General features: G+C 48.4%; 4 protein-coding genes across 9 annotated transcripts; 1 reads left to right on the top strand and 3 right to left on the bottom strand.

The window, feature by feature from the left end:
- Positions 1-10953: 10953 nt before the first annotated feature.
- On the top strand, positions 10954-13769 carry AMIGO1 (adhesion molecule with Ig like domain 1). The gene has a single exon (XM_044001328.1). It carries the CDS (start codon positions 11727-11729, stop codon positions 13209-13211), a length of 1485 nt encoding a protein of 494 aa, XP_043857263.1. The 5' UTR covers positions 10954-11726; the 3' UTR covers positions 13212-13769.
- A 2968-nt stretch (positions 13770-16737) lies between these two features.
- On the bottom strand, positions 16738-26913 carry LOC122753710 (probable transmembrane reductase CYB561D1). Of its 3 annotated transcripts, none has more exons than XM_044001329.1 (3): positions 26724-26913; positions 24664-24701; positions 16738-24260 (listed from the first exon to the last, which is right to left on the bottom strand). In XM_044001329.1, the coding sequence occupies exons 1-3, from the start codon at positions 26884-26886 to the stop codon at positions 23757-23759; spliced, it is 705 nt and encodes a 234-aa protein (XP_043857264.1). In that variant the 5' UTR covers positions 26887-26913; the 3' UTR covers positions 16738-23756. The 3 variants fall into 3 exon arrangements, with proteins under 3 accessions (XP_043857264.1, XP_043857265.1, XP_043857266.1); XM_044001330.1 differs by lacking the exon at positions 26724-26913 and adding an exon at positions 25702-26100; XM_044001331.1 differs by lacking the exon at positions 26724-26913 and adding an exon at positions 25363-25444.
- Positions 26914-27868: 955 nt separating this feature from the next.
- Positions 27869-37346, bottom strand: ATXN7L2 (ataxin 7 like 2). 4 transcript variants are annotated; one of them, XM_043999361.1, is made up of 11 exons: positions 37193-37346; positions 35058-35126; positions 34587-34691; positions 34095-34293; positions 33459-33763; positions 32672-32754; positions 32048-32295; positions 30972-31170; positions 30515-30636; positions 29233-30028; positions 27869-27997 (listed from the first exon to the last, which is right to left on the bottom strand). In XM_043999361.1, the coding sequence occupies exons 1-11, from the start codon at positions 37317-37319 to the stop codon at positions 27983-27985; spliced, it is 2268 nt and encodes a 755-aa protein (XP_043855296.1). In that variant the 5' UTR covers positions 37320-37346; the 3' UTR covers positions 27869-27982. The 4 variants fall into 4 exon arrangements, with proteins under 4 accessions (XP_043855296.1, XP_043855295.1, XP_043855298.1 ...); XM_043999360.1 differs by having other exon boundaries at positions 27945-30028; XM_043999363.1 differs by lacking the exon at positions 37193-37346 and adding an exon at positions 36374-36732 and having other exon boundaries at positions 27945-30028.
- Positions 37347-41691: 4345 nt separating this feature from the next.
- Positions 41692-61311, bottom strand: SYPL2 (synaptophysin like 2). Its single transcript, XM_043962340.1, has 6 exons — positions 61021-61311; positions 60530-60604; positions 49061-49185; positions 44998-45199; positions 44025-44216; positions 41692-42609 (listed from the first exon to the last, which is right to left on the bottom strand). Exons 1-6 carry the CDS (start codon positions 61072-61074, stop codon positions 42445-42447), a joined length of 813 nt encoding a protein of 270 aa, XP_043818275.1. The 5' UTR covers positions 61075-61311; the 3' UTR covers positions 41692-42444.
- Between the last annotated feature and the right edge of the window lie 8197 nt (positions 61312-69508).

Genomic DNA, 69508 nt, shown 5'->3' with positions numbered 1-69508 from the left:
AGTGTCTGAGGCCGGGTTTGAACTCAGGTCCTCCTGACTCCAGGGCCAGTGCTCTATCCACTGTGCCACCTAGCTGCCTCTGGATCTTATTTTCTAATAAAGGAGACAAGAAAATAGCAGCCAGGGAAGAGTGTGATCATCTGGGAAGCCTCGAAGATCAGAAATAGAACAATAAGGAAATACAAAGACGGAAATACAAAGACACACACACTCTATTTAGGGGCAATGGTTGTGTTGGTTAGGTTACAGTTCTCAGAACAAGAGGTAGAAGGGGAGTGGAGGAGAGTATAATAATTTTAATTCAAGATACCAGATATTCATGTAAAGGGGGTGGATCAATCCTAATCAAATTGGGGTATTTCCTAAACAACATTACATAACTGATAACATAATAGTGTTAGCCATTGTTCATTGCTGATCAAATTGAAAAAGTTCCTCTATCATTTTAACCACTGAATGGAATTAACTGATAGGACACAAGACACTTGTATAAAACTGCCAGTTGAAGGATCGCCCATCCCCCAGGTAGCCTTTAAAAAACAAGTCAGCTAGTTATTTTCAGCAATACAATGATCCAAGACAACTCTGAGTACTTATGAAAAATGCAATCCATCTACATAGAAAGAACTAATGGTATCTGAATAGAGACTGAAGCATGATTTTTTTTTTGTTAGTTCCTTTTTCTAAAGTTTTTTTTGTCTGTTTTCTTTTACAACCTGACTAACATGGGAATGTTTTGCATGACTACACATGTATAACTTATATTGAGTTGCTTGAGTTCTTAAAGGGGGGGGAAGGGGAGGGGGAAAGGAAGAGAATTTGGAACACAGTTTTTAAAATAGTTGTTAAAATTTGTTTTTACATATAATTTGGAAAAAATTCCAAATTAAAAAAAAAGCAAGTCAGCTCTGAGGGAAAAGTTCTTTCTTTATCTTTTCCCTTATGTCCTTTGAAGAGTGTAATGAGAGCAAGGGATTTCTCTTTCTTCCTCCTCCCAACAACAATCACATCTTGCAGCAAAACACACGGCCACATAAGACATGTACCTACATTCAGGCTGAATGCAGAATTCAAGGACGTTGCCTTCTGTGCAGAAGAGGAGGTCTGGATTCTCTGAACAATGTGATCCCTGCATTTCTTATCACAGAAGGCAGATTTCCAAGACCAGCTACAGAGTATAGTCTAGTCAAGTCATTGTTTTTGTTGGGTTTTTTTGGGTTTTTGTGTGTGTGTGTTTTTTTTAGTGAGGCAATTGGGGTTAAGTGACTTGCCCAGGGTCACACAGCTAGTAAGTGTTAAATGTCTGAGGTCAGATTTGAACTCGAGTCCTCCTGAATCCAGGGCCGGTGCTTTATCTACTAAAACGTTTTTATTTTAAGTGAAAGAAATGTTACCTCTGCCATCCCCCCAAAACAAACACGACCACCCACCACCATTCACAGTAAATATTTTAATATGGTAATTTTGCAGGATTATTTCTTTCAGTGTATATTAAATTTTTATTTAAAAAGATTTCATGGCTTTTTGTCTTGTTTTCTTTCACAACGAGACTAATGTGGAAATGTTTTGCATGACTATACATGTATAACTTATATTGAATTGCTTGCCTTCTCAAAGTGGAGTGGGGAAAGAGGAAGGGAGAGAATTTGGAACACAAAGTTTTTAAAATGGATGTTAAAAACTGTCCTTACATGTAATTGGGAAAAAATAAAATGCTAAATCATTTTTTAAAATAAGTAAAAATTTAAAAGATCTAATTTACTTCATCATTATTGGGCAGTTAAGAGTATACATAGAGGACGTGAATGTGAGTTGACTATGATGGGATGATATCTAAAAAAGAAACAAAATAAAGGGGTGAGAAAGAGGGATGACTATGATGCAATGATATCTAAAAATATAAGAAAGGGGTAAGAAAGAGGGACTGGGAGAAGGGGAAAGGGAGGGGTAAAATGAGGTAAATTATCTTGAATACAGATCGAAGCATACTTTTTAAAACTTTATTTTTCATGTTTTGTTTGTTTTTGGTCTATTTTCTTTTACAACATGACTAATATGGAAATAGGTTTTGAATGAATAAACATGTATAACCTATATCAAATCACTTGTCTTCTTGATGGTAATGGAGAGAATTTGGAACTTAAAAAAAAAGAATGTTAAAATTGTTTTTACATGTAATTGGAAAAAAATAAAATATTTCAAAAGAAAAAATATTTCATGTTAGGAGGTAGTCTATATTTGGACCAATATGGTATATTCACAAATAGATACCAGATAGAGTGCAGTTTTCCGATGTCCTCGTTGCGGCAGGAGCTCCCATATTGGTTTGCACAGCCACACTGTGGCCTGTGGCTCTTCAAGGCACTGATGCATGGTCGTCCACAACTGGTGGAAGCCTACTACTACCAGATGTTCTTAAAATGTTTATAATTTGGTCATCGGGATTGAACATCCTTAAATTGGCAACATGTCCCAAATGGTGGCTCCTGAGACGTATCTGAAAATTAGGATTTATTTTGAGAGGCAGTGTGATATAACGGAGGGGAAACTGGATTGGGAATCATGAGCCCTGGGTTCTAATCCCACCACTTACTAGCTGTCCAACCATTTACCTCTCTGAGCCTCAGTTTCCTTATCTGTAAAATGCCGACAATAATGCCTGTAATACTTAGTTTACTGGCTATTTTTGACAAATGAATAAGAGAATAGACCCTAATTGCCAGTTAGTATGACTATTCAACCCCAGAGGGATAGAGAGAACCACCAGGCATACTCTTCAGCCTGCTCCTCTGGTTCTTTCCTTTCTGACTCCTCTGATCTATGGTTTGGGCAGGACAAAAAGAACTGTGGGCTGGCCTCGGGTTGGTGGTGAAGGAAAAAGATATCAGTTGGCCAGAAAATGAAAGCCTTTGAATCCTAGACAAGGGAGACACTGACACCTGGTCACAGTAAGGGACAAGTTACAAGATGAAAAGGATCAGTGGAACAACAACTGATCTGAAGAGTATCTGCAGATATTCTATAATTTGGATACCTGAGAGATAAGATAAAGACTAAAACAGAGATAAGGTCATAGGATCTAAAGCTGGAAGGATCCCTAGGGATCCCTTAGTCCCATGGCTTTGTTTTACTGATGAAGAAACAGAGGTGCTGATAGATTAAGCTTACTCAAGGTGCAGAAGAAGAAAAAGAAAAAGAAAGTTGAGGATGAGGATAAAGATGGTAGCAAACATTTATAAAGCACTTATTATAGTGCTTCAGAACAAGATCTGTTCTGAATTGTTTCCCTTCCTCCCTCCCCACCCCAAACTAGAGAAGGCCACTATTTGACACAGAGAACAAGACAGACAGATGGAAAACCATACTATGCAAACTTCTATTTATCTAATCTTTCTCTGGAAATGGATAGCATCTTTCTTCATGGGTTCTTTGTAGTCTGAGTATTTATAATACTTAGAATAACTTAGTCTTACACAGTTATTTTTTGAACAATGTTGTTATTGTAGTCAATGATTTCTTGGTTCTACTCATTTTGCTCTTTATTCTTTTTTTTTTTTTTGGTGGGGCAATGAGGGTTAAGTGACCTGCCCAGGGTCACACAGCTAGTAAGTGTCAAGTGTCTGAGGCTGGATTTGAACTCAGGTCCTCCTGAATCCATGGCCGGTGCTTTATCCACTGTGCCACCTAGCTGCCCCTTTTGCTCATTATTTCATGCAAGTCTTTCCATGTTTTTCTAAAATCAACCTGTTCATCATTTCCTACAGCACAGTAGTATTCTACCACAATGATATAACACAACTTGTTCAGCCATTCCTCAATTGATGGGCCACCACAAAGAGAGCTGCTATAAATATTCTAGAACATATACCTTTTTTCATTTTTCTCTGATCACCTTGGGAAACAGACCTAATAGTGGTATTGCTCTGTCAAAGGTTAGTTTTGGCTCTTCGTGGAGGTGAGCACAGGTGGCAGGGACAAAAATTTTAAAAATTAAAATAAAAACTAAAGGTTATTTTTATAACTCTTTGGGAATAATTCCACATTGCTCTCCAAAATGGTTCACAGTTCCACCAACAGTATATTAACGTCCCAATTTTTCCACATCACCTAGAACATTTGTCATTTTCCTCTGCTATCACTTTAGCCAATCTGATAGGTGTGAGATATGTTAAAGTTGTTTTAACTTGCATTTCTTTAATCAATATTGCTTTAAAGTATTTTTTTGGGGGGCAGCTAGATGGTGCAGTGGATAGAGCACCGGCCCTGGATTCAGGAGAACCTGAGTTCAAATCCAGCCTCAGACACTTAACACTTACTAGCTGTATGATCCTGGGCAAGTCGTTTAATCCCAATTGCCTCACTAAAAAAAAAAATTAAAATTAAAGTATTTTTTTCATATAACTATACATAACTTTGATTTCTTCATTCAAAAACTACCTGTTAATATTCTTTGACCATTTATCATTTGGGGAATGTTGCATATTCTTATAAATTTGACAAAGTTCTCTATATATGTGAGATGAGACCTTTATCTGAGAAACTGTCTATAAAATTTCCCCCCCCCAAAAAAATTTGTTTTCCTTCTGATCTTGGCTACATTTATTTTGTTTGTACAAAACCTTTTTAATTGAATGTAATCAAAATTATCCATTTTATACCTCACACTGCTCTCTCTCTCTCGTTTATTCATAAATTGTTCACCTATCCATAAGTCTGATAGGTAATATGTTACACAGTCTTCTAATTTACTTATGGTATCTCCCTTTATCTCTAGGTTATGTATCCACTTTGACTTTATCTTGGTAAACAGTATAAGGTATTAGTCTATACCCAATTTCTGCCAGACTGCTTTACAGTTTTTCCAACAACTTTTTCCAAATAGTGAATTCTTTTTTTTAAGGTTATACATTAAAATCATGTTAAACATATTTCCACAATGGTCATGTTGCGGGAGAAGAATCAGAACAAAAGGGAAAAACCAAATATGTTCAATGTGATTGTACATATATAACCTATATCAGATTGCTTGCTATCTTGAAAAGGGGGGAGGGAAGGGAGGAAGGGAGAAAAATTTCAAACTCAAAATCTTATAAAAACAAATGCTGAAAAACATCCTTACATGTAACTGGAAAAAATAAAATACTACTAAGAAAAAAAGACCCATAAAAAAGGGAAAAACCACAAGAATGAATAAACAATCCCCCCCCCCCAAAAGTGAAAATAGTATGCTTTGATCTGCATTCAGACTCCATATTTCTTTTTCTGGCTGTGTAGAACATTTTCCATCATGAGTCTTTTGGAATTATCTTGGATCATCGTATTGCTGAGAAGGACTAAGTCTATCACAGTTGATCATCACACTATGTGGCTGTTACTGTACACAATGTTCTTCTGGTTCTGCTCACTTCACTCAGCATCAGTTCATGTAAGTTTTTCTAAGTTTTTTCTAAAATCTGACTGCTCATCATTTCTTACAGCTCAATAATATTCCATTATATTCATGTACCACAACTTGTTCAGCCATTCCCCAATTGATGTGCATCCCCTCAATTTTCAATTCTTTGCCACCACAAAAGAGCTGCTATAAATATTTTTGTATATGTGGATCCTTTTCCATTTTTTATGATCTTTTTGGGATATAAACCTTATAGCGGTATCGCTGGGTCAAAGGGTATGCACAGTTTTATAGCCTTTTGGGCATAGTTCCAAATTGCTCTCCAGAATGGTTAGATCAGTTTACAACTCCACCAACAATGCATCAGTGTTCCAATTTTCCCACATTTCCAACATTTTTCATTTTCCTTTTTTTGTCATATTAGCCAATCTGATAGGTGTGAAGTGGTACCTCAGAATTGTTTTAATTTGCATTTCTCTAATCATGAATTAAAGCATTTTTTCATATGGCTGTAGACAGCTTTAATTTCTTCATCTGAAAACTGCCTATCCTTTGACCATTTCTCAATTGGGGAATGACTTCTATTCTTATAAATTTGATCCAGTTCTCTATGTGTTTAAGAAATGAGGCCTTTATCAGAAACACTAGCTGTAAAAATTATTTATCAGCTTTCTGCTTTCGTTCTAATCTTGGTTGCATTGATTTTGTTTGGGCGAAATCTTTTTAATTTAATGTAATCAAAATTATCTATTTTGTATTTCATAATATTCTCTGTCTCATCTTTGGTCATAAATTCTTCCCCTCTCCAAAGATCTGACAGGTAAACTATTCCTTCTAATTTGCCTATGGTATCACCCTTTATGTCTAAATCATGTACCCATTTTTATCTTATTTTGGTATATGGTATCAGATGTTGGTCTATACCTAGTTTCTGCCATATTATTTTCCAGTTTTCCTAGCAGTTTTTGTCAAACATTGAGTTCTTATCCCAGAAGCTGGAGTCTTTGGGTTTATCAAAGAGTAGATTGCTATAGTCATTTACTACTATGTTTTGTATGCATAACATATTCCACTGATCTACCACTCTATTTCTTCGCCAGTATCAAATAGTTTTGATGGTTGCTACTTTATAATATAGTTTTAGATCTGGTACAGCTAGGCCATCTTCCTTTGCATTTTTTTTTCATTAATTCCCTCGATATTCTTGACCTTTTGTTCTTCCAGATGAACTTTGTTATTATTTTTTTCTAGCTCTATAAAATAATTTGTGGTAGTTTGATTGATTTGGCACTGAATAAGTAAATTAAGGCACGATTGTAATTTTTATTATATTAGCTCATCCTACCCATGAGTAATTGATATTTTTCCATTTGTTTAGATCTGATTTTATTTGTGAGAATAGTGTTTTGTAATTGGTTCATATAGTTCCTGAGTTTGCCTTGGCAGGTAGACTCCCAAATATTTTATATTGTCTACAGTTATTTTAAATGGAATTTTACTAACTGTTGCTGCAGGGCTTTGTTGGTCATATATAGAAACACTGATGATTTATGTGGGTTTATTTTATATCCTGCAACTTTGCTAAGGTTGTTAATTGTTTCAAGTAGTTTTTTAGTTCATTCTTTAGGATTCTCTATGTATACCATCATATCATCTGCAGAGTGATAATTTTGTTTCCTCCTTGCCTATTCTAAATTCCTTCATTTTCTTTTTCTTCTCTTATTGCTAATGCTGACATTTCTAGTACAATATTGAATAATAGTGGTAAAAAAGGGCATCCTTGTTTCATCCCTGATCTTATTGGGAATGTTTCTTACTTACTCCCATTACATATAATGCTTGCTGATGCTTTTAGGTAGATGCTACTTATCATTTTAAGGAAAGCTCCATTTATTCCTGTGTTCTCTAATATTTTTTTAATGGGAATGGGTGCTGTATCTTGTCAAAAGCTTTCTCTGCATCTATTGGGATAATCATATTATTTCTGTTAGTTTTGTTATTGATGTGGTCAATTATGTTGATAGTTTTCTTAATATCGAACCAGCTCTGTATTCCTGTGTAAATCCCACCTGGTCATAGTGTGTTATCCTGGTGATAAATTGCTGTAATCTCTTTGCCAATATTTTATTTAGAATTTTTGCATCTATATTCATTAGGAAAATTGATCTATAATTTTCTTTCTCTGTTTTTCCCCTTCCTGGTTTAGGTATCAGCACCATATTTGTCTCATAAAAGGAATTTGGTAGGACTCATTCACCTATTTTCCAAATAATTTTTATAGTATTGGAATCGTTCTTTAAATGTTTGGTAGAATTTACTTGCAAATCCATCTGGCCCTGGAGCTTTTTTCTGAGGGAATTCATTGATGGCTTGTCCAATTTCTTTTTCTAAAATGGGCTTATTTAAGTATTTTATTTCCTCTTGTTAATCTGGGCAATTTATATTTTTTGTAAATAGTCATCCATTTAATTTAGATTGTCAGATTTATTGGCATACAGTTGGGCAAAATAGCTCCTAATTATTGCTTTAATTTCTTCTTCATTAGTGATGGATTCGTGCTTGTCATTTTTGATACTGGTCATTTGGTTTTCTTCTTTCTTTTTTAATCAAATTAACCAAAGGTTTATCTATTTTGTTTTTTCATAAAACCAGTTCTTAGTTTTATTAATTCTATGGTTTTCCTACTTTCAATTTCATTAATCTCTCCTTTGATTTTTCAGAATTTCTAATTTGGTGTTTAATTGGGGATTTTTAATTTGTTCTTTTTCTAGCTCTTTTAGTTGATGCCCAATTCACTGATCTGCTCTTTCTCTATTTTATTCACATAGGCACTTAGAGATAGAAAATTTCCCATAAAAACTGCTTCGGCTGCATCCCATAAGTTCTGGCATGTTGTCTCATCATTCTTTCAAGAAATTATTGTTTCTGTGATTTGTTGTTTGACTCTCTCATTCTTTAGGATGAGATTATTTAGTTTCCAATTAATTTTTGGTCTATCTTTCCATGGCCCTTTATTACACATAAAAGCATACATTTACTATTTCTGCCTTTCCACATTTGACTGTGAGGTTTTTATGCTCTAATACATGGTCATTTTTCAAATAGTGAATTCTTATTCCACAAGCTTAAATGTTTACATTTGTCAAACACAAGGTTACTATAATCATGTTCTACTATGTATAGTATTGCCTACTCTGTTCCACTGATCCACCTTTCTATTTCTTAGCCAATATCAAGTAGTTTTGATAATTACTGCTTTATGATACATTTTAAGATCTAGTACTGCTAAACCTCCTTTATTTACTATTTCTAAATAAATAAGGTAACCAGGGGTTGATCCACATGGTCCTGGTAACTAGAAAATACATTAAAGAGGACTAATAACGGAGCAGGAAGAACCATTCACTCAGTAGGCTCAAAAGAAGAAACAACGCCTACTCTCACTCTCTTCCACTCTTTTGAATAACTGGGACTTTGTCACCTCTCCACTCATACTTCAGTTGAGGGGACAGGGGAAAGAGGCGGGACCTCCCCTCTCCCCTCCCTAGCAGCAGCCATGGTGGCTGTGTCCCAGCAAGTACATATGCTTCCCTGGGCAACCTTGAGACTGGATCGCCAGTCCATAATGTCATTTTCCTTAAGGATGGCTTTGACCCTAGGAATACCATGCCTTACCCAGGAAACGCTCATGACCAGCACAGGGGTTGACACAGATTGGATGTTTAACACCTTCTCAGTTCCCTTAGTTGCCTCTCCCCTCTGATTGGAGAGCTAGAGAGCAGACCAATAAATGCCTTCCCAAAGCCTCGGAACTTTCCGATTAATTTCATTTCTCCATCAGGAGCTCTGCTTGTTTCTGACGCCTCGAACATTGTTTTACTTTTTGTCAATGCAAACTTATGCATCTTTTTTGTGTTTTAAGCATTAGTTTATGGTAGAGGAAATAAATAGCTGTCCTATGAGGTTGGTGTTGTTCAGTCATGTTCAACTCTTCATGACCTCATTTGGGGTTTTCTTGGCAAAGATACTGAAGTGGTTTGCCTTTTCCTTTTCCAGCTCATTTGACAGATAATGAAACTGAGGCAAATCGGGTTAAGTGACTTGCCCAAGGTCACACAGCTACTAAGTGTCTGAGGCCACGTTTGAACTCAGGAAGATGAGTCTTCCCACCACCAGGCCCGGCAGTCTATCCATTGAGCTACCTAGCCACCCCCACAAAATACATGGTAATTTGGGGGAGGGGCAGGGGCACCAGGAAATGCTTTATGGGCCGAGTCTCAAGAGAAACTAGGGATTTTAAGGGAGAAGTGAGGGGAGAGAGGGCATTGTGGCAATGGGATGGGAGCTAATGCAATCTTGCCAGAGTCTGAGTGACCCCCGAAAGTCCTTCATCTCCCTGTGGCTGCTTCCTCATCTGCAAATTGAAGGGGCTGGACCACATGTTGTCTGAGAGATTTCCAGCTCTGGGTCTATGACACTAGGACAAAAACAAGCAGGTCTCCATGGGGATCCAAAGTGGAATGTGCGCGGGGCGGGGAGGTAGACAGAGAGACAGGAGGAGATAGAGGAGAGAAGGGGAGACACGGAGAGACGGAGACGAGAGAGAGACAGAGACAGAGACAGAGAGACAGAGAGAGAGACAGAGAGAGACAGAGAGAGACAGAGAGACAGAGAGAGACGGGAGAGAGAGAGACAGAGAAGAGACACAGAGAGAGACGGGGAGAGAGAGAGAGGGAGGGAGGGAGAGAGACAGAGAGAGAGACGGAGAGAGAAAGGGAGACGAAGCCAGAGAGATCGGAGGGCCAAGCTGCTGTCCTCTTTTTACTTTAGCTGAGGACTAGGCAGTCCTGCGTGCTTGCCTATACGTGAGCGTCTGTATGTCTGTGTGCGTGTACGCATGTGCGCACGCCTGATCGCAGGCAGCCCCCCTCCCCTCCAAGGGTCACGCCGAGGCGCGCGTGCGCCTAAGGCACGCGCCCTCGCCGCCCGGGGCTCTTCCCGTAGCCCGGGGAGCTGCGGAGACACAAACACTCGCACGTGCGCCCCCGCCCCTCCCCGCGCACGCGCCCCGGGCCTCCGCGCGCGCCCTCCCTCCCCCCCCCCTTCCCGGCTTGCTCGGATCCGGTGCCTCCTGCGGCTCCAGCCCCAGCCCCGCGGCGGACCGGGACAGAGGAGGCGGCGGCGGCGGCGGCGTCTGCGGGCGAGCGGCGGCGGTGACAGAGACAGTGACAGAGGCGGCGGCAGCGGTAGCAGCGGCAGCGGCAGCGGCAGCAGCGCGGGTGAGGAGGCGGCTGCGGAGAGCGGGAGGGGGGCGATGCCGCCGGCCCCGGCCCCGATCCCGGGCCCCAGAGCACCGCGGGCTCCGTCACAGGCCGGCCTCTGAGGCTCACGCAGGACCGGCGGGAGCGGAGCCCTCCGGGCAGTCCCGGGCCCAGCAGCGCTCCCCTGTCCCCGCCCAGCAGGTGCGGGCGCCGCTGACCCGGCCTGAGGAGATGGTGGCCGTTCCGGGGGGCGGGCCCGGCCAGTCCCTGTGACCCCACCCGGCCCTGGGACCACCCCACCCCCCACCTCCCGCCTCCGAGCCAACAGCTGTGGGACGCCCCCACCTTAGTATAGTGCTCGGTGGTCATTCTCTCCTCAGAGCCCCTGATCAGACAGCTCTGGGACATTACACAGTGACTGGTCAGACAGACCCTTTGCCCCCTCCCAATCCTGCAAACAGCGCTGTGAGACACTCCCTCTCCCAGCAAACAGCCCTGTGACCCCTCCTCCCCAAAACCCTAAGCTAACAGCCCTGGAATTCCCCCACCTTGGGCTAAGGGACTTCCAGCCTCCCCCCGCCCCAGGACTTTGGGTAAACAACCCCTGTGACGACCCCACCCCCCACTACCTCCCAAGTAGCCCTATAACCCCGACCCCAAGCACACTGGACAGCTCCCGTGAACTGCCTCCGTCTCCCATTGGATTAGAGAGTGGTGACCCATCAGACCCTCAAGAGAGAGCACCCAGATTCTAAAACCTCCCTGTGCCTCCCTATTTGCCCCCCATCCCTCTTTCACATACAGGACGCATCCACCCAGACCAGGCAGCCTTTGTCTTCTCTCACCCACTCTGCTTAGAGAATTTCCATTCCCCCTACCTAGACAGTACCTGGTAACTGGACCCCAGTGACCTCTCTCACCTCACATGTCCTGATGACCAGGCTTCAGCAAATATGTTCCTCCTGATGATGACTACCATTCCCTTAAGCCTTTCCCCTTTAGAACTTTTCCAGTTGCTCTTTCCTCTAAGCCTCCCACTGTGATATTCCAGTCACCCCACCAGTGACACTATGCAACACCAGAGTGGTTGCCGAGGTATCTGGCTTCTGCCCCTGTCCCTGTTCCTGTCTAGCCTTGGGGTGGCCAGAACTGGGCGCTCCCTTCTCAGCTGTCCTATAGCCTGTCTTTGTGCCAGCAATATCCTCAGCTGTACCAAACAAGACCTGAATAATGTTCCACAGTCTCTACCCCGCTACACGGCGCAACTGGATCTTAGCCACAACAACTTGACCCACCTTCGGGCACAGTGGACCTCCGTACATCTGACCCATCTTCGCTCGTTGTTCCTCAGCCATAACAAGTTACACTTCATCTCCACGGAGGCCTTCTCCCCCGTGCCCAAGCTACGCTACCTGGACCTCTCCTCCAATCATTTGCGGACCCTGGATGAGTTCCTGTTCAGTGAACTTCAGGAGCTGGAGGTATTGTTGTTGTACAACAATCACATCGTGGAGGTAGACCGGAGCGCCTTCGATGACATGATCCACCTCCAGAAACTCTACCTGAGCCAGAACCAGATTGCTCGCTTTCCTTTAGAACTGGTCAAGGATAAGTCCAAGCTGCCCCAGCTCACCCTCCTGGATCTATCTTCTAATAAACTGAAGCTGTTGCCCACATCTGACCTGCAAGACCTGCCAGCCTGGATGAAGAATGGACTCTACCTGCATAACAACTCCATCACCTGTGACTGCGAGATCTACAAACTTTTCACACACTGGCACTATCGCCAACTGAGCTCGGTGGTGGACTTCCAGGAGGATCTATACTGCATACATTCCAAGAAGACGTTCAGTGTCTTCAACGTGAGCAGCGTCCTGAACTGCAGCGAGTTCAAGGAGTGTGCGTTTGAAGCCCACCTGGGTGAAACCTTGACCATTAGCTGTGACACCAAGCAGCAGGGGATGACGAAGGAATGGGTGACGCCAAACAATGAAAGAGTACTCAATGAGGTGGGCAATGGCTCGATGACGGTGTTAGGAGATGGTAGCCTTCAGCTCCGGCAGATTCGGGTTGAGGACCAGGGATTGTACACCTGCTATGCTATAGGGGAGGTGTTCAATGAAACATTGTCTGTGGAGGTGAAGGTCCACAACTTCACCCAGCACAGACCTCATGACACTCTCAATACGGCCTATACCACTCTGGTGGGCTGTATCCTCAGTGTGGTCCTGGTCCTGATCTATCTGTACCTCACCCCATGTCGCTGCTGGTGCCGTGCTGGGGAGAGACCCGCAAGCCATCAGGGAGATAGTCTCAGCTCTTCCATGCTTAGCACTACCCCAAACCATGATCCAATGGCTGGTGGTGGTGGCAAGGACAGTGGTTTTGACCGTCGAGTGGCCTTCCTGGAACCTACAGGACCTGGGCAGGGCCAAAATGGCAAACTAAAGCCTGGCAACACCCTCCCTGTACCTGAGGGGGCCAAAGGCCAGAGGAAAATGTCTGATCCAGAATCAGTCAGCTCAGTCTTCTCTGATACACCCATTGTGGTGTGAGTAGGGTGGGGTTGATGGGAAGATCCCCTGGAAAGAGGTAATGGCAATCTCCAAAGGATGTAAGGGGAAAGAAGAGGGCTGCCTGAGGGTGTGGGTTTCCCCTGACCTCAAGGGAAATGTGCACAGATGCAACAACGGGCAAGAAGCCCCACCTCCATCCCTGGCTGTAGAAGATTTTCACATATGGATCTGTAACTCTCAGGCAAATGCTGCACCCCTATCCAAAGTTCTAGCAAGTACAGCTGATGGTGAAGGAACATGTCTAACTAAGACAGGTGGGTCTGGTGGGAAGTAGATTCCCTAAGCTTTTATCACGTCATCTTTGGCCCCATAAGAGTGTGGTCATTATCCAAGCATTTGAAAGAAAAATGGGATTTTTTTTTCAATGTCTTCTTCTACCTCCACCTAGGGATTTGGGGAGGGATTTAAATGGGAGCAGGTTGGGGCAGTTGGCCTAATACTGGTAGTTTCAGCTGCAGATAAATATCCTCTTTGGTTAGGACCCTACATCTCATAGACAGGGGAATGGGAAACCTTAAAAGAATGGGGCAGGAACCCGTGAAACCAGAATGACCCCCCCCCAAAGCTGTTCTGAGACTTTGTCACCTTCCTCTTTCTCGAGAAGAATTAAGTAGATGGCCACATCACAGAGGCAGATAACCAGCTTGATCCTGTGGCAGACTAAGGGACCCCTCACCACCAGTAGAAGCTTATAGAGGGCAGCCACATAATGGCGTGTGACGCTGGGGGCTGTCCATGGGTACAAGGTGCCGAGCGTAAGAAATAGGCTTAGGAGGACACCTCAAAGCCCACCCGCGGTGTGAACAACAGGGATTCTGACTCCCTGGTCTTTTCTCTAGTGTCAAGATGACTGGGGTGGGGGTGGAGACTGTGAGCTGGAAAACACGAAGGAGACTCTGCCTGTTATAAAGATGAGGCTTCCCTCTCTAAAACCTGGTTTGGTCTATCTGGTTTTCTTCTTTTGCTGTCCCTTCAGCATCCTCTTCAGCAAGCTTCGGTGAGAGCTGAGCTCTCTCAGTTTGTACAGGGCAAGGAGGGAAGGAACTGAAGGGGGCCTAAGATCCTCACGAGGAGATAGGTGTTGGGGGGAAAGGAGAAGCAATCACGACGTGAGGCATCCTGGCGTTGGCAAGCTTTCCTTCTCAGGGCAGGGTTCTTAATTCATAGTTCTCACCTGCTATAGGAAGGGGTTTAACTGCGCACAAGGCTTGAGAGGGTTGGTCCATGCCAGGGTGGACAGTCTGCAGTACATATGTGTTTAAAGTCCTGCATCTGCCCCAACTTACAGGCCATCCTACTACAAGTCAGATAAGTTGAATAAAACCCAGCTGGGAAGCTGATGCTGCCACCTTTGCCCTTAGCACTCAAGTCTCCCTGTGCCTGAAGTCTGAACAATGATTGAACCTCCTGACAGGCCGTGGGTCTGGGGGGTGGGGGGGGTGACGTACAACAGAGTCTTTCCAAGTTTGGAGACTAGCTTGGGAATAGAGAAGATGGCTGTGTACTCCAGCTCCTCTCTCACACTCTATATACACTAGTCTTTTCAGCAGTGTTTAAGTAGACCACAGTTTTGGCAAGGTTATTCTGAGAGTCTGAAGTAGAGCTACGTGAAGGTTGGAGATGGGGAAGTGTTGGCCCTGTCTTCTCTCCAGTTGGCTCTCAGGCCAGGGACACTCTTTTCAGGCATTCGAATTGCTTTCTGGGCCCCAGTAGGCGGCCTTCCTGACTTGGCATCTCCTGGGGGAATCATAGGCTCAGAGATTCAGATCTGAAAGGGACCTTAGAGGTCATCTAGTACAACCTCCATCATTTTCCAGTTGGAAACAAGCCTCAAGAGGTTCAATGATTTGTGCAGGGTCACACACATAGGGTGAAGGTTGCCTGTTACTTGTACACCGGATCTAGTCCCATCTACCTAATCAGATTAGGGCAGGGGATTAGTGTTTAAGATGCTGCCCCCATCCATCCTTGGGCTCTTCAGACTGCTCTCCACCTCTTATCAGCAGTTTATACAAGAGAGAGATGCAGCATTTCCCCTAGTTACTTACAACTTATAGGTATGCATGCACACCAGCATTTTGGCATTGACCCAGACAGTGTGTCTCCTTTGATTTCTTCCAATACCCACAGTTATCCCCACATTCACACAGCTTTAAACATATACTGTATTCTAGCAGAGGCATCCATCCTGATGGTCCTGCAATATCCCTTCAGTATAAAACCACTTGGACTCTCCCCTCCCCGAAGTTTCTGGAGCTTCACCCCTTCTCTGAGAGGTATCACAGTTCAGTGGGTAGAGACCTGGACTTGGAATTTGAATCAGACACTAGCTGTACAATCTTGGGCAAGTCACTTCTCTGTTTCCTCATCTGTAAATTGGGGATAACACCTACCTCACAGGGTTGTTGTGAGGATCAAATAAGATGATCTATGTAAAGTGCTTTGCAAACCTTAAAGCACTATATATGAGCTAGTATTATTATTCTATGATAACCAACCCCCATGATTTTCCTCCACTTGCTGGTGCTTTGAGAATGCTTTTTCGAGAAGGGAAAGTTGGAAGCTATAGCTGGGCCCCTCAGCTCCTTGGAAATTTCACTCTGATCTAAGATATCCTTAAGCAGTAGCCGTGAGATTCCAACATAGTATTTCTCTTGGAAATTTGTTGGCTGAGGCTCAGAGTATGAGGGAGACAGAGATGGATGGGCAGGAGAGCAGGCCACTCTGCTGCCTCTTCCCAGTCAAGTGCCATGGTAAGACTGGGGATCCCTATCGACAGCTAGGGAGAGGAGGAAAGAGTGAAAATCGAATTGCCTGTAACTGGTTGTCTTCCAAAGGCCTTCCCAGCACCTTGGCCACTGGCTGTTTGACTGGCCAGCAAACTGACTCCCTGCAAAATGAAGAAAGCCCCTGTTTGTTTCTCCAAGACATGCTAATGAATAGATGTACTTCTCATTAGCAGGCCCTACCCTGATTCCTGTTGATAGACCCCCGAATGGCTTTCTGCCTAGGGAAGTGAGTACTTACCATTACAGGGGTTTACTGGTGCCCTATGAAGAGAACCATCAGGCACTGGTAGAAAGAAAGGTGAAGGGACTGCCCACAAGACAGAAAAAACCTTGGAGGCAGGTGCCCCTGAAGACTGATTACGACATGGCTGCACAATCCGTATTTATGTGTAATCTTTTTTCTTTACTTGTATTTGTGGGGTTCTCAGAAGGGAACTGAGAAAAAAGAGTTGCGTGCCCCTCCCACCTCTGCCCAGGCAGGTAGCTGAAGGCATATTGAATCTGATTTTGTGTGTGTTCCTGTTCCTCCCCTCCCCCAGCAGCCCTTGTCCCCTTGCTGGCAAAGCAAACCGGGCCCTTTGTGTCCAGGTTCCCTCTCCTCCCACTTGTGTACATCCAGGCTGGCAGACCCCACAGCCTCCTGACTCCACCATCTGTCTGAGCCTCTGCTCTGAAGAATAGACAGTGATCATTAAACGAGGCATGAGTCTGTTCCATGTTGGTTTGTGACTGATTTATTTCTGTAGTAGCTATGTCAGCTGTGAGTAGGGCCCACTGTTCCCCAAGGGAGTGTGAAGTATGGGGAAAAGAGGGGTTGTTGATACTAAGGCAAGATACAGATCCTGGGCGTGAATATGGGCTCTAATAAATAACAAATTCTGGCAACTGAGAATTTAATAAATGAAAAACTTACAGACAGCCGTGCTTTTCCAAGCACTGCAGTTAGCAGACCTGCTTCAGTGGCCTGAATCAATGCTCTGCTCTCGAGTCAGCCTGCTGACAGCCCACACTGCACCTGTCTTTGAGGCTGGCTGTATTCTGATACAGTTCTAGTCTGGGCCCTGAAGTAACTGGCTCAGGAAACATGCCTGAGTGTGTTATTCATTAGCCACTATGAAAAATGTTTGGATTGAGTTAAATAATGCCAGGTTGTTGGGAACTTAACGCACTTCCAAAAAAATTGATTTGTTACCTTAGACCGTAGAAAGAACTTCCTTTTGATAGGCTAGTAATGTGTGCTGGGCATTGCATGGGATACTTACGATCCCCACCTTTTTTTAGCACCTATATTATGCCTGAAACCAGAATAGATTTGCCCAATGTGAACTTAACACGTTTTCCAGCTACTCATAGCTATATGTCCTTCTTAAAGGAGAAGGTACCACAATAGGCTAGAAGGAGGGAGACAATACAAGGCATAAATTGGGATGCCTGAATCACTTTAGTCATCAACTGCATCGTTTTTAGGAAGCTTTCAGCCAAGAGACCACATCATCCAAAGACTGACAGTAGCGAGGTGGTCAAGGGAGAGTCTGGGTCTGTTTTAGCTTAAACTACCCTCTGTCCCTGAGCCTGTTTTGGTTTTTCTCTTTACACAGTCCTAAGGGGGTTTAGCTCACTAGCTCTTGGTCTTTGCCCATAGACAGTTTCTCAGACCCTGGCTGGCATTTCTTATTCGGCTTATTAGATACAGTGCTGCTCTCTCTTTGGCTCCTGTTCTTATTTAGCACTGCTGGGGATCCATACAACAGCTGCCTCATCTCAGAATGGAGAAAGATAGGCTAAGAGCCCTAGGAGTCTCCCAGCCAGAAATCCACTCTCCTCTACCCAGCCTGATCTAGGAACTCCTCCTTCCTTCTTTGCAACTGCAGTCCCTGTATTGCTTATCTTGTTTCCCAGGAAACCAATGGGAGAGCCTCTCTCCTCCCACCCACAATGTAGAAAAGGCTTAGGCCCCAGCAGCAGGACTGGCAGCTTCTCTCTTCTGGCCACTGTTAGCTCTTAAGCCTGTGCTGAACTCTCTCTCCAGGGTACTGAGAGGAAAGCTAAAATCATCTGGCAGAGTCAAGCCTCTTCATCATTCCTGTGTCAGATGAAAAAGGTCAAGTGCTTGAGACACATCGAAGACCCTACCCTCACCCCCTACAGCCTTTCAGTCTTGCTTTGGCACAGACTAGTGAAGCCATGGCCTGGAGGGAACTGCCTGTTCAAAAAGCAAGCCAATGTTGAACCTGGAAATTCTCAAAGTGATTAATTCCAATTCAGCAAGCATTTATTAAAGGCTTGCTATGTGTGAGGCATAGTGCTAGGAATGTGGCAATAAAATAGGACAAGTCCCTGCCCTCAAGGAACTTACATCATGCTTCGAGGATAGCACAGACCCAGCATTGACATAGATGGGAGACGTCACCACTGCCCAAAATGGATGGGAGGTACCAGCAGATGTTGGGTCCAGAGTGCTTCATGCCACTTCTCCCTCAACCCCACCATTATTCCCCTGAAAGTGTCGATCCAATGGCTACAAGGTTGTGTGTGCAGCCTAATCATGCTTCACTGTGGCCTGAGGCCTCCGGCCTCCCTACATGCTTTGGAATCTGTTTTGTGTCTAGAGGACTAGGGTACCACTCACCTTTATTTAATGAAAGCAATTAGATCACTTGATAGAGCAAGGTAGCTTCTTAAACTGTGGGTCCCCATATGGGGTTGAGTAACTGAATGTGAGGTTCACAAAAAATGTAGCAACAGTAAAGGTTATGTATGCCTATTTTATATACCTATATAGCTGGGGTCACAAAAATTTCTCGGGCAAAAAGGGATTGCCAGTGGAAAAAGTTAAGATGCCCTAGTTGAACGTAGGTGGCATCCAAAGAGGGAGAGAGGAAGAAAAAAAAAGGTTACTTGGCTGCAGGAAATTCTGACAATGAGCCAAATAGATAGATAGAATCCTGGTCTCTAGTCCTTGAAACAAATTTGAGGTCTACCTGAACCATTCCAGGGGCTCTCTGGACAGAGGATGGCTGTCCTCTGGGTCAGTCCCACTCTCTAAAACTAGCCCAGTCCCTGTTGGCTGTCTAAACCAAACCAGCCTCCAGCATAGGTTCTGGCGACAACATTCGCCCCTTCAGCTGCATACCAGCTCATGTCTTCATGCTCCATGCTGGCAAGGACTGCACTGCCCAAAATGCCCTAGAGCTTCATTCCTGGATCCTGGGACAAAAACAATTAGGATGAAAAATGAAGACTCAGGTCATCGTGTTGCTGCATTGCTCCTGCCCCTCTGCTTCTATCCCTGGCAGACTTACTGGCTATTCTGAGACAAATGGAATGGAAATTATTCTTTCCCCAATGCAAATAGAACTGCTTTCATGGTGGGTTTTTTTTTCTTTTAATTTCAAGAGAAAGATTTGGGGAAGAGGGGGATTATGATCCCAGTTCCAACAGCCTGAGGCTACCTACATAACAAAACAACCCAACAAAGTCCTCTTAGGTCCCTGGATAGAAAAGGCCCAGTCTGCAAAGGGTTATGGGGAAGGCCTTCAGGAGCTGCCCATCATCACAGTAAACACTTAACAGGAGCATGAGAAAGATCCAGTACAACCACTGTACATGTACATAGTGCTTTATGCATTTTAAAGTGCTTTCACGTGTTACAGCAGCTTATAGTCATACAGTGTTTTCAGTTACAAAGCACTTTCACATCCATGATCTGATTCGATCCTCACAACCATCCTCTGAGGTAGGTAATGCTCCCATTTTACAGATGAGTTTGCAGACAAGGGCACACAGTAAGTGGCAGAGTATCAGAAGTTGAACCCTGTCTTTTCTTCACTGGACCTGCCTCCTTCTCCCCGAGTAATCCTTGCAACACCTTCGAGGTAGATGAGTGCAGGTGTTAAGTGATGAACTCAAGGTTGCATAGCTCCTTTCAGTGGCAGAACCCAGATCTCCTGATTTGAGATGTCCCTCTCTTCCCACCAGAGGCCACGAGTCAGACAAGCGGATGGACATCTGTCAGACCCCCGAGTCCTGGAAGGGGGGCCCCTCATAAAGGCTAGGACTCTGTGCCAGACACTTACACTGATGTTCCCTATACCTCACCTTTGGGCCCCAAAGTCCTCCTTAGAATACCAGGTCTCTATCCTTCCACTCAGAAAGGAAAGACTCCTCAATGTAAGGTAGGAGAAAAACTCCTTGTTTCCGTCCCAAGATACCACCCCATGGAGGGGAGGGGGGAGGAGAAATGAGGGCTGCCTGACTCAGCCTTCAGAGTGCTTAGAGATCTGGAGCTGAAAGGCACCAGCACCATGTCAGCTAATGATTATTATTAATTCTGAACAGACCTTGGCACAGCAGCCAGCTGTCTCAGGGAGGGGGCCTGGATCTCCCACATTGAGCTTTCAAAAAGAAGCTATGTGGAATCTGCATGGGAAGGAGAGGGGAGGAGAATGAAAATCAAAGAAAAGCGATAGGACAGCTCTAGGAATAAGGTGGGAAGTCAGGGAGAAGACACTGTGTCAAATGGCAGGATGGTGGGGGACAGAAAGGAGGGGAGAAGCTGGGCGGGCAAGGTCCCCCTCCGCTGCCCTCCCCCTTGGGCAGTTCAGCTTGAAGGGGTTCTGGGGGGGCCAGAAGCAAGACTCCCAGTCTCTTCCCAGTTCAAGAGGAAGCTATTATGAAGGAGCATCGCAGCCAGGAGGGGTGTGGAGGGAAGGATCTGAATCTGGGACTGAATTCATTGACTTGGTTTCAAAACCATGTATATTTTATACCTCCATCACCCTTCATATTGACTTTGAACCTAATTACAGGTTTGTTCTACATAGAGATTCAGAGTGTAGTGATCCTAATACACAAATTTTTTTAAATGACATGCAAATGTTTTTGAAATCCAAGCACTCTGACTTTTTAAAAACCAAACACCTGATGACTAGCAGAGGGGTCTGGTCCAGGGACCAGTAGTCAGCCATGGGCCTCTGCCTCCCTTCCATGAAGCCAAGCATCCCAGATGGAGGAAGCAGGAGAGCAGGGGGGGGAGGGGAGAGCTCTAAACAGCCGGCAGCTACTGCCATTCCAGCTGGAGGGACAGAGCCCTGGCACAGAGGGCTAATGGGGGTCCAGCTGCCGTGGCTGGATGGGAAGCCAGGTGGAAAGGGAAGGGGGAGGGGGAGGGGGGAGGGAGGTAATTCTCCTGCCAAGGAAGAGGGCTCCCTCTGGTGATCCACTGCCCATATTACAACCAACCAGCCAGCCAAACTGGGCCTTCCACAATCAGCCTCGAGCTGGCCCACCAGGCCAACAGAGGGCTGGGAGATGCCAGAAGGCCAGGGCAGCTGGGGCCCGTCCTCTTGCAGAACAGAAATGGCTTCTCCTCTTCTACGGCCGGGAATAGACATCAGCTGGCACGGCCCACGCAAACTGCCGGCTGGCTGTCAACACACCCGCCTGCCCGCCCCCTCACCACCTGGGAGGTTACAACACCCCAGTCAAGCTCAGAGTTTATTGCAGCGCCACTGTTTAGCTCTCAGACCAGGCTTGCCTGGCCACATAGCATCTCCCTCTGGGAGGGGCAATTGGGACACTCCCCTGCCCAGCACAGGTCAGAAGGGTGGTGGTGCCTAGGATGAGAGAGGCACGGGCGGGGGGTGGGGAATGGAACTGGAAAGCTGGGGGGGTCTAAATGACAACACCATGGCAAGACCCATTCCTGGAGATCTGTCTAGTACCCTGGAACCTTCCCTCTCCCTTGCCCTAGTAATTACCCTGTTCCAATATCAAAGTAAAACACAAACTAGGGAGGACAATGCCTGCCCTTTCTGTTCAGCAAAATTAAGGCCTCCCCCCCCCAAAACTTTCCAGTTTAGAAGGAAGTAGAAAGCAGGAAGAGCACAAAGGGTGCTAGGGACAGAACCCAAGCCCACAGACGCTAGTCTGCACTGCTACCCCAGGCTGCTCCCAGCCACTTGATATGCCTGGGGACCATGTCCCACGCATTAGGACCTGCCCTCCTCTCTCCCATCCTTCCTTTTCACCCTGCAGAAGCGCCATAATCAGCACTGGGCACCTGCCATGGAGGGATCTAAGAAGCCTGTCCCAAAGCCCACTGAGCCACTGTTACCAGAAGGCTGGGCTCCAGCACCAAAAGCCTTTTCTGGTCAACTCCGGTCCTGGGGGTTCTCCGGAACAACCTTCACTGTCCCAAGGCCCCTCCTTGGAGTTCCTTCTGTAATGAACTTTCCCAAGGCTTTGTCTTGCTCTAGGGCTCAATCCCCTTTGGCTAAAATGGATTAAAATATAGCACTGAGGGGACCATAATTTGCCAATTAAGTACCAGGACACAAAGGAAAGGCCTGGGAACCACAGTGAAGAGATCTCATATTACACCTAGAACCAAATTCAATCAACCAAGAACCCTGGGCCAAAACCCCAACCATTCAAGACAAGAGGCAGGGTCTAAGGAAGGATCAGAAAATGAGGAGAGAGGAAGAGCAAAGGATAAGCCAGATCAAGGGGCTGCCCCACTTTTTTGCTCCTTCAGCCCACAAGCTGGCCCTTCCATACACTGGTTCCTCTCTGCATACCCCCAGCCCTACATGGGGTCAATCCAACCTCCCCCTGTCTCTCCAGAGACTTTGCTAAGGTGAGGACCTAAGCTCTAAGCAGGAAAAAAGCAAAGGATTGAGGCTGTTGGGACGGTCACCCTTCCCTCGGGATGGTACTTAAGGGGACAGAGAAAACCCAGTAAGTCCCAAGACCCGGCCTGTTACAACTGTGCAAAGGCTCATTACACCAAATGTTGATGAGTTGTTTAGACTTCTGGCAGGCTGCTGTCAAAGCCAGTCAGGGAAAGGAATGGTGGAGTTCTCCAATTCTCCCCCTCCCTCCCCACACACACCGCCTCCACCCTCATCCCAACATGTTAAAGTGACTCTAGTGCTTCACTATCTAGAGCCTAAGACACCTGAAACAGGCCCCAGCCTGACCTAGTGCCTTGCCACCTACAAAGCCCGCTCACTCCATACCGGAGAAGAGGCCCCATGTATACATTCTTCCCTTCCACTGGAGGCAGCCCAAAAGTCAACATAAGAATGACCACCCTCAGTCAGCCCCGTGGTCCAGGCAGCCCTGTCCCAAGAAGGTCTGTCTCCAGGACAAGGGCACCAAAGGATGTGTCAGGAGAAGGTGGAGCTATCCCCCCCACAGAATGACAGACATTTTGGAATGGAATAGAAACTTAGAGATAGTCTGATACAATGTCCTCATGCTATACATAAGGAAGGGGAGGTCCTCACCAGCACTGAAAGCTGATTCAAAGCCACCCAGCTGGAAGAGGGCTGGGAAGAGGAGTAATGGAGTCTCCTGACTCCCATACCACCCTGTCTCTTCAGTAGACTGGGATACCCATCCATCCCTAGCTTCCCTTCATAACCAAATAGAACCTCACCCTTCAATAATCTAAACTAACTATGGAGGAAGCCCAGTTCATCACAAGGCCCCTGACCTCAAGTCAGGCTCCCTACTTCCCACCATCTTCCTCTTCCACCCAATTCTAATATTATTCTATTTCTGAACTTTTCAGTCACCACCCAAGAGCAACTCAGGTTTCTCAAATGCCAGGTTGCCTCAATGGGTTGGAGGAATAATTTAGGAAAACCCACAGAAGAGGAAAGCAACTGCCCTACCCCAGGGAGGAGGGGGCTAAGGGGAAAAAGGAGGGGAGCCAGGCAGGAGCTCAGAATCAGATTTCAATTTTCTTCTTTGGCAAATAGGCACTGGAGATCTGATGCATGATCACCAGAGCTGGATAGATGGGCAGAAACAAGCATAGGTACCACGCAGCCCCTTTGATCTGGGCCTGGAACCAGGCCGAGTACATGCCCAGGAGCACAGTAAGTGTGGCCATCAGATAGACCATCAACCCACATGTCAGGTGGTAGAGTTTGAGGCGAGCCACACGAGAGACCCTGGCTGCCCGGGGGCAGAGGAGGCTAAGCCCACACAAGGACTGCCCAACGGTCGCCAGCAACGTCAGAGCTCCCACACAGCTGTGCCAGGATACAAGATGGGGCAGCTCGCTTCGGGTCCTGCTGGAGATGATGAAGGCCAGGCCCAGGAAAGCACACAGGATGGTCAGGGTCTGCCCTACCCAGTGTAGTCGGATCCGAGCCTTGCGTGAGCAGAAGAAGAATGGGGAATGGTCAGGAGAGAAGAGCAGGATGGCTTCAGCCATGCACAGGCAGAACTGCAAATACAAATGAGGACATCTTAAATGGTCCAGCCTCCCAGAAAGGAGGGGCAGAGAGGGACCTCCCTAACAGGAGGGAAAATGGAAGGTAGTAACAGGTCATCTAACCAAGAATAAAGACCCCTCAGGCCACAGAACAGTTGAGAAACTGGGTGTTGGGGAGAATCCAGACTGCTGATCCCCACAGTAGGGAGGGAGAGAGGGAGAGGGTATGACAACATTGCTCCCCCAAAGACCCCAGAAGTAGGAAGGGATTATCCTGAGGCCCGTTTTCAGTAATTCGATATCTCAAATGACTGCTCCTCCAGCTCCCAATCAGAGGGGAAGGAGGCTGAGAGACCTAGGGATACAAGCCATAGGATACAAGAGGAAAGGATTTGAATGAAAAATTCAAACTCACCGCCAATGCCATGAACACAGGGTGCCAAGAAAAGAGACCTGGAAGTCAAAAAGAACAGGCTGAGAGCCACTCGGCTCCATTTCCCTAACCCAGGGCTATCTTTTCATCCCAAGGGAGCCCATCCACTAAGAGATTTCTAGCCCAAATCGTGACGGAGAACACAGCAGTAAAAGGAAACACCTAGCACTCCTGATCCCTTAGTACCCGAGTCCTTGCTGGGTCCAACTGGCTGGGCCTCCAACTTCCTTCAGCATTCTTCCCCACACCATCCCTCTCTCTGGAGAACTCTGCCCCTCATAGGAGGTTGCCTTGGCATCAACACCCACTCCTCCCAAACTCACACTTTCCTCCAGGATCGTATACTCTTCCCTCCCACACTGGGAATAAGCAGGGTGGCCCCAGGCAGCCCTCCCTCCTGCCTCACAGCCTGCCCTTCCCTCCTCTCCTCTCCTCCACTGCCCTCAATCCTTAGGAAAGTCCTCTCTGGCCTGCATCCCCCGGAGCCCGCCCTTGCTCCTCTGGTCCCATCCCCAGGAAACTCTCCTCCTTTCCCCCTTCCCCTCCTTGGTCCAGCTCTTCACCCCATCAATGGCCACATCCCTAAGGTCTTCCCCCTCCATTTCTCCAACCTGGTCCCACCCAAACCCCAACCTGGTCCCAGAACACCCCCCACACACAACATACACTCTCCAGTCTCACCTCAGGGAGCCAATTCCCAAACATCTTCCCTGATCCCACCCAACAGTGGGTGTCCAGACTTCCCATTTTGGACCTAGGCTGGGGAACCTTCTCTGTCCCACCCCTCCCTCTCTAGGGCCATCCCCCAAAGCGCGTCCCAATCCTGAAACCCTGTCCTTCTTTCATTCCAGACCTCATCCTCAGGAACCTGTCTTCTCCCTCACCCCCCACCCTATTTCCACAACCTTGAAGCTGCCCCTTCCTCAGCTCCAACGTTCAGGAACCCGCAAACCCCTTCCTCTCTAGCCCCTCCTGAAGAAGCAAGCCCCGCCCCCTCACCACCACCACCTGGAGGCTAACCTAACCCTTCCTTCTGAGTCACTGAATTTTGAGAGTTCGAATATCCAACTAGTCCAAGCCCAGCACAAAAGGAATACGGACAAGTGGTCATCCAGCTTCTGCCCGATGACGTCAGGAGTAGCCCCCCGCCCCCGCCCCCAGGAAACCCGTTCCACTTTTGGACTGCTCGATTCTTTATGGAGTTTCTCCTGCCATAAGGCTTAAATCAGGCTCTCAGCCAACTTCTACCCACAGCGGTACCCGCGTGGTTCTTGACACGCCCCAACCCCCCCAGGCCAGAGAAAGCAAAGTCTATTCCCGTCCCCACTTCCTTCTCTTCCCCGGAATATAAACATTCCCAGGTCCTCGAACTGATCACCATTCCAGATCAAGGAATCTAAACTCTTCATCTTCCGGAGAAAGACCCTCCATTCCTTAGTCCCACCCCCCAGGAACTTGCTCCTCTCTTCTCAGCCCCGCCCCACTGGAAGAAGCCTGCCCTTCATTCATTCCTGGCCCCGCCCCCAAGAACCTGCTCTGCCCTGCCCTTCCCTCTTTGACCCCAATTCACTGGAAGTCGGCTTTTCATTCATTCTTTGGTCCCGCCCCCAAGAGCCTGCTCGGCCTTGCCCCTCCCTCATCCCACTGGAAGCCGGTCCTTCGTTCATCCTCTGGCCACTCCCCTAAGAACCTGCTCTGTCCTGCCCCTTCCTCTCCACCCCAAAGGAAGCCTGCCTTTCTCTCGTTCCCCCATCCTGCCTCTAAGGACCTGCTCTGCCCTGCCCCGCCCCCTCTGGCCCCATCCCACTGGAAAACTGACTTTCATTCATTCCCTGGCCCCGCCCCCCAGGCCCGGCCCTGCCCGTCCGTCCCTCTGTACCCCCATCCCACTGGAAGCCTGCCCTTCATTCATTCTCTAGTTCCGCCCCAAGGAACCTATCTTACTCCACCCCTCGCTCTTTAGCCCCGCCCCATCGGGAGTCGGCCCGTCCTTCTTCCTCGGCCCCGCCCCTCTCTTCCGACTCGGTCCCACCCTTACTCACTGGTCCCCGGCCGGGATAGCACGGTCAGGAAGAGGGTGAAGCCCAAGGCCACCAGGTGCGCCAGGATGCCGCTGCCACAGCGCAACCAGCGGGCCAGCCGGGGCTCCCTGGCGGCGGCGGCCGAGGCTGAGGCCAGGACGGGCCCCACGGCCAGGGGTTGCATGGCCGGGCTGCGGGGGGCCGGCTTCTCGCAGCCGCCGGCCGCCGCTTCCGGGTTCCTGAGCGTGGCGTCAGGGACAGCGGCGGGAGCGGCTCCTCCCCCGGGACGCGGTCGGCGGCGCGGCGATGTCGCCAGCAGCGCCCCCTGGCGCCCTGGGGAGAGGCCCACGATCCCGAGAGTGCGCCGCCCGCCCTGCCCCCAGAAGGAGACCTCGAGCTGGGAGGGAGCCCGCCCGCGGGGCCATGGGCACGTTCCCCCACCCCACCCCCCACCCCCAGCCCCAGCAAACCCACGAAGTCCAGACCCAGGTTCTCCGAAACGAACCGGCGCGACTTAGTGCAGCCGCGCCCGAGCCCTTCGGACCTGGGGCCGAGTGCAGCCCCAGGGCCGCCCCTCCTCAGACAGGGGCGCGGCCTATGGGGATCCCCCTCACCCCCAGTGATGCTGTCGCCACACTCCCCCGGCCGCCTTCCCCCTGCTTCCATTCCCCCCCATGTCGGGGCACTGGCCACCCCCCCCCCCCAGCCCGGGGCCAAGGAAAGCTTTCTCAGCCTTCCTCCGGAGAAGGGGCCCTTCCCTAGATCCGGGGACAAAGCGGTCCCCCAGACTCCCAAGGGCCAGCTTCGTCCACCGCAGCCACCCGACTTAGGGGGCAAAGAACCCGGGAGGGAGGTGTCGGGGGCCCTCCATCCCGCCGCCACCCTCGCAGCAGCTGAGAAAAGGGAGCCCCAGGGCCCAGCTTCACCCCCTTTCCCTCCTACACCCTCAGTTCCCCAGCTTCGCCCGCCCCCTCCCCAAGGCTCCAGAGGCCATGGCCTTTTTAAAGACAAAACCCCGTCTGGCCGCCCTTGATGCTCCAACCTCCCCCCTTTTCCCCCCTCAGGGATCTTCCCATTTTTCCCTTTTCTGTGTTTTGTTGTTACGATGTTGGGCAGTAACAGAACAGGGAGACAGTCTTGAGGTATTTTTATAGAGTTTTTTTTTCTTAAAAAAAATAATATAAAGTTATAAAAAGCGGCAGCAGCAGCAGCCTGGGGCCTGGATCCTGGAGAGGGAGGAGGCGCTGGCAGCTCCGTTGCGATGGGCAGGCACTTTCTCATTAATGCGCTTTTGACTGCAGGAAGACAAGAGGCAAGAAAGACCCGTGTGGGGGGGAGCACTGGCCTGGGAAGAGCGAGTCCTGCTGCTGAACCGGTGGACTTCCGGCCCTGGGCCAGGGAAGGGGTCTGACGGGGACCTGCTGCCGCTTGCGCAGCCCCAGCAGGCGCAGGGCAAGGCAAGCCCGGCAGTCCAGGGGCTGCCTCCAGTGAATTGTGCCTAAGGAAACCTCATGGTGACTGAGCCGCTGCCAGGGGGACAGCTCCTAGGCAAGGCTACTGCTGTCACCAAGAAGGCAGGGCAGGGAGGGCTGAGGAGTCAACACTTTCCCTTCCTCCGCACAAGTCCTCCTGGCCTAGGGCACATGGGGCATAACCACCAGCATTTTCAGCTTTCCAAAGGCTTTTCTGCAAAGGCTGAACTACTGGGTACACAGGCAGGGAGCTGGAAGGAAGCTGGAAGGCCAGCAGTAGGTAGCAGAAGTAACTAGAGATCCCCACCACTCCCGAAAGAGAAGGGGGGGGCAGCTAGATGGTGCAGTGGATAGAGCACCAGTCTTGGATTCAGGAAGACCTGAGTTCAAATCCGACCTCAGACACTTAACAATTACTATCTGTGTGACTCTGGGCAAGTCACTTAACCTGAATTGCCTCACCAAAAAAAAAAGAGAAGCCCAGGCCTGGTATTAGAAGCCAGAAGGAGGCTGTTACCTACATGGTCTATTAAATGATGTAGATACACAGACATACATGCCATGCTCACATCATCTCCAAGTTCCAGGGCAGCCTCCCCAGACAGAAATCTACCCACAAATACCCTTTCCTGCACCCTCTCCAGAATACTGTGTTCTGCCCTGATGGCCCCAGCTTCTTCCCATCATTCCTCCATCCTCTCCTAGAAGACTCAAGTTCCCAGAACCCAGCCTTCTTTCCCCAAGGAAGCTGAGGCAGGGAGAGCCGGCCCCACTCCAGGAGACAAGAGCATCTCTTCTACCAGGCCTTGGAATTAGAGGGCCACCCAAAGCGAGAAAACGCCCAGGAACAACCTGCCCCACCTTGGGGCGAGACAGCTCCAGGGAACCCATTCTGCTTTTCCCTTGGGATCCTTCCCGAGCTGTGCTCAGCGCTCCCCATACCTGGGTGTCCCTTGTGGCGTTTGTCCAATAGGAAAGGGAAAGGAGGGGCCCGATCTGGTCGTCCCCCATCCCCTGAGCCCTCCTTCCAGCTCCCCTGCCTTCCCTAGGCATGGTACCTTCAGCGTGGTGCACTTCTCCTCAAAGCCCAAGGCCGGGCTGGCCTTCTTCCTGCGCACAGAGCAGGCCGAGTCGGCCGCCGGGGGCCCCGTGGGGCAGGGCTTTGCCTTCACTGGCCGGCAGTACGTGGCCAGGTTTTTCCTCTTCTTGGCCTCTTCCTCAGAGAGGCAGTTGGGCTGTAGAGCTTTGGCAGGGTGGCCGGCTCCCCCCCGGTTCTCCAGCTGGGAGGCCTTGACGGGCGCTGGGGGTGTGTGTGGGGAGCCCCGACAGTCCAGGGGCCCCGCCCGTTTCACCCGGGGTCCCACTGCCCCATTGAGCCCTATGCCCAGGGCCGGCTTAGTCTTGGCAGGGAGGGCTCGGCAGCCCGCGGGTTTGCCTTTCCCAGGGGCATCCAGGATACAGGTCCGTTTGAAGGCTGCGGGGCCAGGGGACAATTTCCGTTTGCGGGACGGGGCCTCCGCATCGGTCCCATCCTTGCCCTTGGACAGCTTGCTGGCCTTGGAAGGAGGCAGCTTACTGAAGGAGGGTGAAGGGGTGTTGGCAGGCAGCGGCGAGGTGATGGCCTGACTCCCACCTGTGCACTCGGCCTGGCTACAGGCGGCTCCCACGCTGGGAGAGCCTGCGGGGTAGCCGGGGGCTGGGTTGTCCTTGGTAACAGGTGCAGAAGGTGGGAAGGGGGGCCTGTGGCTGGGGCCAGAAAGGCGGGGGCAGGTGCCTGCTGAGGAAGGGCTCAGGGGAACAGGTGGGGGAGAGACGAGGAGGTGAGACGGGGGCTCGGCTGCTGGTGGGATCTTCCTGCAGAAAAGAAGAGAGTGGCCTGAGTCAGAGCACCCTGAGATCCCCACCCCCACTCTGAAGCAGCCAACAAATGTTGAGCTCTGCTGCCACCTGCTGGCAAGTACCGGAAAGGGCGGGGGGGGGGGCATGGCAGTCATTCCTCATCACACAGCCCATTTTCAACATCTCCCCCTCCTTGATAACGTGGGCTCCTTTTCTGCCCTGCCCCAAGTGCGAGCCTGAGCACAGGTCCCAGACTGCCAAGCTTCCAAGCAGCTTGAACTCCAGGCCTTCCCCTTTCCCCTAACGCAAGCCCAAGAGAAACCTAGGTGCCCCCTGGGAAGAAAAATGGCAGCCATCAGGTAAGAGACCACTTGGGTCTTCTCCAGGGATGAAAGAGGAGCATCTAGAGGGGAGACTCTAGGTGTGGGTTCTCCCATGCCTGGAGCTTCAGAGGAGACTGAAGACAGGGCCCAACAAGGGCCTTTGGCCTAGGGGACTTACTTCCACATATGTGAGCTGAGATGTCGCTCCAGCATGGAGCTGAGCGCAGAGCAGAACCGGTCCAGCCGCCTACTAAACACGTAACATCCTGGGCTTACCAGCCGACTACCAAAGGTGCAGAACTAGACATCAGAAAGGAAAATGCCATTGAGCAGGCATTGCTGTGCCCTTACGTCCCAGCTGACCCTGGCAAGGCCCCCAGCCCAAACACTGTGTGTGTGTACATGCACATGCATATGCTCTAGTGTCTGTGAGAGAAGAGAGAAAACAAAAGTGGGAAGACGTGAGGAGAGAGGAAAACCGTCAGCTCCATGGGGCAAATGAGTAACGGAGGCCTGCCCACGGCTCTGGGAGCTGAGCATGGAAGCCACGGACATGCTCCCCCGTGGACATGCTCTTGGGTTCAGAGCCATGCCCAGAGCCCCAGATTTAAGCATCGTCCAGCCCCCGCACTCACCGCCTGTGGCCGAGGGGGCCGAGTTGCATAATGACAGTCAGGGACGTGGTGGAAGTCATCAGGGGCTCCATCCTCCTCACTCTCCTCACTGGAAGCCTGGGCCCCACCCCGAGGCAGAGGGAAAGGAAACAGGCCTGGGTCTCTATCACCACCACAAGGGCCTTCGTCATCTAGCTCACTTTCAGAGGAGACCCGGGACCTGGAAGGGCCAAAGAAAACAGGGAGAGGGACTGTCGTCTCTGGGCCGCCAGAGATAGGAGGGGGCAAAAGCGGGTTCTCTCCACCAGCCATCCACACCAAGCCACTGCATGGGCCATTCTCGGGCCTCCTCCAAAGCCCTGCTCCCAACACACTGCCCAGAATCCCTGAATCAGTCACCAGCAGCTCTCGTCATCGGCCAACTCCCCCGTCTCCGTTCCTCCACCTTCCCACTGCTCCGGGCACTGAACAGTCAAATCGGACTTCCTGCGCCCTGGGATGAGCTGCAGAAGGGGCTCCCGAGGGGAGGAAGAACAGCATCTCCCCACGTCCCCAGCACAATACCACAGGACGTTCACTCGCTCCCTTTACACACCTGGCCCTGCCATTTCCTTCTGAAGCTTCAGTCTGATCGTGTGGCAAATAAGGAAGCTTAGGAGACACAGGTCCCCAGAGGGGCCTCATGGGAAGGTGGCAGTGGGCTCCAAGCTTCTCAGAGTTCCAAAGCACAGAGATGCATGAGGGATTAATTCCCTTCCACCTGAGTCCCCTCAGCTCCTGGTCCAGCTGCAAGCTCTAGAGATTTCCTTTTTAAAGGACCCTGTATGATCAGGGAGCTAGAGAATCATTACAATCTGCCTGGGTATCAAGGCCAGATCAGAGGCACCCCTTCCCTGCTCTTGCCATCTCTGCCCCTCCCCGCAGAGGGAGAGGGCACCTGTCTAAGTGTAGAGTCTGAAAGACACTGGAAGAAAGCAGACCCTGTGAGTGTCCCAGGAGGCTCCTGCCATTCACTCCTCCTCCTAGGTGTTTGTCTCCTGGAGATGTGAGGGGTGCAGCATGCACAGCGCAGATGCAGACTGGGGCCGGGCCCTTACCTAGGCAGTGCACAGTAGGGATAGGTCTGCTTGGTCCTGGGTGGAAAGGTGCTGCTGGGCAGAGCTGACACCGCCTGGGCTGAGGAGGGCAGCTCCTGAGAGAGGCGCTCGGGGCCCACGTCCTTTCGTCCAGGGCTCTTCTCTTTGGGGGACTCCCCTTTGCGGGAATTGGCCTTCAGCTCTGCTACCAGCACATCAAAGTCCTTGGCCCGGCCCTGGACCTCCCGGCGCTGATGCACTGAGTGAATCTGGAACACAGGGCTCAGAGTGAGGCCTGAGGCCAGACCCCCGCCGGACCCCCAGGGCATGTATCTGGGTGGGCACCATGAGGCATGGGCACAAGCAACTGGGCTTGAGTTCTCCCCAAGGGCCTCAGGTAACCAATATCCATCACCCACCCTGCTCTTCCCTTTCTTGAACCTTTTAGGACTCAAGGCTATCACCAAATCTCTGTCCTTTCCCCATCTGGAGTGATGCACTTGGCCCAGCATCCTGATAAAGTCCTGCCCTCAGCCTGTTCTTGGTCTGGGACTGGCTACCCTCTGGATACTGTGGCTTCCCAAAACTCTTCCTCCCCGACGGCCTGGGCCTGGGCCTGGGCCTGCCCTCCCCCACCCTGGATACCTTGCAAGTCAGCAGGCGGGTGCAGATCTTTTTGGTCTCTGGGTTCACGACCCCACACTGCCTGTTCAGGTCACACTCCTTCCCTACAGAAAGAGAGCAGGCAGCCTCAACCTTGGTGCACAGAGCCTACAGACAGCTTCATGTGGCCCCAGGTGAGGGGGTCTCAGTCTCCCCACCAATTGTCCTAGGAACGACAGGGGACTTAGGCTCAAGCTGCCCTTGGCTCGGCCGGGTGTCGGGCTTGGGGGAGGGGGGAGGAGACACCCAGTGACTCCACTTAGAAAAATGGAGGGCCTATGATCCCTTTGTGGGCATCCAAACCCAAAGCAAACAGGAAGAGTTAGGGCCAACACCTCTCAGGAAACAAAAGCGGTGTCTCGAACCTAGAACACCGGTGACGGGAAAATCAAATGTCCGATACCCTGGGAACAAGCAGAGAGCGGGGAGGAAGCCGGGCATCCTAATATGAGGGAGGGCTTCTCCACACGCCCTTGCTGTGTTTAGAGAAGGAGCCTCTAAGCACCCAGGAAAGGGACCCCAAGCCGAGATCACCCCCCAAAGGGCTCTGACTTGTGTTGCCTAAAAAGAACACATCCATTGGAAACGAGCATGTATCTGCAGAAGAGGAGAGGAGAGGATCTGAATGGGCAGCACATGGCCCCTGACCTGTGCTGCCGCCTGCCCCGCTGAGGCCGCCTTTCCCCCACCCGCCACAGCTCAGGACAGCCCTGCCAGAGGAGCAGAGGAGAATCGCACCGAGAGCAGCCCTGCCTTCAAAATAACTCACGCGCCATCTTCTTGTGGGCCTTGGGCTGAAGCCTGGCGACACTGGGCTCCTTCTCAGGGGGGCTACCGCTCTCGGCCTGGGGGCTGGGCCCCTCGAGGAGGACTGAGTCGTTGCTCCCTTTGCTGGGAGGCTCTTTGGAAGAGGGAGCTGTGGGGGCTTTCCCAGGGGGCTCCTTAGTAAGACCACCGGGTGGGCCGAGGAAAGTGGGGTGAGGAGTCAGAGGCTTGGGGTTCACTCTGATCCCTTGTCCGTCGGGTTTAGGGAGACTGGAAATCTTCTCCAAATTCACCACAGGCACGAAGAGGCTGGAAGGAAAGAGTGGAGACAGGCTGAAAGGAGAGGCGGTGAGAGCAGGGAGGGGGAAAGGCCTCCCCCAGGCACTGGTTGTCCCCAACAGGGGATCTCTGCCTTCTGGAGGCCTTCCCTGAACACTGAGAAGGTTCCCAAGGGGGTGATGGGCACCAAAGGCCTAGCTCATTCTGGCAGTAGAGAGGTAGGTGGGGACAGGCTGTACTTTCTTCACCCTCAGGCCAGTGACCTCACCTCAGCCAGCCCTGGGGTGGTATACCTCCTCAGCTAACCCCTTCCCTGCCCACGCCAGGAGGAGCCTGGCAGCAGATCTCAGCCTCTCCTTACCAGAGGTTGTCCTTTTGTGCCTTCTCAGGCGGGTGATTAGCCCGGCCTCGGCCCCCTGGCACCTTCTCCTTTGAGGAAGCTTTGGTGGGGCCTTGGCCCCCACAAGCTGGGCCCTGCCCATTTACTGCGTGGCATTTCTGAGAGGTGGCAGAGGCCTGAGCCCGGGCATACAGCTTGCTGAGGGGCCCATGTCTTCTTTCTGTCACAAAAAAAGCACAAAGTGACCCAGAGGGAATGCCATCAAGCACCTCCTACTCACAGGCCCTGGTCCCTCTCCTCTCAGGATCGCCCTTGGAAGCTGACCACCCCCAAACATCTCTGGGGTCTTCAACTCCAGGCGTTAGAAGGGTCCCAGCATCCCTCGAAGTGAGTGCTTCACAGCTCACTGTTCCTGCTGCCCCATCCCCACTCCCCCCCCACTTTGGTATCAATGTTCTACCCCTGCCTCTTTAGTCCTTCCCTCCCATCCTCCCATACCCACTCATCCCTCACCGCAGTGCTTCTGAAAAGCTTGAGGCTTCACCACTTGGCTGCAGTGGTTACACACGACCAGGTAGAACTCATCATGGGCAGGGCAGTGCCCAAAGATGGACATGTCTGCAACGACAGGTGCTCACATCACTTGGGGAAAGGACCCGAGCTGCCCCTATCCAACTCTTCCCAAAGCCCTTGCCCTGACTACCCAGAAGGTGCCTGGTCTACTAAGCTAGGGAACAGCACCCACGTGAGAGAGGAGGGATGGGACCAGGCGACCAGACTCCTTCCCTTTGCAAGAGAAATCGCCCCTTTGACCTGATGCTTCCAGACCAGCCTCCTCTAGCAAGGAGTGAAGATGAAAGGCCCAGCTCAGAAAGGACCAGAAAACCATCAGAGCCAACTTTCTCATCTTACAGACAAGGAAACTGAGGCCTAGAAGGGTGAACTCATTTGCCCAAGGTCACCCAGGGATCCCTGGGCTCCCACCTTCCTTTATGAGAGTCATGGCGTCCACCTTCTTCTTCCCATTCTTGTGACTCTCCTCCGGCTCAGCCCCTGAGAGAGACACACAGCTCTGTCAGCACCATCCCCATCTTCAGGAGCCCCTCAGTATCCTCGGGTGGCCAGGTGAGAGTTCTCCAATCCAGAGACCTCATCTCTTCTATGTTCTTCTCCCTGTTAGTGGAGCCTGAACCCTCGGGGTGGGGAGGGCCAAAAGATGTACTGATGCTCAGGAGTATTTGGGGCATCCTTTAGGGGGTCACTGTACAACTGCTTCTGTAATGACTCCCACCTTAACAGAACCAGCTCGTTCCTGAGGGATCCTGTAATACAAGGTTCTATTCCATGTTCTATGGCTGACTTACTGGAGGACTGAGGGCAAATCCAACCCCCTAGAAGAAATGTTTTCCCATTTAAAGGGGAAAGCCTATCGTGTCCCTCTTCCTCTCCTTCCCCCTACCTCCGCCATCAATGACTTCCAGCCTGGAAGAATTTTATTCCAGACCTCAGAATCTCTCCTCCCTTTTTCATATCAAGCACTCCCCCCCACCCCATACACGCCCTGTTCCACAGGCCCCTAAGTAGCCATTCTCCCAAGTTACCCAGGATAACACCACACCTCCAGATATAGACCACTAAAGCACCAGCCTCCCAGGTCCTGCTAAGGCAACCTTGATACAGTACAGAAAAAACAAAAACCAAACCCCCCATAACTGCTGTCTTGCCTTTACAGAGCCCTTCAACCTTCTGGGTTTGGGTAAGAGGAACCCATTCCAGGTACAGAACTGGAGGCATTTCTGGAGGAACAAACTCCTCCAAAAACCAGGGAGGGAAACAAGTCCCATGATGGAAAAGAGACCAGCTCCCCGGATCCATGGCTCATGATTCCATTCTGGGCAAGCCCCTCCCCTCCCTGCAGGCAGCTTTGGGCTAGGGCTGCCCTGGCACCTTCAGGTTCTGGGTTAATGATCAAAACCTCTTTTGGCTGTACGAGGCAGCTCTGTCCAGCCTCCCCCCACCCCATATCCCACCTACTCTTCCTCCCCTCCCTCCTCTACGCCCCCTCCTCGTCCCTTGGGGGGAAAAAATCAATTCTGAGTCAACTGCCTGATTCTATTTCCGGTTCTAAATGCGCCCAAACCCTGACAATGGTCCTGTCCTCACCTAGCCGGCCCAGGGCAGGCTCTGGGTGGGCCAGGGATCCCATTCGGGGGCTTTCTCCGCTACTTCCAGCACTGGGTTTGCCTCCACCGCCCTCCCCCCTCAGGCTAAGTGGATTGTTGACAGTCTTATATAATCACCAGAAATGGGGGTGCAGGGTTTGAGAGGGGGTGTGCATTCCCGAGACAAGGGGCAGCTCTTGCTTTAAAAAGTCCGTCAAGTGCAAGCAGGAGGGATAATGGAAGGGGATGGAGCGGGGGAGACGTCTCGAGAGAACAAGTGTCATCAGAGACTGCTCCATGCGGTCTCGTCCTCCACCTCTCACTCGCAAACTTCTTCTGGGGTGCGGTGCCCGCTGTCACCCCGAAAGGCCGGCAAGGCCAGCTGCCTCCTGGGGGCTCCGAGACAAAGATCACGGGAAGTCAACGCCGTCCGGCTCGATCCCCGGAGCGGCGCAGGGGCCGGGCGAGGGTCGGGGGTCTGTGGTGGGGGAGGCGGCGGATGCGGGAGGCGGCTGGCGAGGGGCTGCGGGCGCCGAGGAGGAGGAGCGAGCACCGGGGGCCACGGGGGGCAGGGGGAGTGGGGTGCGTGGGAAACACGTGGAAGAGGACCGAAGCGGAGGGGAGAAGCGGGGGGCGGGCGCGGGAGGGGCCGAAGCGGGGGCCGGGCGGCAGATGAGGAGGGCGGGCGGAGGCTGCAGGAGAGCGGGCGGGGACGGGCGGCGGAGGTCGGGCCGGCGGAGCTGGGTGGGCTGCGGGCCGAGCCGGGCGGCGCTAGGACCCGGGGGCGCGGCGGCGGCGGAGCGGGCGGGCACTAGGACCCGGCGGATCCTTTGTTTGGGGGGCCGGGGAGCCGGACGGCGGCTCCCGTCGGCGGCTCCCCTCAGCCGGCGGGGGCCGGGAGTGGGGGAGGGGAGGCATCGGCCAGGGCCCCGGGGCACTGGGGGGAGCTTTACTCACCGTCGGCCGCGGGCAGGTCGGCCCGCTCCACCCACGAGCTCCAGCTCTGTCCCGCGAAGTCATCGAGACTCGGCACCCGCCGCTCCAGAGCGGCCATTGCTGCCGCCGCGCGTTCACGCACCGCCATCACCGCCACGGACGCGCGCCCGCCCCGGCGCCTCCGCGCGCCCCCCCGGCTTCCCCTCCGCCCCACCGCGGGCACGCCCCCCACAGGCCGCCCTGCACCCCGCGCAGGCGTGGCACAGGCCGACGGCCCTCTGTCTCTCGCCTCCGCCCACCCGCACAGCCTGCTGGGAAATGTAGTCCTGGCAGGGGTGGGGAGGATGCTTAGGCTGCTCATAGGCAGGGTCCCTGGGACGTGCGCGGTGGCTCGCGGCGGAGTTCTCCCCCGGCCCCGAGTCGTCCGGCCTCCGAGTAACGTGGCCCGGTTCACAATCTCCCTGCACACACGCGCGCCTTCCCCGGTGCTTCCCTCCCTCGCCTCCACACAGCCCCACTCGTGACGGCTACTTGGTCCAGCAGCCGGCCGGCCGACCCTCCCCGGGGTTCCACGTCCGTGTCGGAGCCTCCCTCCCGGCGGGCGGCGGGATGGGTGGGTGGGGTCAGCTGAGAGGGCAGGGGGAGGCTGAGGGGAGGATGGGCTGAAGGACGCCGAAGGGGGCGGGGTAGGGCTGGGGGCGGGAGGATCACATCCGCTGGTGGCAGCCTCCGTGGGGCGGCTGGAAGCCACACCCCTTCCCTGGAGCCGGGCAGAGGGGATGGGAGGGGATGCCCGGATTGGGGGAGCTGGCCTGGATCACCTGTCAAGATGACAGAAGGCTACCTCCGAGCCACAGCCAGCCCCGGAGCCTGGCGTGGCCCTGAGGCAGCTGGTGTTTGCGGCATCTCTGCTGAGATATCTGCGCCCCCCACCCCCACCCCACCCCCCACTCCTCCTCCTAGGGGCTGCGATCAATACCCCTCATACCAGCCTCTTCCCAAACCCCAGCTGGGCCCTGACTCCATCCATCACTTTGGCTTCTTTTTCTAATGAATATTTTCTCCCCTGGAAGGGCTGCTGCTGGAGCTTCAGCATAGGGAGATTTCTCATCCGAGCTGTCATCCCCCTTGCTCAGGCCTGGGAAGGACCTTAATCACCCAGCTCTTTCTTCTCAGCAGAGGAAAAGTCGCTCCCCACCACACACCCACTCATCACATTAAAAGGGTAAATTTCTGACCCCTTTCCCCAACTGAAACGGGAGATAAATTTCTTCCCCACCCCACCCCCACACTCCTTCACAAGAAAGAGGGAAGCAGGCCCGAGTGCAGATGTACCAGGGGGTCTTTGGCTTGGCCCTAGGAAGTCTCTTTTCTCCCCTTCCCACCTTGAGGAGGGATTGTTCTCCCCAGAATAATCTCTAGGAGTCACTACATGTAAAGCATATGAGTAGGGGGAGGGGAGGTGGGGATGTATTGAGGTTGGAGGGCAGTGGGAAGCCAGAGCTTTCAAAAACCCAGACTGCTTCATCTCTTCCCAAGAGATTTGTCTGGGTCCCAAATGGGGAAATGGGTACAGACGGGCTGAAGCAGAACACTCATGGATTCTGGATTCTATGTCCTAGGGTCCTCTATCGCCAGTATTAACCAAGCTGACTCTGCTGTTTGGAATCAGAGAGGAAGCGACAGTGAGGCATCCTCTTCTCTGGAGTGCCTCCCAGAGAGCACGGGGCAGTGCAGGATGAGGCAGATTACAAACAAGTGGCTTTCTACATGTGTCCAGAACCTCCAGTTTGTGGGGAGCTGGGAGGGGGACCAGGGAGAGAGAGGGAGTGTTTTAAAAAAACACACACACACACACACACAAAGGCCAAGGAGGTCCTCAGCCATGCTCCTTCATGGCAAACTCTCACACGGCTGTTTATTTCAAGCTATAGTAACAAGCACCAGAAAACAACATGCAACATCACTCCCTTGAAGTAGAGGGGCAGGGGGCTTCATATTCCAGGAAGGGTCCTAGGCAGGGCACCCAGACAGTACCCAAGTTTCCTCGGGCAGAAGGGCCCAGCTAACCAACTCTCCAGCGTGCTTGGCCTGTTGCAGGAGCAGTTGGAGAATTTGAACAGACACTGCCTATGCCTTCCTCACTCATGGCTATGCAAAGCAGGGGCCCTTGGTTCCAAGGGACAGCAGTCCTGTGGGGTGAGCCCAGGACCTCTGAAGTCCTGTCCCCCTCCTGGAGGTAATAAAAATGAGGTGATCTTTCCCTTAGGATGACCACTGGGAGAAAGCAATAAGGTCACACAAAGAGCCCAAATTAGGGCTATTCTAGCTAAGATCAAATCAGCCACTTAAGTGACCACAGGGAACTCATAATAGACTTAGGGGAAAGAGCCTTGGGAGATCATCTGGTCTAACCCTCTTATTTTAGAGGTGACAGTAAAACTAAGGCTTTCCAGGGAAGTTAAGGACTTTCTCCAAGGTCACCCAGGTATCAAGTGGCAGAGTCAGTTTTCAAACCCAGGGCTTCTGAGTCCAAACCCAGCTGTTTCCACTACACCTTGTGGCCTCCCATCAGTGGTCAGGGGCAAGGAGAAAGCCCTGCCTAAACGCAGTAAGGAGAAATGGGCTGGGGATTCTTGGCAGACCCTGCTTTCCTGGTAAAGGGTCAGGGGCTGAATTCAGCCAGCTCATCAGAACATTTTTATCTCTCACATTTCAAATAAATAAATACATAACACAGGATCCAAACAAAGTCACAGTAGATGCTGCTTACAGAGCCCCCCACTAGGGCTAGCTTAAAGAAAAATCAAAGTAAATTCCATTGCTACTCCTTGTCAGAGGCTCTGGAGCTGCAGTCAGAGCCATTCACAGGTAGTATCCTAAGTGTATATGGGGACAGCTTGGGCCAGGATTGAGCCTGGGGACAATGCCCTCTTCCAGTCTCTTTACCTCTCTCTCCTAGCCCCTTCCCCAAGTCAAGGAAAAAAATATAGTTCTGGGGCATCTAGGTGGCTCAGTGAATAGAGCAACTGGCTGTGGAGTCAGGAAGACCTGAGTTCAAATGTGACCTCAGACACTTACTAACTGTGTGACTCCCGGGGAAGTCACTTTACCCCAGTTGCCTCCCAAAAAAGGGAAGGAAAAAAAAACCACCAAACAGTTATCATCAGAGACCTAATTCTTCCCACACAAAGGGCTCTACTGTACTTTCATAGGTGGGGTAATTTCAAGAGAAAGGAAACAACTCACCCAGGATTGCAGCATCTGGGTTAGAACCCAGGAGTCCTGACTTTGAAGTTCCTGGACAATTAACAGAGTAAAACTAATCCAAAGGTTTTTTAGATGGGATTGGGGGAAAAGAGAAGAACAGGAGAGGTTATCATAATACATACCCCAGGCCGGGACTCTCAGAGAACCAGTAAGTTCTGGTTAAGAACCATTGACACAGGGCCTTGTGGAGACAGAAGGGGCTAGTAGATGTGTCAGGAAGAGGGAAAACAGAGGCAAATGTGTAACTGGGTCACGGCTGAACATAAGGTCCCGAAGTGATGAAGCACCAATAACATCGGCCTGTTCTGGACAGATGGGAAGGGAATGAGGCCAGAGGAGACTGAGGGAGAAGGGGAAGATCGGGTCAGCAAAAATGTGAAACAGGAGGGGGAGGAAGAAGATGGGCCAAAAAAAGGGGGTGGGGAGAAACAGGCCAACCCAACATGTAAGAAACTTAGAATATATACCTGGGCATGTCCTGTGGGCCCATCTGAAACCCCCACACACCTGGCCTCATCACAGGAATGGAAGAAAGGCTTAGAGTTAGAAAGGCAAGGCCAGGGGCCCAAGAGCCTCAGGGCTCTTGGATGGATGGAAGAGAGGACAGGGAGGTGAGACTAGATTTTCAGAGTCCTTAAATGAGGCGGCTCTGGGAACCTTTGGCATCTGACACATAGCGCTTAAACAACATTTGTTGTTGGTTTAGTGTCACAAGCATCTCTCCGAATATGGAAGCCAGCACAGGGTGTTAGGATCTGGGAGTATTCTCTCTCCTCAAGTTAAGCTGGGTCTGAATCTTTCCTTGGCCTCTACCACAGTAGAGGCATGTGTTTTATCAGCATGTGTTTTATCCCACCCTCGATAAACTGAAAGTTTCCTCAGGACAGGGATGGTGTAGTTCATTTGTTTGTTTCCGCCACAGGACTGGTCACATAGTAGGCACTTAGTGAACATCTGCTAATTTGATTTGAACCAGGAGTTGCTATTAGGGCGACTGAGCTTAGAGAGAACATCCACCAGCCATAGCCCTGCCTGCCCCGCCCCCCCCCCCAGAAGGGGCTCCCTCAGAAATAGCTAAAACTGTCTCCAGCAGCAGTTTCCAGAGCTGGAGACGCTTAAGGAGGAGGCCCAAGTTACAATTCATCTGCCACACAGAATGTAGGCCTCAGCAGGGATGAGTAAAGAACGGTCCCTTTTCTAGGCCAGCCTTCCCCCCTCCCCCAACACCCCCCCACCCCGAGATCCCCCAAGATACAAAGGGACAACCCTGCCAGAACTCGGTGTATCCAGGACCCTGTGTTCCTATCTGTCTAGGCAGGGAGGAAATATCCAGCTCTCCTTCCCCAGCTTTTGCCTCTCTTGATCTGCACAAATAGGTGGGCCCCGAGGGAAGGGAAGAGGAAGAGGCCCCAGGGACCTGCCTGGGTGACAGCACAGACTGATTGGCCCCTGGGAAACAGAGACCTGAGAGGTGAATGGAAGTAACAGGGGAGCCTTGTTTGAATGAAGATAACAGGGGACAGAAAGAATCTGACCCACTGCAGCTGAGAAAAGACAGACAAATCGCTGCTGGGCCCTTCCCTCTGAGAGAGAGCCCACCACCCAGAGTCCTTTATTATTGGAACTGGGCTGGGCCATCCCTGGAGCATACTAAAGGGGAGAGACCTCAGTGCTGCTGTGTGCCCCTCCCCCGTCCTCCCACCTGCCCCTGTTCAGCAGGACACCGCTAGGAGATGAGTAAGGCCACCTGGGCCAGGCAGGAAACACACAGGGCCTGTGAACAGAGCGGGAAGGATGGGGAAATCAGAGGGACGATTGCCCCCCCCCCCCACCCCGGGAGGGAGGTGGGGCACCGGCCCATCCTTTGTCCCCAAGCACCTAGCCCAGAAGAATCAGCGAGGAGGGGAGAGGTACAAGAGGAGGGAAGTCCTGGAAGGAAGCGGAAGAGGGAGGAGGTGCTGTCCATCGGGACTCGGCCAGGAGAGGGGCAGAAGGACCAGTGACTACTGCTTCTCCACAGCGCCCTGTTCGGCTGCACTCTCCGGGCTGGCACCTTGGTCCTGGTCCTGGCCCTGGCCCTGGCCCTGCCCGTGCCCGTGCCACGGGGTCTCCTTGAACACAAACCAGCAGTTCCCGGCCCACAGGAAGAAATTGATGAAGCCAAAGAGCTGCAATGATAGCAGGAAGGATGAGTGAGCAGAGGAACCAGACAACTCCGGTCTGAAGAGAGAGCTTGTCACAGCTACTTGTTGGAGAGCGTAGTGTGTGAGGATGCACACGTGCAGATGCACACTCGCGTGGCACGGTGGGCCTGTGTGGGGGTGCCCATGCCTCTCCACACACGACCCGTCCACGTGTGTGAATGAATGTGCGTGTGTGTGCATTCAGTTGTGCGGGGTCTCTGAATGTGTGTGTGCACGCGCAGATGGGAGAGGACACTGACCCGGACAGAAAGAGCCTAAAAGCTGGAGGCCAGGCTGAGGTAAAGAATCCCAAAGCAGGGCGCTCTAGGCATGACGTGCACATAGGCCCGGTGCTGTGGAGTGCACAGGTATGGGGGGAGTGCACAGGAGTGCAGGGTGGGAACAAAGAAAGGGGTGAGAAGCAGAGGCAGAGAGCAAGAGATGGTGCCAGAGGCGAGGAATCCAAGGGCAGGGGAGCTGTCGTCAACATGCTAAACGGTACCCTAGCGGTCTGAATGACTTAATACAGATACAATAGTGTGTATCCAGATCTATAGCCAACATATGTCCAGTGAGTAGCTCGCTCTCCGGGAAGATCTGGCTCCCTGGGTGATAGAGAATAATGAAGAGGGGGTTAATTGGCCGAGCATCAGAGGAGCCTTTGTGTTGGACTCCAAGGAGCTCTGCATGGGCAGCTTCTATTCAACCAGGCAAATGGAGAGTTGGTGGCCTGCACATTCAGTGACTTTTTCCCAGCCCCTCAGCTAGGCCCGGGGCCAGGCTCAGGCCCCAGGCCTAAAGGGTTCCTGCACCCTCTGTACAGCCCCAATCCAGACTGGGTGAGAGGAATTCTTTTGCTGAGTGTCTGAGCAGCCCCTGCCAGACTCCACAAGGCCAGCCTGCTCCTCTCTCTGTGACCCCAGCCTCCTCTAATGAGGAATATTCCTGGCTCCTTTCCTCTGTTCCCAGCTCTGCTTGATTATATTCTCTTTCTGATTCATACATATACATATACACCTATAAACACAGAGGAGTGGGAGGTGGCAAGCAGAGATTCTGTTGGGAGGCAGAGAGGAGCAAGGAAATAAGGAAGAGGTTAAGGCTGTACCCGCACCCATCCACACTGTCCCCGGCCTTCTCTGCATGAGTGCTTATCCTGAGTCCTGTACCCGGTGCCAAGAGGCAACTCTAGGCAGCCGCAGGAGATGATTATTCTACCCTTCTTGACCACTAGGGAGTTAGGAGGGAGACGAAAGCAGGAGCCGGTCTTTGCAGGGAGTTCTCCGGGTCCCCAGGACAACCTGCATGCGTCGTTCAGGACAGGTTGACTGGGCTGAGCCCAGGGATCACTGTGGAGATCCCCTCCCCCCACCCCCACCCCCAGTGCCAGTGGTTCTTACCACAGAGAGGTTGGCGAGCCCCATGGAGGGGGTGGCCCCAGCACTGCAGACAGCCTCGTCCCCATGGCACACTGACATGGCGGCAATCAGACTAGAAGGCCGAGTGGCCCCCTTCACATCGGTCAGACCCTTGCCCCATGCTGCTGCTGCCACCAGCCAGAAGAAGGTGAAGGAGACAGTCACACAGAAGTCCTAAAGTGGGTGGAGGGACAGGGCATACTTCTCAGAGGGGATTCCACTGACACAACTCTCCCCCCTCCTCCACTCCATTCCATGACTCAGCTAGATCGTGGGGGGATGGGGGGACAAACCCAGACAGCCTGTCGCTCCTGACTCCAGGATTAAGACCTAAAGCCCTGAAAGCCTGAGGCTTCCCAGGCATGCCATTCATTGGCACCAAAGGTAGCTCCTTCCCTGGGGACTCCCCCCCACCCCAGTCCCTAGAATTCCAAGGCTCGTCAGCCCATTCTGCCCGGGCCCCTTCAGCAGCTCCACCCTGAAGCCCTGTCCTGTGTCTCACCATCGGGAGCTATACTCAACCCTGAGGTTGCCTAGGTTACTCCCCCTCCCCCTCCCTCCTCCTGGGCTCTCCTTTGCTCCCTGCAGCATCAGAGTGCTTGCCACAGCTGAGGGGCAAAGAGAGGGTAGAAAGAGGGGGCCCGGCAGCCCAGAGACACCCCTCTCTGGGATGGTTCCAGCCAGCACAGAAGAGAAAAAAGAGGAGAGAGGGGAGGGGTAGGAGATGGCTAATGGATGCACAGAGGAATCAAACATTTTTTCATGCAATAATTTTCATACTAAATTTTGTTATGCCATTAGAAGGCTAACCTGCTTTCAGATTGACCCAACTGAAAGTCATAGGTTGCAGGGGAGCCCCAGTGTATCACTCTTGCCTCCATCACTCGGGCCATTTTCTTGGGTCCTCTCCCCTGTCTTCCCTCTCCTCCCTGTACCCCCAACCCCATCTACTTACCACCAGAGGAAAGCGTTTGTTCTTCGTATACAGGTTGTGGAAACGAAGGTAAAAGATCAGAGCAGCCATGGTATAAAAGAAGGAGAAGATCCCTAGAGTTACAAAGAACTCGGCGGGTGCCGAAAAGTCGCCCATGAGGTTCAGGGTCTTGGAGGTAGGTTCGTCTTCACAGAGAGGCATCTCATACTGGACCCGGTTCAACCTGTCCAGTGGGAGAACAAACCCTGAGCCAACAGGGACCCTGCCCCGGAGGGAGATCAGAGAGCACAGTGGCCGGCACACAGCAAGCATCGAATCAATGCTGATTGGCTGCCAGGGCTCAGAGGCTAGGCTGGTGTCTGAGATTTGGAGAACTAACAGAGTGGACACTCATGAGTTACTTGTGTCTCTGAAAACCTTGTGCTCGGCATAGGACTACAACAAATTCTTTCCACAGGGAAATGGGGGCAGAGAGTTCTGTATCTTCTCTTTTTTTTTTTAAATTTTTAAGTTCTGTATCTTCTCAACCAAGACCTTCTCATCCCCAATGTCCCGCCTATAAAACCTGAGGAAGTGAACCCCCTCCCATGCCCATGACCCCTATTCTCACTGCTCTACACACACCTTCTCCCTGATCCTCCCCAAGACGGCCAAAGGATAAGGTAGTTATCTCGCTAGCTGTTTCTAAGGTTCTTTAGCTTGGCAAAAGCATTTCCTACTGTCAGGAGCTATTTCTGGCAGCCCAGTTAGAAAGCTGACCAGTTTGATTCTCCCCATTGTGCAGTAAGGAAAACTGAGATTCAAAGAGAGTAGCAACCCATAGCTAATTTAGAAATAGAATTAGGACTACTAGGTTCCAGACCTTTATTAAAAAGGCTAAGAGAGACTGCCTGGAGTAGACTGAAAAGGAATTGTCCAGTCAGGTCCAAAAGAAGTTCCCTTTTGGGGGGGCTCAAATATGAGGGAATGTTGAAAGGGTTTGTGTTCTGTCTTACGGGCCCTCTATATCTTCCTTCTCTACACCTCCCCCTTAACTTCCTGATAAAGAGTCTAACACTTTTCTACCTCCCTGCCAAGAAGCAATATCCTGCATTGTAGTGATCTAACTACCAACAAAATTCTTCATTCCAAGAGAGAAATAAGGTGGAGGTTTGGAGAAATTCGAGCAATTTCCTCTGTCTTACTCCTTTTACTTATTTGTTTATTCATTTGCTTCTTCATACATCCATACATACACTCTTACATCCGTTCATCCATTCATTTTTTTTGTTTGTGGGTTCAGACCTATGATGTCATTGATGTGGTAAGGTTGAAACTCATGCAACAGATTTAGTTCAGCAATTAACCTGTAGTTTATGGCCTTAGAGAAGCACTAGGTTAAGTGACTTGCCCAATCGTGGTCACATGGCCAGAATGGGCAAGAGTCTGGACTTGAACCCATGTCTTCCTGATTCCAAGGCCAGCCCTCTATCTGCTCTGTCTGGCTGCTTCTCTTCTCTCCAAATGGCATTTATTCTGCCTGTGATGCTAACAACCTGTGCAACCTTGAGAAAGGTATTTAACCTCCCCAGGCATTTGTTTCCTCATCTGTAAAATGAAAGATGTTGAGCTTCGTGGCCTCTGAGGTCCTTTCCTGTCCTAGAACCATAATCCTGGCTATAGCTGTCTCTCTCCTCTCGCCCTCTGTGATCCCAAATGGCATTTGTGCCCAATCGACATTTGATGTTAATTCTTGAGATCATAGACTAAGCACCGGAAGTCATCTAGCTCATCCCTCTCATTTTAGACATGAGTAAACAAGAGCCTTTTCTAAGTGAAGGGACCCAGAAGCAGGGCTGGGACTCAAACAGATACTTTCACTGCACACCCAACACTATTTCCACCCCACTCCACTGTCTTCATTATCTAAGGCCCTGTTCTTAGTCTGCTGTCCATCTTTCTTTCTTTTTTTTAATGTACATTGGACACACTTTTTTTTTGGTGAGGCAATTGGGGTTAAGTGACTTTCCCAGGGTCACACAGCCAGTAAGTGTTAAGTGTCTGAGGCTGGATTTGAACTCAGGTCCTCCTGAATCCAGGGCCAGTGTTTTATGCACTTTGCCACCTAGCTGCCCATGCTGTCCATCTTTCAATCGATTTATCAATCTATCTGCCTAAGTATGTTTTTGCCTATCTATCTGTGTTCTATCTGCCTGCCTGTCTGTACATCTATCTATCTATCTATCTATCTATCTATCTATCTATCTATCTATCTATCTATCTATCTATCTATCTATCTATCTTTGTGTCACCTATCTACCTATTTATTCACCTGCCTGGCTGCCTATTTGCCTATCTGCCTTAATGCCTATCTATCTATCTATCTATCTATCTATCTATCTATCTATCTATCTATCTATCTATCTATCTGTCTGTCTGTCTGTCTGTCTGTCTGTCTGTCTGTCTGTCTGTCTGTCTGTCTGTCCATCTGCCTATCTAAGTATTTGACTGCCTATCTGTCTGCCTAGGTATGAAGCCACCTGCCTATCTATATCTATCTATCTATCTATCTATCTATCTATCTATCTATCTATCTATCTATCTATCTATCTATCTATCTATCTATCTATCTATCTATCTTTGTGTGTGTGTGTCTGTGTGTGTGCGTGTATGGAACTAACTCCTGGATGAAGAAACTGGTTCTGCCAATGCAGGCTAGCCCCTTCTCTACCACTTGAGAGTCTTAGGCAAGTTTCCCAAAGTACTGGTGACCTGACCACAGCCAGGAAGGGTCAGAGATGAGGCTTGAATCCAGGTCTTCCTAGCTCCAAGGCAAGTTATCTGTCCACTAGATTATAGAGTTTTTCTAATTCCAAATCTCTGATCTGAATAATAATAGCTGACATTTACAGAGCATTTTTGAGGTTTGCAAAGTGCTTTACAAACATTATGAGGAACATGTGTGCACAGATCTATGCATAAGTAGTATGGTCACATACATCAAGATTTTTGAGGACATTTAATTGAATTGATCTGAGTAGTCCTTTCTCCAATACAGCTTGCAACTCTTCTGTGACTAAGTCAATGATCTTTGTGAGTTGCTATAATCAAATATTTCTCATCAGATGGTCAGCCCTTTGGTGATGAGCTAAAGTAGTTCTCAGAAGAGAGATGCCCAGTCCGTTGTCAGGGCCATATTCATAAGATTATATATGTAGAGGGACCTGAGAGGCTAACTCCCTCACTTTACAGATGAGGAAATTGAGGCAGACAGGTTATGTGAGTGTCTGAGGCAAGATTTGAATTCAGGTTCTCCCGCCTCTAAGTCCTCTCTATCCATTTCATTGCCTAACGGTCTTATCTATCTGAATGATCCAAGAGAAAGTGCTAGGGAAAGGGATGGAAAGCACCCATTTTCATCAAACTATTCATCCTTTCTTTTAATCTAGCAGACATTTCATAGCCTTTAGAAAGGAACTGGGGTCAGTGCCAAGGTGAAGGCCCTGGATCTCACCCTCCCAATTCTGAGTATTCACCCACCACAGCTGTAGAGTCTCCATCTGCTGCTGCCAAGTAAGAAAACCAGGAAGCTGTAAGTGGTTAGACATCCCCTTCACAGCTGGCAAGAGGTCCACAACCCAAAGTCAAATCCAAGTGGTCTGGGATTGTGATTTTTAAAATATTTTTGTTAACTGCACTTCAACATAATTTGTTTCCTTAGTCATCCCATGTGTTGTATTTTGTGCATTTAAAAACATGGTTCTGAGAAGAGGTCCAGAGGCTCCCCCAGGCTGCCAGAAGGGGACCAGGACACACCCTTAAAGTAAATGATCCCCACAGTCCCTTCCTCCTCTTTTTTTTTTTTTTTTTGGTGGGGCAATGAGGGTTAAGTGACTTGCCCAGCTAGTTTCAAGTGTCTAAGGCTGGATCTGAACTCAGGTCCTCTTGAATCCAGGGCTGGTGTTTTATCCACTGTGCCACCTAGCTGCCCCCTTCCTCCTCTTAATCTTAAAATGCCTACCTCCTTCCGCATCTGTCCACCACAAATCAGATGATGCCACCTGAGTGAATGGGGCCACCCTAGTGGCAATGGCCACCTGCTTACCTGAAGGGATAGCCGAATAAAGCAAGAATGGAGCTCACATCCTTGCCTTCGTTGTTGCATCGAACCGTTGCCCCCGTCTCCCCGCTGTAGGAGCCGCAGCACCCGAAGGCGAAAATAGCAAAGAGCTGAGAAAGAGGGGGGAAAGAGAAGGATCTATTGAAGAGACAGTGGAATCACACCTACCCAAACCCAGACCCCCATGGGTTTCCAGATGTGACACAGCGACAAGAATACTGGACTTGGAGTCAGAAGACCCAGGTTCCAATCCTCTCTGCTGCCTACTCCCCATGAGAATTTGAGTAAGTCACTTCACTTGTAGAGGCCTGTCTCCTCATCTCTAAAAGGAAGAGGACAAGATCCCTTGCAGTTCTTCCAGCTCTATGACCCCCTAGAGTGTCAGAGCCTTTAAGGTCAAGTACCAGGCTAAGTGTATATGAGTGTGTATATGGGGGAGAGAAGGGGAAGTCATTTCTTAGAATGTAAGTTTCTCAAGATGCTGTGCCATTGGTGGGCACTTGACAAATTTTACAAATACCTAAATGTGCCAAATAAATAAGATTAGGATAGAGTGGGGTCAGGGAGGACCGGTTTCAAGGGAAATCCTCCCCTTTCCAAACCAGAAGACACAGGACAACCCAAAGGCATTCTCTTTTCATTGGGAAAATCATTAACATCTATCTTCCTTAAGATGCTGGTTTGACCATAGAGCTTCTCCAAGTCAGAGTACTACCCAGAATCCTCTAGCTTTGGGTAGAAGGCTAAAGACCCAAAAGAACCAGGTGAGCCTTTAGATTTGTATTTGCAGATCAAGTAAGAGGTGACTCTCAGCAACCTTTCCTGTTGCAGCAACCAAGAAAGAGAGTGTTTCCTATTTATTTCTAGGAACAGACATACCTACCCAACATGGTGCTGTTGGACAAAGGCAACATGGTAGAGTGAGGGGAGACCCAGGAGGGTGTGGAGAAAGGATTGTCAGTGAGACAGGATTTAAGCGTGGTCAAACACGGAGCTGGAGGTGTGACCTCCTGATCCCTGTATTTACAACTCCCTTTTCCATCCCGCTGACAGATGTCCTTTCAGGGACAGCTTTGGCGTTGCTGTGGCAAAGTAACTTGGCTCATAACACAGGGAAACACATCTTCCTCTTGGTTTCTCAATCTCTGCTTTTTCCCCACTGGAGTTTTCCTACTACATTTCAGAACTCCCCCTACCTATCTCATCTGTTAGCCTGCTATCATTTCCCACAGTAAAAGCCCCATGAAGCAGCAGAATAACAAGTTGGGTTTTTTCCCCTTTAGTTTGCTTAGTTCCCCCAACCCTCTCCCTCCCCTTTTTTGGGACTGTTGTAGTAGGGAGGTTCAATGGAATGCAAATTCCCAATGGGCTTCCTCTTTCTAACACTTTCAAACATCCTGCTAGGGAGAAGGATACTTGAGTAACTAGAGTCTAGTTAGAGAAGGGGGCCAGCAGTTGGTACTAATTAGTTCTTATCAATTTTCCTCTTAAGCCTACTCTTGAGTATACTTACTCTTGGCTTGTATACAATATAAGCATTTATTTTTATCAGCCTACATATCTTTTCAGTGTTTGTTATTCATGATCTATACTTTCCTCTACTGGTTCTTCTGTTCCCAGGTGTTTTAAATTGTAACCACCTGGTGAGCTAAAAAATCATTTAAATTCCTCATGTTGTTGTGTGGTGTTTCCCCCCACACACACACACACCCCCAGTCTGTCTCTGACTCTTCCTGACCCCATTTGGGGTTTTCTTGGCAAAGATACTGGAGTGGTTTGCTATTTCCATTTCCAGCTCATCTTATAGATGAGGAACCGAGGCAAACAGGGTTAAGTGACTTGCCCAGGGTCACACAGCTAGTAAGTATCTGAGGCTCGATTTGAACTCACTAAGATGAGGCTTCCTTCCTCCAGGGCCCAGCACTCTATCCACTGCATCAGCTAGCTGTCCCAAATCCCTCCCTAAGGTGCCCAAAACACAGGCTTAATGATGGCGTTATAGCGTTCCTGATATCATTTGTTCAGAGTTCTTTGGTGTTCGAAATATAGCGATGGAACCTATGAAATCTGGGCCATCCCTCATATGTACCTATGGAACATTATCCAGGATAACAGGCAAAGTGTCTGGGAAATTTTGGAACAAAATAGAGAAAATTCAACCTAATTTTGAAGCAAAATACTGTTACATATAGTAAGTATTTTCATAGTTGCACATTTTCATGGTTAATAATTTAAAGATAATTTAAAATATCATGAACACTGAAATTCTCCACCCAACACCTTCCTATTCCCATTTTTGGTTTCATAGAACATAGTCTGGAGAACACTGACATGATGGGGGAGGTGGGGGGAGCCTGGATCGGGAGTCAAAAATTCTGGGTTCTATTCCTAAATCTCAAAGCCCCTCGGCTTTGATAAATCTCTTCATCTCTTTGGGCCTGACTAAACCTCTGAAGGTCCCTTCCAATTCTGACATTCCACAATTCTGTGATGACCATTTCTAAAGGGTTCTCTCTCAGCTTACATCGGGTGAAGGCCCCACACTGCCCTCTGGTGTTGTTCTGTTCCATTACATCCACTTACATCTGTAAAACCTGGCCAGATTTGAAGGGATTGAATCCTTAAAGTATCCGTCTTGATAAGCCACTTAGTCTATTCCTGCTTAGCCATAGGAGGATGTATCTCATTTTAAACACCACCTCTATAGGAGAGAGCACAACCTCCTTCCAGCAATCTCCACTGCCTAAAAATCCTTCCTCCCATTTTATTTGAGAGGCAGCCTAGTACAATGGATAGAGGAAATGGAAAAGAGTTAGGGATACCTGAGTTCATACCCTGCCTCTTACTCCTACTAGCTTTATGACCATGCACAAGTCATTTGACTTCTCGATGCCCTAAGCAACTAAGCAGCCAAGCTACAAATTGCCTAGTTCCCAAACTGCACTGATGAAATCACATATCTGGACCCCCAAGATGTCTACTATATATACTTGAAGGCATAAACTTGACCTCATTCCCTCTTGATGAGATGAGGGCAGCTGCTCACCATTCTCTATGACGGGTGTTTTTAACCTGGGGTTCACGGACCCCCACAGCATCCATGAATAGATTTCAAGGGCTCCATGAATTTGGATGGAAAAGAAATACATCTTAATTTCACAATAAATGGCTTTCTTTGTAAACCAATGTGTTTCGTTTTGTCTCTTTAAAAACATTATTCTGAGAAGGGGTCCATAGGCTTTACAGAACATCTAAAGGGGTCCATGATACACATACAAAAATGCTAAGAATCCATTCTTTGTAGCAATCCTTCATATATGTGACCATCTGGCAGTGTCCCAGAAAACACTTTCCTTTCTCATGACTCCAGCTGCCTCCTCTATAAAGTGAAAAGTTTGGACTAAATGATCTCCAAGGGCCATTCTAGCCCCAAGATCCCATGATTTCTATGTCTATTACCCCCACAAGCTTCCTCTTTCTGAAGCTCAACCACTCCTGACTCCATTAGCCGTTTCTTTTTTTTTTTAATTATTTTATTCTTTGTGGGGCAATGAAGGTTAAGTGACTTGCCCAGGGTCACACAGCTAGTAAGTGTCAAGTGTCTGAGGCTAGATTTGAACTCAGGTCCTCCTGAATCCAGGACCGGTGCTTTATCCACTGTGCCACCTAGGTGCCTCCAGCTTTTTCTTGAAGGAGAAAATTCTTTTATCATCGCTGTAGCTTTCTGACTGGTTCAGCTAGGTGGTGCAATGGATAGAGCACTGGCCCTAGAGTCAAGAAGACCTGAGTTCAAATGTCACTCAAACACATTAGCTGTGTGACCCTGGCCAAGTCACAACCCCTATTACCTTAAACATCCGGGACCATCCCCAGTCATCCTGATGTATATCTTGCCACTGGACCCAGATGGCTCTGGAAGAGAGAGTGAGGTTGGTGACCTTGTACAGCCCCTCCTCACTTAAATCCAATTCATTGCAAGTCATGACATCACCCCAATGTCATGCTCCTCCTTGAGGATGAAGGACAAATAATAACAACAACAACAACAACAATAACAATAACAACAAGCTTTCTGACTCCTTTTTTGCGATTTCCTTAGCTTATGGTTCTTAGAACTGGACACAACTATGTCCTATAAGGGACTTATATTTTATAAAGGACAGTAATGGCCTGAGGAAGTGAATATAACTAACTTGTAGTAAATACTCATATCCTGCAATCTATTAATTTGAATTCTCTCTTAATCAACATGTGTGGTGGATAATAATTGATTTTTGGTGGGTGGAGCAATGAGGGTTAAGTGACTTGATCAGGGTCACACAGCTAGTAAGTGTCAAGTGTCTGAGGCTGGATTTGAACTCAAGACCTCCTGAATCCAGGGCTGGTGCTCTATCCACTGCAACACTACCTGGCTGCCCCTGTAATTGATATTTATAATGATAGTGCTGAGGCCCTGTACATTCTGAAGTGCCTTCTGAATCAGATTAAAGTATGCACAGAGTAAATATGGCATTAAGTATATTCTGTTCTGAGTCTTTGAAAGTGAATAATAATATTTAAATGTTTTGCATGATTGCACATGTATAACCTATATCAAATTGCTTACTGTCTCAGGAAGGATGTTTAAGGAATGTTTTAAGGAATGTTAAAAATTTTCTTTACATGTATGTGGGAAAAGTTTTTAAAAAGTAAAATCTTATTTTAAAATAATATTAATAATAGTATTTATATAGTGCTTACTACGTGTCAGGCACTGTGCTAAGTAGTTTACAAATATTATCTCACTTGAGCCTCACAATCACCTTGTGAGGTAGATGTTATTATTATCACCATTTTGTAGATGAGAAACTAAGGCAAACATATCGAATAACTTGCTCAAGGTCACACAGCTGTGTCTGTGGCTAGATTTGAACTCATATCTTCCTGACTTCAGACCTAGAGTACTCTATCTACTGTTCCACCTAGCTGTAATCCACATTTGAATCTCGCTGAAACTCACTATTAATCAATATTTTTAAAAAATTAAACATAAATATCCTATTCCCCAGCCATATGCTTCCCCCCCTCCTTTTTTTTCTTTTTCTTGTTTGGCAAGACAATTGGGGTTAAGTGACTTGCCCAAGGTCACACAGCTAGTGTCAAGTGTCTGAGGCCAGATTTGAACTCACGCCCTCCTGACTTCAGGGCCAGTGCTCTATCCACTGTGCCACCTAGCTGCCCCTCCCCAGCCATATGCTACAATATGATTACTTTACCAGGGAAAATTGTGGGCCTTGGGGAGAATCTAGTGCCAAGTACTTCTTTCTCTCACTGTCTCAGAAGGTTCAGCCACAGGGCAATTGGAGAACAGAAGTGAAGCCACTGTTGTGACCAGGGAATAGTGCATTAACATAATTAAGCACATGGTGTGAAAGAAGAAGAGATGCTCGTTAGTTAGGGACCCCAGGAATGGGAGGTCAATCAGGGAGCACCAGGAAGAGGTGGCGTTTCCTAGCTTTTTGGTTTGCGTCACCTTCTCGTGAATCTTGGGTGCTTGTGGTAACACACACACAAACAAATCTTCAGCTTCCTCTTCCTGTAAATTTGTTGCTAAGAGAAAATATGGTAATTGGAGAATGACAGCTAGTGTTCAGTGGATATGGTGCTGGACTTGGAGTCAGGAAGACATGAGTTCAAATCCAGTATAAGATACTTCTTAGCTGTGTGACCTTGGGCAAGTCCCCTAACCTCTATCTTCCTCGGTTTCTTCAATTGTAACATGGGGGTCATAATACTATCTATCTCATGTGTTTGAGGTAAGGATCAAATGAAATATTATTGATCATTAATGTACTTAGCACAGTGCCTGGGACATAGTAAGTATTTAATAAATGTTTGTTTCCTTTCTTCCCTACTCCTCTCCTCCCATTCCATTTGAAAAGAGAAGAGATTGGTTGGTCCTCAGGCTTGAGGATGAAAGGTTCCATTCATGCTCTAATATATTTTCTTTGCTTTTTGTGTGTGTGTGGGGGGGTGGGAATGAGGGTTAAGTGACTTGCCCAGGGTTACACAGCTAGTAAGTATCAAGTGTCTGAGGCTGGATTTGAACTCCGGTCCTCCTGAATCCAGGGCCTCTCTAATATATTTTCTTTGCACTGAAGTGTTATGAATCCTAGGGAATGGAATCACTTGCTCTTAATCCAGGACACCAGGAAGTTAAGTATACACCTCTTAAACTCCCCCTCCATAACAATTCCAATCCATTTTTTTATATCCTGACATTTTGATTTTGTTGATTTGTTCAAGATGAACCATTATTAAAGGGTTTTTTTTGTTTTTTGATTTTTTTTTTTTAGCAATGAGGATTAAGTGACTTGCTCAGGGTCACACAACTAGTAAGTGTCAAGTGTCTGAGGCTGCATTTGAACTTTTGAATTCAGGTCCTCCTGAATCCAGGGCCGGTGCTTCATCCACTGCGCCACCTAGCCACCCCCGAGATGAACCATTATTAATGCTATTTGTGATAGTGATGCCTAGGTGCTAGGTGACATGGACACGATGGGGAAAAAAAGGGACCCATTATAAAAGACATGTCAGTGAAATATGGTGGGGAGATGACCTTTTCCAACATAAATCGATCAATGGGCATTTGCTAGGTGTTATATGTCAGGCATTGTGCTAGGAGGTTTGTGTAAAAATACAAAAGGGAGAGAATTCCTATTCACAGGGATCTGACATTCTACTGGATATTCACACAGAAGTGAGTACAAAATATACATAAATATACATACACACACACACACATACACAGAGCAAACATAAATGATTGGTGGGAAGCAGGGAAGAGCACACTAATAACTGGAGGGGTTAGGGAAGGCTTTTGGAAGGAAATGGCACTGATGCTGAGCCGGGAAGGGAACTCAAGTGGACGTGAGATGGGAGGACATTTTTGGTATGGGACACAGCCTTTTTTTTTTTTTAATTTTTTTTTTAATTTTTTAGTGAGGCAATTGGGGTTAAGTGACTTGCCCAAGGTCACACAGCTAGTAAGTGTCAAGTGTCTGAGGCCGGATTTGAACCCAGGTACTCCTGATTCCAGGGCTGGTGCTCTATCCACTGCGCCACCTAGCTGCCCCCACAGCCTTTTGGGGAATCGAAAGTAGGCCATTTGGGCTGGAATGCAGAATAAATGAGGGGGAGTAATATGTAACTGGCCTGGAAAGATAGGCTCAAGCTCGCCTGAGGAAGATGTTAAACGCTTAAAGAGCAGATTAGGCGGCCAATGAAACTTCTAGAGAAGAGGGACGATGTGGTGAGAGAACATCAATTTGGCAGCTGGTTGGAGAAGGAAGGCACTAGATGCAGAGATCAATAGGGAAACTACTGCAGTAGTCTAGGTAAGAGGCAATGAAGACCTAGACTAGAGTCGTGATATAAATAGAAAGAAGGGGCAGATTGGAGATATGCTGAGGACATAGGATCGACAAGACTTGGCATCTGATTAGCTGTGGGGCTGAGGAAGAGTCTGGAGTTGAGAATGCCTGCTACTAGGTTTCAAAACTGGGTACCTGGAAGGATGGTTCTTCCCTCAGCAAAAATTGGGAAGTTAGGAGGACGTGTGGGATTGGAAGCAAGAGAATGAGTTCAATTTTGGAAGTGCTGAGTTCAAGATGTGTATGGGACTTCCAGGAAGAGAAGTCCAATACCTTTTCCTCCAAGTTATGGTAGATCTGAATGCCTATACAACCCGTGCAATTCTCCGGGGCAGCAGCTTTTCCACTTATGGAAACTCCCCTAAGATATTTTCTGGCCTACCTACTTTTAATTAAATTAAATTAATTATAATAGCATTTAGGTTGTGTTTTAAGGTTTGCAAAGTACTTTATAAATGTTATCTTATTTTATCTTAACAACAGCTCTGGGCTATTATTATCATGCCCATTTTACTATTGAGGAAACTGAGGCAAACAGAAGTTAAGTGATTCGCCCAAGGTCACACAGCTTTTCAGTATTTGAGGCTCTATTTGAACACAGGTATTCCTGACTCCAGGCCCAGTACTCTATCCACTTCCACATCTAGCTGTCTTTAAAGTAACTTATTTTCATTGTAAAGACAATGGAGTCATACTTTGGGGCCCCCAAAATGAGCCATAGGCCTCATGTAGATCATGCTCGGGCAGCTAGGTGGCACCATAGTGCACAGAGTGCCAGGCCTGAAGTCACACAGTCATTTTCCTGAGTTCAAATCCCACTTCAGACACTTACTGGCAGAGTCACCTTGTTTGCCTCAGTTTTTTTATCTGTAAAAATGAATTGGAGAAGGAAATAACAAATCATTCCAGTATCTTTGCCAAGAAAACCCCAAATGGGGTCATGAAGTTGGACAAGACAACAAAGATTAAAGATGCAAATCACCATCTGGGTTATCAAAGGTAGATCACATCTGAATGACATAACATGATTCCATTTGTTTGCAACACCCAAGTGAATACTGAGAAGTGACACCTGAATAATACTCTCAATGTCTATTGGAATGGCTTGAGGTTTTGTGAGGAAACCAGCATTTGCAGGAATGATTCTTTTATGCCTGTGTTATTTCTCTAGACCAGCACAGACTCAACAAACAGCAAAAGGGTCTTGGGTCGTGTCTGCCGGCTTACTGCTGAGTGAGCTGGGGGAAGGGCAAGAGGTGCTATCCCAGATGTTAGCTGTGATAGTTTCAGATAAGTGGGGAGCAGTTCTTTGAAGGAACCCTGCCAAGAAAAGAAAAAAAAAGGCTCTCTTCCTCACCTTTTGATCAATTCCTATCCTACCCCTTTAAGCTAGGAGCCTGGGTATGGAAACATTCACTCTTTTCCTTTCAGGCTTTACCTCAACAGCAGAACTTTGGATTTTTTTGTGGAAAAAAAAGTTTTCACTTACCATTCCAATAACTATTCAGTTTGTTTTCCTTTCTCTCTCCCCACCCCCACCGATAACGAGCATTTAATTCTTTCAAAAAGGAAATGGTTACAAAGCTCAAATGACAATTTATGGTCTTCCTTCACACTGAAATCTCTCTCCCCCACACAACAGTGTGGCTGGTTCCTGCATGTTTTTGTGTTAACTCATCAACAAAGAAAGGCTCAGGACTGGTGATACTCAAACTCCCCCTGAACTCTGGCGGCCTGTGGCAGCATCAGAAAATGCAAACCATGTCTAACTATGAAATAGACCCTGGGAAAGGAGGTTGAACATAGAGCCGAAACACTAGGATCCCAGATCTGCCTGAATGGGAGGGGAATGTGTTTTGTATAACCTCTATCTCAGAGGTCAAGAATCATAAAAGTCAGACCGTTCTTAACTCTTAGGGCATCTGCTCTGCCCCTGGGGGACAGGGCTGGATCGTTTCCTCTAGTGTTGCCCTAATGCAAGGCCTCATTCAGATGCCCCTGATGCTTGTGTGTGTTTTGGATTGGGGGAGAAGAATGGGCAAAACTTTTCAGAATCTCCCTAGGGGAGATAATCTATGGTCTAATAATCTCAGTGTTTCTCCCCCTCCTTTGAGAGTCCATCTCAAATTTCCCTTAGCTAAGTTTCTGTGATTTGGTGATAATACTCTGCACTTAGATTTTAGGTTGTACTAACCCTGTGAATCATTCAAAATGTCTCTCCTCTGTCAGTCACTTGGAGACGGCATTAATATCATTCTCATATGAACTTCTTCAGTGCAAGTATAGATGACCCTGTGGGCTGTATCATGGTGGCAGGACCAGAGCCAGGAAGTTGGCCTGGGTCTGCCTGGTCCCAGAAGCCTTCAGTTAAATTACTCTTGAAGCAGCAGAAATGGCCAAAATCACTGTAATGTTTCCTGTTTCAGGTGTGGGGACTCTGGGGAGCAGGGTAGGGGGAGGTTGTTGTGAAGGAAGGGAGAGGGGCAGCCCAGGACTCCTGTCAGGATCTTGGACATCTGAGGATAACCCCTCCTGACCCATACTGCCTTGCCCTCTGAATTCCAGGCTCGGTGTTCGTCATCTGACCCACCAGTGACTTCATGTTGTCTCTGCTGGAGCATTTGCCTCCTATGAGCTCTAAGAACTTTAAACACCGTAACCTCCTTTTTTCCCCTCCAGTTAGCTCATTCCCTGTCTGATTAGATGTTAAGTGCTTATTTATACTGGAACCCTAAGTTTTAGGGGCTTATTTATACTGGAATCCTTACATTTAATTATTATTTTTTACTTATTAATATATATCACTGGATGCATGGATTATCTAACAAATTCCTTCTGTTACAGTTCACTAAGTGGCCCTCAAAGTCCTTATGATTTGAAAGAGCTGAATGAAATGTTGGAAAGCCTACTGAAGAGGACAAGAGCACCACGGGCAGCAGAATCTATGACTCATAATACAAGTGAGAGGAGGAGGCTGGAAAAATTTATTCTAAATCCCCTCAGCTTCTCCCCCAACCCCCTTTCTTGTTTCAGATGTAGAAACTGCTGCTCAAATACAGGAAGTGACTTGCTCAAGGTTACCCAGCAAGTCCAATGGCAGAACCTAATTTACTTAGAATCCTAGACTGTTGGAACTGGAAGCCGCCTTAGGTATCCAATTCAATCCCCATCCCTTTTATAGCTGATAAGACTGAGGCTAGAAAGGATACATGACTTCGCTCTGAATCACAGTTAGCTAGTGGCAGATTCAGGACTAAAGGACCCAGGCCTCTTGAACACCTAATTCAGTGTTCTTTCCACTATAACAGCTGTCCCCCTAGACTAACACTCCAGTGCCAGGGCTCATTTGGCCCACTGTGTTTTTCATTTTAAAACTTCTTAGAGTTCTTTTCAGGCAAATGAATTCCTTCCTTCCATCTCTCCATTCATTGGACTACTTTCCTTCCAGAGGGACTAGACAGAATCTTTCCACTTTATCACACCCAAAGGATGATCCCCTCTAGTTACTCTGCCCCAGACGCATTGGTACCAAAGCCTGAGAGTTTTCCCTAAAGTGTCCCTCCTCCCCTTTGCCCTCAGCGCCCTCCGTCCAGAGTTGGCTGCTCCTCATCCCTCCCTCTTTCCCACTCCTCTCCAGGGGCTCTGGGCTGAGTCGCGGTATGCGCCCGATCAGAGTTCTGGAAAGGTTACACCCAGGTCCTCTCGCCCGAGTGAAATGTGAGCGGGCTGGGCAGGGGATCCTTGCACATAGAAGGGCCGACTCCCGGACTCCGCATGCCTTATTCCTTTGCAGTCCTGCAACCGAGCCCTTAGGAAGCAGCCCCTTGCCCACTCCTGCCCTTCCCCCCACATTTCCCCTTGCCCACACCTGTCACGACTCACCGCCCTTTACAATCCCCCCTCCCCGCCAATGACAGCACCCCCACCCCCACCCCCAATCCCTTGGCCGGCATGGCTTACCCCCAGTATGGACTGCATTACTTCGGGGCGGCGTCACAGCCCATGCTCCCGAAATAGACACGAAGTTAGAGGACTCACTCACCCACTGGAGAACTTTGATGAAGCCCAGTGGCTCCTCCAGCCGCCTCCATCGCAGCCCTGAGAGGAGACGATCCACCTGGGGAGACGAGGCCCCCGGGGGCGTCATCAGGGCAATGGGGAGGGGCTCAAGGGGGCGTTAGAGGAGGGGGTGCAGAACACTGGGGGGAGGGAGGAGACTGGAGGAAGGAGAAACCTTGACAGCCAGAGTGACATTGACAGAAAAGAAAAAGACCGCAGAAAGGCAGACAGCACACATAGACTGAGGAACCGAAAGACGCGCAGAGAGGATTTGACACAAGCAAGAGACAGAGGCAGAGACAGGAGCAGCTCCAAGGGTCAGAGAGAGACGGGGGCAGGGGCACAGAGAGACGGGGGCAGAGGCAGGGGCACAGAGAGACTGGGGCAGGGGCAGAGGCAGGGGCACAGAGAGACAGGGGCAGGGACACAGAGAGACTTGGGGCAAGGGCAGACCCTCCCGGAGCGGAGCTGTACCTGCTGCCGGGGGTCCTTGTCCGCAGACCGGCTGGAGCTCTCTGTAGTGGACATGCTGCCGGAGCTGGGGCTCTGCTGCCTCCTGGACAGACGGCCGGGGCCGGGGCTGGGGCTGGGGCTGGGGCTGACTTGGGGGCTGGCGGCCCGCGGGGCAGCTTGCAGGCAGGCTTGGACTGAGACCACGCGTCGGCGGGCCGGGATCCAGGCTTGCCGGGTTGGGGGACTGGGGGCGCTGCTGCTGCTGCTACTGCTCGAGAGAGCCCTTCGGCTGCCGCAGCCCCGCCGCCTGCAAAAAGCCCTCGAGCCTGATTCAAACTTCTGTCAAACTTGCAGGGAAACTTGGCAGCCGAGTCACGTGGCGTGCCCGCTCCCTGTCTCCTCCCCCCTCTCGGATCCCCTCCTTCTCCCTAGCTCGCTCAGCCTCTCAGCTTGCCCGGCTCCTTAAAGGGAACGGCGAGTGAGTGGTCGGCTCTGCAGCCAAATTTTCTTGCCCGAGCTTCCCAGGAAGCTCTACCCCCACATTAGTACCCATTCTCTCTCCCCTCGCCCAAATGCCTTCATCAAGCGCTAAGAGCTCCGTGCTGGAGCGTCTAGACTTCTGGGTTTTAGTCTGGGTTTTAGTCTTGTCTCTTCCAACACTCTCCTGGTAACTGGATTTCTTCGAGCCTGCTTCATCTTTAGTAGCAATGTCAGACACAGATCCACCAAAAAAAAAAAAATCTCCTCGGGCAACCGCGTTTCTAAGACCCAACCCTAGAAAACAACAATATATGGATATAGTGCACTAAAGTATACCGTATATGGTGTACCATACTGATTTCAATCAGTTAATCAATAAGCATTTATTTAGCGCCTACTTTATGCCAGGCTAAGCCCTAGGAATACAAAAAAGGCAAAAAGGCAGTCCCTGCCCTCAAGGAGCTCACAGTCTATTTTATAGATGAAGAATAAAGTTATTTGTCTATGGTCACACAGCTAGGAAGCAGTGATGGTCCCATCCCTCCAAGCCTCTAGATCACTAGACCAAGCCTTGCCAACTAGACCAAGTTGCTTCTTACCTGAGTTTAAAGCCCCACAACTGCAAAGCATTTTTCTTGTTGTTGTTGTTGTTCTTGTTCTTGTTGTCATAGTCTTGGAAGCATTAACCTTTGTCGCACCCACCAAGTCAGAAATACATAAGACCTTATATCACAAATTGGGACAAAAGAATTTTGTATGATGATAAAATGTTTAATTCGTTCTTTCATTTATTCAATAAACATTTATTAAGGACCTACTATAAAAAATACACAAATCGAACTGATCCAACCATTCTGGAGAGCAATTTGGAATTATGCCCAAAGGGCTATAAAGCTGTGCATACCCTTTGACCCAGCAATACCACTATTGGGTCTTTTTTCCAAAGAGATCATAAAAAAGGGAAAAGGGCCCACATACACAAAAATATTTATAGCTGATCTTTTTGTGGTGGCAAGGAATTGGAAATTGAGGGGCGGCCATTCAATTGGGGAATGGCTGAACAAGTTGTAGTATATGAATGTAATGGAATTCTATTGTGCTGTAAGAAACAATGAGCAGGCGGATTTCAGAGAAACCTGGAAGGACTTGCATGAACTGATGATGAGTGAGATGAGCAGAACTAGAACATTGTACATGGTATCATCAACATTATGGGTTGATCAACTGTGATAGACTTGATTCTTCTCAGCAGTACAACGGTACAAGATAGTTCCAAAGGATTCATGATGGAAAAGGCTCTCCATAGCCAGAAGAAAAAAAAAAAGAACTGTGGAATATGGATGCAGATTGAATCATACTATTTCTTTTGGTTTTGGTGCTGTTGTTTTTCTTTTTTGAGGTTTTTCCTTTTTGCTCTGATTCTTCTCTTATAACAGGACTAATGCAGAAATATGTTTAATGTCATTGTACATATATAACTTATATCAGATTACTTGCTGTCTTGAGGAGGAGGGGAGGGAGGGAAGGGAGGGAAAAATTTGCAACCGGAAATCTTATAAAAACAAATGTTGAAAACTAAAATTAATTAATTAATTAAATAACTGTGGACAATGTAAAAAAAATACACAAATCAGTACACTAAGTACTGAGCAAGAAAATAAAGTTAAACCAGACCACTACTCTTAAGGATCTAATAGGGTAGTGGGGAGATAAGATGTGAGATAAGGATAAAGATAAAGAAGATACAAATTAGAATATAGAAAGTGCATATGAGCAGTATTAAAGTACGGAGACCAAATTCAAAAGAATCCATTCCAGGCTGGGGTGGAAGCTGAACGAGAGTAGAATGAAGGAAGAATTGGTTGGGGATGGGGGTGGGGAGGATAACCTCAGAGCTGAGTATTGAAAGAGGGGGAAATATGTCAACAGGTGGAGACAGGAAAGGTTATTCCAGACATAGGGAACAGTGTCCCTAGGGCGGGGCAGGAGAACATGGGTTATGTTCAGAGGATGCTGAGTAGTTCAGTCTGGCCAGAACACAGATTATAAAGGGAAGTAGATGAGATAAGGCTGGAAATGTAGATTGGGGCCAGATTGTGAATGGTCTTGATGCCAACCTGAGGTTTTGGAAATTTATTTGGTAAGCAATAGAGAGCCATTGAGGATTTTTCGAGCAGTGGGGTGATATGATCAGACCACAGTGCATCAGGAAGGCTGGGTACAGTGTGAAAGATAAATTGAAGAGGGGAAGTAGGGTGAACAATTAGGAGACTATTACAATAGTCCAAAGTAAGAGGTAATATGAATAAAAATAGTGCCAATGGGAATTGTGTGTATGTAGTGTAAAGATGTTAGAGCAACTCATTCAATAAGCCTTACAACGCCTACTGGGTGCTAACAGGACTTGGAGACTTGTGGGACTTTTGGGATATCATTTTATGAACTCTGTTAACACTAGCTAGCAATATTAATTATTAACAATAAGGCTTTCATATTCATTTCATTCAAACCACAAAAACCCATTGAAAGGCAGCAAAATTATTGTTTTTCTCAAATGACAAATGAGGAAACTAAGGCTCCGAGTTTAGTGACAAGTCCAAGGTCACCTAGTCAGTAAGTAGCAGTTTGGATTCCCACCCAAGTGTTGTACCTCCAAATCCAACATTCTTTCAGCTACACAGAATCATGAGGGTTCTATGTTCATTTTTACAGTAGGGGAAGCTGAAGTACAGAAAGGTTAAGGTAATTGGCCAAGGTCATAGAGTGAGCCAGCAAATAGCCAATGAGAAAGAACTCTCCTTATTCTCTGTTCTTCCCAAGATTGTGCTTTGCAAATGTTTGCCTCTTTTTCATGGAGTATTTCCTGGAGCTTCCCACCTGACATTTCAGAATGACTGGGTTTGGAAAATCATTTCTCCATGATTAGTGACATTCACTCCCATTGAGAAAATGGCATTCCCAAGTTTCTGGTGGCAAAGAGCCCAGAGCTGGACTCAGGCCCTGTGGAACTGCAGCCTCAGCATGGGGACCTGGATCTAAGGTCCCTTGCCCTGAGAGAATCACATCCAGTAGAGTTATATCCAGGCTGATCTATTCTGAATAAGAAACAGTTGGATCCCCATTTAGATTATGAATATATTATGTTACACAAAGAGACAGACAGACAGACAGGGTGGAAGGATGGTAGAGGACTTGCCACATATCCTTGCTCTGTGACCCTGGGGCGAGACACTTAGCTTCTTATTACTCCCAGAATATTCTCTAAGACTAAGTTGCAGAACAGTTGCCGATCTCTATTGAACGAGGGTGTTTCCTCATTGAGAGTTTCCTATTATAACTTAAGTCTGGTCTCCTTCCTTTGTCTACTACCTCAAAAAAATTCTATACCATATGATTGTAATGGAATACTATTGTGTTATAAGAAATGATGAGAAAAAAATAGCAATGATAAGCAGGATGATTTCAGAAAAAGCCTGGAAAGATTTATATTAACTAATGCAGAGTGAAGTGAGCAGAACCAGGAGAACACTGTACACAGAGCAGCAACATTGTGTGATAAACAACTACGAATGACTTAGTTCTTCTCAGCAATACAAAGATCCAAGACAATCCCAACAGACTCATGATGAAAAATACTATCCACCTCCAGAGAAAGAACTGATGCAATCTGAATGCAGACCAAAGAATACTAATTTGGGGGGGGTTCAAGTTTTCTTCCACAAAATGACCAATGTGGAAATGTGTTTCACATGATTCCACATGTATAACCTATATCTGATTATTTACCATCTCAGGAAGGGGGGGAAGGAAAGGAGAGAGTTTGGAACTCGAAATTTAAAAAAAGAATGTTGAAAATTGTTTATACATGTAATTGGGGAGAAAAGAAAGACTATTTTAAAAAATTCTATACCAGTGTGCCCAATAATATGAACTTCCTAATTCAAATGAGAGTTGTTGATATTTAAAAGTAACCAGTATATCCAATATAATTTCATCAAAGGTTTATAAAGGACCCTGGAGAGATCATAGAATCTTAGATATATTATCTTAGAAGTCAGCTAGTTCAACTCAGACTAGGAACCCCCTCTACAATATATCAGATAAGTGGGCTGACCAGTCAATTATATGGTCATTTCAGTTTGTCAGTGTATTTCCTAAAATGAGATGCCCAGAACTAATCATAATTCTCAAGATGTGATCTTATCAGGGCCAAGTGACGTAGTACTATCCCCTATCTTCTTTTAGACACTTAATCTATTTCAAAGACTTCTAGTGACAGAGAATTCACTATCTCTCAAGGCTATTTGGGTACAGCTCTAATTTTAGGGAGGTTTCCATATGAAAGCAACTTCCTCCCATCGCAAAAACTACGAAGAATTCAAAATAATCTGTAGGTCTAAGTCCATGCAAAAAAAAAAAAAAATCACCCCTCCCCCAAGCAAAACAAAAAATATAGCTTATAAGCCCCTTCCTCGTGCATCACTTTTACCAGTCAGTCATGGGACAAAATTAGTTCAAAGCAAAGGCATTTAAGGAAATAACTTAGTAAGAGAAATAGCAATAAGATATTCTCTTCCAGAAACATAAGGTACATTCTCCCATTGTTACTCATATCATCAGTGAAAAGTGTGGAGATACAGAAAACATACATGGAGAATACACACATATAGTAAGGATGAATACCAACAGAAACTGGCAGATAGTATCCACCCAGAAAAGATTGTAAAACAGTATGATTACATCATCAGAAGATAGCCCATAGTATGAAATGCCCCATGTCACATGCATCCCTTATATATGTGCTCCTTCATGCATAGATATACTAGCCATATGTTTCCTTCGTGTGTGTCTTTTTATTTATTTTTCTTTTGCAGGGCAATGTGGGGTTAAGTGACTTGCCCAGGGTCACACAGCTAGTAAGTGTCAAGTGTCTGAGGCTGGATTTGAACTCAGGTCCTCCTGAATCCAGGGTCGGTGCTTTGTCCATTGCACCACCTAGCTGCCCCCTGACCATTCTTTAACTCTACTGTTATGCATTCTCTCTCTGATTCTCCACACTGTGTATTCCAAATTTTTTCTCCCTTGAAATCTCTATCATTCTTTAATTTCCATACTTACAGACTATAAACTAATCTTCTATTTTACAAAGAAGACTGAGGCCATTTGGTGGTAATCCTCAGCATCTCTCCATCATCTCTCAGAATTTCTCAGCTTCATCACACACGTTCTCCTTCTGACTGACACACAAGGATACCCAACCCTGCTCTTCATTAAGGCATTGAATCTTTCTCCCTGTGTCCTTCATTCCATTCCCTCTTACCATTACTAGGACCTAGCTCCTGTAATCATCTCCTCTCCCTCATGTAGCTGCAATTTCTCCTTTACCACCACTCTCATTTTCTTGTGAATATACTTGGCTCTTATCAGTCTTAAAAGTAAAGCCATCCTGTGACCCTTTGCTATTAAACTTCTTGAAAAAGATGTCTATCTTCAGTGTTTTAACTTCCTCAATTCCTATTCAACCCCTTGAAACTAGGCTTCCACACCCTACTGTTCTACTGAAACTGTTCTCATAATGTTCACCAGTGACCCCCTCATTGCCCATTCATAGTGATAATCTTTTTTATTTAAAAAAATTGTTAATATTGTAAGCGTATGGTCAATTGAGTCAATAAATCAACCAGCCCACCCCACTTAGCCCCAATGCTATTATTATATTACAGAACATCCTGATTGAATCAGTCCATCAGAGGTGTAAACAAGGTCTGGACAGATCTCTGTTGAATCAATTAATCAAAAGCATTCCGTCTAGGTGGGACAATGCACACATTCACATTGATTTACAAACTTGGTGCAGAATGTGTAAAATCAAGAAGCTGGTTTGGAATCAGAGATTTGAACATCTAGAAGCCTAAGGTGAAGTCTTTCAGCCTCTTTTTTTTTTTTTTTTTTTTAGTGAGGCAATTGGGGTTAAGTGACTTGCCCAGGGTCACACAGCTAGTAAGTGTTAAGTGTCTGAGGCCGGATTTGAACTCAGGTACTCCTGACTCCAGGGCCGGTGCTCTATCCACTGCACCATCTAGCTGCCCCCCAGCCCAACTCTTGAGAAGAAGTCATTTGGAGGTAAGACTAAGCCCTTCCCAGCCATTTTGTTTGGTTTTGGTTTTGGTTTTTGGGGGGTTTTTGCAGGGCAAAGGGAGTTAAGTGACTTGCCCAGGGTCACACAGCTAGTAAGTGCCAAGTGTCTGAGGCCGCATTTGAACTCAGGTCCCCCTGAATCCAGGGCCGGTGCTTTATCCACTGTGCCACCTAGCTGCCCCGCTTTCCCGGCCATTTTGGCTGGAGGAGGTCTTTGTGAAATTCAAACGGTCCTGAGGATTTTGAACTGCCCATCAGCATCCTAGTCTTATCAGTGTCTCTAGAACAGCTACCTCAATGTCTGCATTGGGAGCTTAGGACAAACTAGGCAAGGTAGTCTCAAGATACTACAAGGAGGCCAATAGAAGAAGCTATACCATGTCACAAGGGAACTTTAGGACTACCCCATGAAAGGAAGAAAAAAATTAGCATCTAGGAGCTGGGAGTTACCCCATTGCCACTTATGCTTGAGGTGATTTTCCAAGGAAACCCCCAAGTCTTTTGGACTTTGCATGTACCAGTGAGGGTGTGTCCCAGAATTATGAGGAGACATTGTGTACCAACTTTCCTTAATATATACTACCTTATTAAATGCCCCATTTGAAAAGTGAATTAAGTTTGGCTGCTTGATATCAATAATAATTGAGGAGAGAAGCATACTGTTGGGGACTCATGAGCTATGACACTAAAAAATATCACCAACCCCTCAGGGTTGCCCATTGAATCCTAAGAGGAGAAGTAGCAGCCTTCTTCGGGGTCCCAGCCTGCCAGTGACTGTAGGGAGGTGGGAATAACTCTAGAGCATGTGCTACGATATTCTTTACTTTTATATCACCTTAATTTCCCAATATATCCCTCCTATCTTCCTACCCGACCTAGTGACGCATTCCTTATAACAAATAACAAAAAAGAAAGGGGAAAAGTCAGATAAGCAAAAGCAACCTATGCATCAACTATCTGACCATATCTGTGAGATTACACACACAATCCTCTGCAAAGAATAGAAGATGCATTTTCTTATCTGCTCTCCAGGGCCAAATTGGTTCATGACAATTATGCAGCAGTTTCTTTTTCAAATTAAAAAAAAAATTCTTATTCTCCTTGTCCTCTTTTAGGTTTTTGACACTGTTGATCCCCTCACATATCATATACTCTCTCATCTCTTGGCTTCAGAGACATCATATTTTCCTCTTGCCCCTCTAACAGATCCTTCACTATCTCTTCTTTCTCTATCTACTCTCGGAATGTACGTTCCTTAAAGACCCTCTGACTCTTCTCCCTATACTCTTTGCTTGGAAAGAAGGAAACAAGAATCTACTAAATGCCTACTCTGTGCCAGGCACTGTGCTAAGTGCTTTACAAATATCACACTTGATCTTCACAATAACCCTGTGAGGTAGGTGCTATTATTATCTCCTTTTAACATGTGAGGAAACTGAGGCAGGAAGAGGTTTGGTTTTTTGTTTGTTTGTTTGTTTTTAGTAACTTGCCCAAGGTCATGAAACTAATAGATGTCTGAAGCTGGATTTGGTCTACCTGACTCTAAACCCAGCACCCCATCTGCTACTACACTCTAAACTGCCTCGGCAATCTCTTTCACACATATAAAGTTGCAACTGCTACTTTTACGTATGTCACACCTAGATCTGTATCTCTGGGCCTGACCTCTCTCCCGAACCTTAGGCTCAGAAGATCCCAGTACCTGCATATTCCATTGGCCTCTAAAACCCAACTGAACTTGTCCCTTCTTCTGACTTTTCTGTTTGTGCCTATGGTACCACCATCTTCCGTGCTTGTAATCTTGGGGTACTCGTACCTCTTCCCTTTTCCTTATTTCTCATTTCTTTTTTTTTTTTTTTTGGTGGGGCAATTGGGGTTAAGTGACTTGCCC

Source organism: Dromiciops gliroides, chromosome 4 (assembly GCF_019393635.1).
Source record: "Dromiciops gliroides isolate mDroGli1 chromosome 4, mDroGli1.pri, whole genome shotgun sequence".
Taxonomy (NCBI): Eukaryota; Metazoa; Chordata; class Mammalia; order Microbiotheria; family Microbiotheriidae; genus Dromiciops; species Dromiciops gliroides.
This window is presented reverse-complemented; position numbering and strand designations above follow the sequence as displayed.

What these genes read in the sequence shown, in the direction of transcription:
- LOC122753710 (XM_044001329.1), bottom strand. Translation starts at nt 26,886, where the DNA reads ATGCAACCCCTGGCCGTGGGGCCCGTCCTGGCCTCAGCCTCGGCCGCC. An exon ending in GCTATCCCGGCCGGGGACCA is followed by an intron (nt 24,702 to 26,723) that starts GTGAGTAAGGGT and finishes TTTGACTTCCAG; the next exon opens with GTCTCTTTTCTTGGCACCCT. An exon ending in CTGTGTTCATGGCATTGGCG is followed by an intron (nt 24,261 to 24,663) that starts GTGAGTTTGAAT and finishes TTGTATTTGCAG; the next exon opens with TTCTGCCTGTGCATGGCTGA.
- AMIGO1 (XM_044001328.1), top strand. Translation starts at nt 11,727, where the DNA reads ATGCAACACCAGAGTGGTTGCCGAGGTATCTGGCTTCTGCCCCTGTCC.
- SYPL2 (XM_043962340.1), bottom strand. Translation starts at nt 61,074, where the DNA reads ATGTCCACTACAGAGAGCTCCAGCCGGTCTGCGGACAAGGACCCCCGG. An exon ending in ACAAGGACCCCCGGCAGCAG is followed by an intron (nt 60,605 to 61,020) that starts GTACAGCTCCGC and finishes TCGTCTCCCCAG; the next exon opens with GTGGATCGTCTCCTCTCAGG. An exon ending in GGCTCGCCAACCTCTCTGTG is followed by an intron (nt 42,610 to 44,024) that starts GTAAGAACCACT and finishes CTATCATTGCAG; the next exon opens with CTCTTTGGCTTCATCAATTT.
- ATXN7L2 (XM_043999360.1), bottom strand. Translation starts at nt 37,319, where the DNA reads ATGGCGGTGCGTGAACGCGCGGCGGCAGCAATGGCCGCTCTGGAGCGG. An exon ending in CGACCTGCCCGCGGCCGACG is followed by an intron (nt 35,127 to 37,192) that starts GTGAGTAAAGCT and finishes TGTCTCTCTCAG; the next exon opens with GGGCTGAGCCGGAGGAGAGT. An exon ending in GGCCCCCTCGGCCACAGGCG is followed by an intron (nt 30,637 to 30,971) that starts GTGAGTGCGGGG and finishes TCTGATGTCTAG; the next exon opens with TTCTGCACCTTTGGTAGTCG.